The following is a 66,757-nucleotide window of genomic DNA, read 5'->3' as shown; positions in this document are numbered from 1 at the left end:
GAACCGACTCTCCAAATGGCAGCATATCCAACAGCTTAAACAACATTTTTGGAACCGCTGGCATAAGGAGTATTTGAACGAGCTAACCAACCGCAATAAATGGAGCGAGGGTGGACACAGCATCCAAAAGGGCACAATCGTCATCCTCAGAGAGGACAACGTTCCCTCCATGCATTGGCCTCTGGGCCGAGTTATCAAGGTTCATCCAGGCGCCGATGGTGTCATCCGGACAGCTACAGTTCAGACGGCAAAGAGCATTTTGGATCGGGGCGTCAAAAGGCTTGTCCCACTGCCAATTCAACCCGATCTCGAGAAACCCGAACAACTAGCCACCGAGACGAAATGAGATGGGAACTTCAACCACACCTCCCTAGTTTGATCGGTACCCTCTCAACGGGGGGAGAATGTTACGCCATTCGGCTTACCATAGGTCATATTCTTAACTATCGATCGCGCCACTATAATGTCGCAGACGGATCGTCGCGTCTGCCCGGCAAACAAACATTGTAGTGGCAAGCGCGTGGTTCATTAAGCAGGGCGACTTCCAGAAACGTCGACTCGTGGCCCGTATTTTACCTCGCAGTAAAAGAATGTGGCGTGATCCGAACGTAGTGGGGGTCGCCTTCCAGAAAAAACGAAAAAAATCGAAAGGCGTTCAGAACTTTTCGAGAAGTCGAACCGTCAACACATGTGGTATGTCGCGCATTACTTATCAACCAAAACGCAGTTACATTTTTTTTGTTCCTTTTATATCTTTCTAGTTAATAAGTTGTTGAAATAAACATTAATTTATTTGTGTTAATTCTGTGGAATTTCATTGAACTACCCTTATTATCATAATCGAAATAAGGGGATCGATCAGTTCGTGGCGTCGATTATTTAATCGTAACGAGAACTTACAACTCTCGTTGACGTGCTATCTCGCGATCGCGTCTCTCCGCGAACGGTCGAAACGCCTATTTTTTAACGAACGACGTCTCCCACTAGAGACTTTCTCTCGAGAGCGGCTAGCATCCTTTTCTAACCACCGATATACAAATTGACCAATTAGCAGCAATGCCAATTTCCCTTACTTTCTGAACGAAGGTTGTCCTCGACGAATCCGATTTTTCCTCTGCAATATTTTTAAAGCTACACATTTCGAATTTTCCAATTATGCCGAAACAATTGCGTGAACCACTCTATATATTCCATACAATAAACTATTTTTTGCGTTTTAAAGTAGTTGAATATTTTATTAAAATGTTCTGAGCAATTCTCAGGTTTCTGTGAAAACAAGATAACCCAAATGTAGTTGTGTTTCCTTCAGAATTATGCAGATTTTATTTGAAATATGTGAGGTGTAAGTGACCCCGACGTGATCGAGCTAATGAGATTTCAATTATCGTGATTCCGGGCGCGCTAACGATATGTCAAACAACAGTTACGACCAGTGAAGAGTCCGCGTGCCTTTGACGATGCCCTAGAAGATAGTGCTATGGTTCTCCTTACTAGAGAGATAGCTCGCGCCGGCGAGCATCGCGGGCGATGAAGAAAAATCTACCGCCCTCCAAGGGTGTCTAGAACCTGAGTACTTAGAGCGAATCGAGGACATAGCGTTGAATCCCCCGGCCATCACAATATGATAAACTCAAGGACGAAACACTTCTCTCTCCTTTTCCTTTATTTGTCGGCTCTACATCCATCCCCCTTGCTTACTCAAGTTGTTGTTTGTCTATATACGATTCAGCATCTATGGAACCACATATGGGCAAGATGGATTGACAGAAAGGAAGCGGAGGATTTTCGCGACGGAGGATGTAATTGAAGGATGAGCGTTGTAATGAATTGGTTTTGGTTTGTAAATATATTTGTTATGTTCTTGCAGCACTTCTTCTTTGCATTCTCAAGTCCCTTGGACGGCCTTTAGGAGAGAACAAAGACACAAATGATAATTGTTGCTGCTGGCTGTAGATGTCGCTGCTAGGGTACTGCTGTATTTTCTTTTCATTTAAGAATCGTGGAAGAAAAATCGGACTACGGTCGCCGGGATTTAAGAACCCAGATCCCGAACGTTCGTAACTTGAGGCGCTAGCCACTGCGCTGCCGTTGTCTGGTATTAGTTAGTGTCGAGTTGTCGTATTTGTGCTGTCGAGTGCCGCCACATATGTATGCATTTATGAATTGAGTGGTTTACGAGTAATTACAATCGATATACATTACAAGTAATTACAATTTATTACAAATGACTCGCTGTGCATATTACTATAACAGTCAGTACTAATTCTATAGATCAGCAGCATTATAACTTTCCAATAAACAACCGAAAATCACGTCGTTGAATAATAAATGCATTCATTGTAGAACGAAATTATTATTACGAATATAAGAGAAACGATTTAAAAACCATGTATTTTTTCATTTAAATTATTTGCATTTGCAAAGGGAGATACAAAATTTTAACAACGTTGCAAATTACAAAGACACAAATTACAGTTTCGTGTTTAAGTTATTGTTCAGAGTTTGTTGGAATACAACGATATTAATCGCATACAGATGAGGTGATTGTTTGTTATATTCTCGCTGGAAACATCGAGAAGGTTCCAATCGTTGTTGCTAGGCAATATCTGTCAGAAGTTTGTTATATACTCCTTGGAAACATCGAGAAAGATCCAAACGCCGTTACTAGGCAGTTTCTGTCAGGAGATTGATTCCTCATACAACGTGTGTCCCATTATATCGACATCTCTAAAGTACAATTCTATGTGATTTCTAGGGAGAACAATACAACCGATCCACACCTTCGTCAGGCAAAACGTTTATCCCGTGACCGTGGCTACGTTCAGCGACCAGTTGTCACCTCGAACCCACTTTCGCTTTTCACAAATGTCAAACAATTACAGATGACAATTACTTAATTACAGTTATGATAAAATCTGGGCTAAAGCATTAAAAGGCCTCCTCAAAATCGCACAGGGAAGGCTCCGGTTTTCATTTCATCTCCGACATATATATGTCGGAGAGGGAAGGACAGCGGGACTTTCCGTCGGGAATGCTGGGAAAAACCTTCCATCACCATGGTCAAGATTGTTGAGGTTATTCGGTGTGTAAACAGAGAAAACACGTGGATAAATTGTAAGGTAGAAAATATATTTAAATAGAAGTGTAATAAGTAAAAATATAATTTGAGCTGGTCCAGATCCGCACGCTAGCTGTGTTACCTAATAACTGAAAAACCCCGAAGCCAACGTCGCCTGTCTACTGTTTATGGCCTGACTTCGTCGCAGTCTTTTGTCTACGCGCTGTCGATGGCTTCAGTGCTTGAGAAAACTAAAAAGGCCAGATGTAGAGTTTTCTTAGAAGTGGTAATCACTTCAACACCCTCCCTAAAACTCTACATCCCTACAAACAATTATCTCAAATTTACAAATTATCTCTTAATATTTTCTAACTCTTGTCGTAAATATCTGAAAATTAATTTGTCAATGCCTTCTCACGTACATTTGCCAGTCGCCTTTCTCTTTTCCATACAAATTAATTTATTACACAAAAAAAAACTAGAAGACTAAACAGATCATGTAGAGTTTTTCCTCTTTTTTTTTTTGAGAAGTAATAATCACTTCGACACCCTCCCTAAAAACTCTACATGTTTACAAACAATTACCTCTTAATATCTTTTTTACTTTTCAAACCTAACTTTTTCCTTAAATATTCAAATCTCGGTTTTGGCAACGCCTTTGTACATATATCTGCCAATTGCTCTTCGCTTGTTACATACGTTATATCAATTTCGCCTCTATTGTATAAATCTCGCAAGAAATGATATCTTACGTCAATATGCTTACTTCTTTGATGGAATTCTGGATTCTTAATTAATTGTCTACACATAGCATATACTTAAGGATCTCTAATTTACATTCAAGAAATATTTTCTTTAGCCACATAATTTCTTTCGCTCCTGAGGCTGCACTGACATATTCAGCTTCGGTCGTAGATAGAGCTATACATTGTTGTCGCTTACATTGCCATGTGATGGCCGCATTCGCATACTTACATACAACGCCTGATGTCGACTTTCTTGTTTCTTTGTCGCCTGCATAGTCAGCTATAGCATAGTCGCTAAAGGTTTCGAGACTGCCTGCTTTTGTATATAAGAGTCCCATGTCTGCGGTCCCTTTTATGTAGCGCAAAATTCGTTTGACTAATTTCCATTGATACTGGTTTGGATTCTCTAAGTGTCTCGCCGCTATATTTATTGCAAAACTAATATCTGGCCTACTTACGGTTTGTAAAAATATTAAGTTCCCTACGGCTTCTCTGTATGGTGCGTTACAATCATTATCGCCTATGTTACTTTCGTTCCAATTAGTCTCGATAGGTGTAGAAACACTGTTTGCCTCATTCATATTAAATTTTTCCAATATGTTTTCGATATACCTACTCTGATGAATGAATATTGAACCATCTTCTAATCTATTAATTTCAAGTCCAAGAAAACTCTTTACTTCTTTCGAACTCGTAATTTTGAATTCTTTATTTAAATCATCGAAGAATTTATCAATTAAAGATTCGTCTGAAGCTGCTACCAGTCCATCGTCTACGTATATGGTCATCAACATTAATTTGTCGTCTTCTGTATAAATATAAAAACAAGGATCTGCGTTACTCTGATAAAATTTTAAGTTCGAGATAAATTTTGTGAAACATTCCGTCCAACATCTTGGAGACTGCTTTAAGCCATATAGTCTTTTTAGCAATTTACAAACCCGATTTGTACCATCATCATAACCTTTAGGTTGGTTCATATAAATATCTTCTTTCAGACTTCCATATAAGAATGCGGTTTTAATGTCGAACTGTCCGAGGTGTAAGTTATTTTTGGCTGCAATACTGAGCATTAATCTAATTGTGCCAAACCGAGCAACGGGACTATATGTTTCCTTATAATCTATGCCTTCTTTCTGTGAACACCCTTTTATTACAAGTCGCGCTTTGTATCGTTCCGAGTTGTCCGGATTTAGCTTTATCGTTAAAACCCACCTATTGCTAAGTACCTTCTGATCTTTAGGTTTTTCTACAACTTTCATATTTGAATTCTTTACGAATTCTTTAACATGTCTGATGTTCTGATGACATAGCCGTTCGTGCCATAACTGCAATGTGTCCGCGTTTGACTCCGCTCTATTGCTAAAATTACAAACTGACGGTATGATAACTCGCATATCTACTTTATACAAATTTCCGATAACAGAACCTCTTGCTATTATTTTCTGATTTTGTAAAAATATGCAATTGGTCCCTTCCTTTGAAATACAAAAATCTATGCCCCTTCTTGCGACAGATCTAATCGAAAACAGATTTCTTTTCATACCTGGTACGTATAGAACATCGTTCATTGTACATGTTACCCATTTGCCGTCCACAAAAGTCTCTACTCTGATTTTTCCTTTGCCGCACGCATCCATGAACGTACCATCGCCGATCTCTATCTTCACCGTGTTATCGAATTCTTCGAAAACGCTGAACCATTCTCGTCGTCCTGTCATGTGATCCGTAGCTCCTGAGTCGATTATCCAAACATCAGGGTTTGCCGTTCGTATCGCTGAGGTACTTCCAATTCCGCTGTGATCCCGATTTTGGTTTCTAGGTTCCTGGTTGTCTCTACTGTTGCTTCTTTTGTTATTTTTAAAACAGTTTTTGCTGGTGTGGCCTTTCCTTTTGCATATAAAGCATCTAAAGCAATCCTTCTTTAGATGGCCAACTTTTCCACAGTTAAAGCAACTTGGTCCTTGTTTCTCGTATTCGCGTTTACTTGACTGCTTCTGCTGTTCCCTTTTATAATTATTACCTTTTGTTACCAGTGCCACCGGTGTTTCCTGGTCGTCTTTCTTCCATCTAATTTCTTCCGTCATCAGCCTGGTACTAAGCCTGTCTAAGGTCTTCTTTTCTTCTTCCACGGAATCCCACGCACTGTGAAAATGATCGAATTTGTTTGGTAACACCGATAAAATGCGTGTTATCAGCATTTTCTCGCCAATTTCACTCCCAAGGGCTTTCATCTTCGCCGCTATGAGTTCCAACTTTGATAGGTTGTAAGAGACATTTTCAGATTCTTCCCATTTAAAATCGAAGAACTGCTTCTGGACCATATTTAAATTCTCATCCGACTTCATGTCATATACTGTATTCAGCTTTTTCCACATTTCATGTGCTGTCGTGCAACATAAAAGAAGATCCAACGGTTTCTTTCCTACTGAGGTCACGATTAATTTTCTCGCTAATCGATCTGCTTTCAAAAATCTTCCACGAGCGATTTCTTTCTCCGCGCTGTTACCTGGATGACACAAATTCCCTTCACACACGTTGATCAGGTCGTCATCTTCCTCCAAAAGTGTACGCATAACAAAACGCCACTGGAGCCAATTTTCTTCGCCGCGTAACATCTCGATCTTCGCACTTGCTGATTCCATTTTAGCACTATCCCTTATTTTACTAAGCACAACACTTTAACAATTTCTTCACTTCACGTTGCTACCTTGCAATTTACAGCCCTGGGCCCATAACCTGTTGAGGTTATTCGGTGTGTAAACAGAGAAAACACGTGGATAAATTGTAAGGTAGAAAATATATTTAAATAGAAGTGTAATAAGTAAAAATACAATTTGAGCTGGTCCAGATCCGCACGCTAGCTGTGTTACCTAATAACTGAAAAACCCCGAAGCCAACGTCGCCTGTCTACTGTTTATGGCCTGACTTCGTCGCAGTCTTTTGTCTACGCGCTGTCGATGGCTTCAGTGCTTGAGAAAACTAAAAAGGCCAGATGTAGAGTTTTCTTAGAAGTGGTAATCACTTCAACAAAGATTTTAATGTTTAAGCCATAAAAATAAGGAAAACAACTTTTAATGTTCCAACCTGGCGTTACGGCGATGGGTTCAGGTTTAAGGTGACATAACGGGTCACCAGACGTAGCCACGGTCACGGGAGGGCCGCGTACCTGACAGAGGTACGGAATGATTTTATGACTCTCCTTAAAAACAGGGATTGACCCGAGAAGCGGGGACAGGAGTATATAAGGGTAGGTTCATCTGGATTCAGGGAGTTTTTTAGTTAGTGAGTCGTTGAGCGAATTGCCGAGTAAGTCACGCTGATACTGGTCATCCCGTGGACCGTGGATTCGTTATCGAACTTGGATTCGTTGTCATCATCATCTCGGACATCCTATTGCCGTTACTCATAGCCTCTTGTAGTGCCCAAATTCGCACTGATAAACACTAACCACATCCGCGATGGTAAAGTAAGTAAAGGTTCATAGAACGCCCCAAAGTGCCAACCTGACTCCGACATATATATGTCGGGGTTGCATTGAGGATCAGGTTGGGGGCGTTCGGCGAGTTGCCCTGGTTTATTTGTTTGGTTCGTAACTCGTTCAATCCATTAGCTGGTTCTATTTATTTTATTTTATACTGGTTGGATTTATATTATATTGAACCACAAGTTTTCAAATTGCAAGTCGGTTATTGGTAGGTTTATTTAGAGTTGTGTGTATATGTGTTTTGTTTATTGGTTAGATCTATTAGTCGCCCTCGTTTTGTTAATCCTTCCTTTAGTTTCGTAGCGCCGTGTGTTCGTTTGTGCATTCAAATCCTTATTCGCGCGTTTTGTATAGAATGGTTTTCTTGTTCTTGTTACGGCGCGTGCGGAGCGCGGGACGTGACACCCCCGCCCTTGGAGTTCAAATTTCCAAAGGAAATTTGACTGATGGTGTCTCTGAGTTCGCTCAAGGCGGACGTAGATGTCGTTGGTTGTTGAGTGACTACCGGTGTTATCGATATCCCTTGAGGTTGTGATGTTTGATCATGGATATTTCGTCTTCCTTTGAGGTATAGTAGCAGGTGGGTGACTGAGCCGCATATTGCTCCTAATAGGGTGATTCCACATCCGTAAGTTTCACGTAACTGGTATCCGTATATGGCTATATCTATTATCGTCTTGATTAATTTAAACATTACGAGTATTCCAAATATTGCTGCACTGACAGTTCCAAATTCCATGAAACCAGTCCATAAGCTTGATACGGTATTTTTCGCTATTGTCGTTAATGTGTTTTCGTCCATCATTCCCAGGATGTTTACTGTTCCAGGGACGATTGTTTTTCCTGTCGCTCCTCTGGCCAATGTGTTCAAGACTGCAGATTTTTCTGCCGGGAACATGACGTGGTCCCGTAGTGCGTCGAGGTCTTTTTGGGTATATATTCCGCTCGTGGCCAACGACGATGGTGCTGAATATCGCCACGTTTGGCGCACGTCCGGGCGGAGTTCCTGTGGTGTGATTCCCTTGCCAAACGGGTAGCTCCGAGTAGCATTCTGTTGTATGTCGTACCTTTACTTGTACCGGAATGCATTCGACTATATGGACTGCTTCTCCTGTGATCAGAGCCATGTGTCCTGGGTTTTGGTTATGGTGTATGCAAATTCGTCGGGCGGTTTGCCAAGCTTAAAGCGTTCTCTATTAGTTTCTTCTGTGTGGTGAGTCTTTGTGTCGGTATATCATGGTATAATGTTGTCATTTGTCATTTTACTTTCGAGTTTATTAGAAATAAGAATAACCTTTTATTATTATTAATATATATATATATATATAGAAAAAGAAAATTTTTTTATATTTTATATTTCTCTTTTTTTTCTTATTGTTAAAACTTTTGTTTTATTTTAGGTTTTACGTACATGTTATCAGTGAAAATAAATATTATGAATGCTACTTGGGTTATAATTATATACATATATGCATACGTATTGGTAAGTAGTAAAGATGAGATTTGTTTTATTGTTATGAATATATAAGTATATATTATCAATAGGAATAGATATTACAAATATAGCTTGTCTTTGAATATATATATATGTGCGTGTAATGGTAAATATGACGGCTTATTTTTATGAGTCACTTGCATTATCAATGGAAGTGAGTGTTATAAATATCGCCTACTTTACAACATGCGTGTATATATATATTGGTAGATATAAGTGAGAATTATATGTATAGTTATAAATGTTGTTTGTTTACAGGTGGATAGCAAAAGTATTTGGTTTCGTGGGTGGCGTACAGGTGCCTTACAGTTCTACGGTGCGGATTGCTATTCCTTGGACTAAAAAAATTTCTTTCGAGATGAGTCAGATTATTGTAACGATCATGCATGGGAGGATTTTCTGCAGAGATTCAAAATGCTCTCTGGATTCCTCGTGAAACGTCTGGACAACACCTACATGTACTTCCATCCGTCGTTCAGAGGATGGTTGATGAATTCGCCATCCGTTCTGCACACACATACAAAAATAGTTAATGTGAATATATATATTATTTATTTTTATTTTTTTTTTTTTTATAACTTTCGTTCGGACCTGTTCCTTTGTACGAAGACTGTATCCCTGTATATAATATAATATATATAATATGTTATGATTATGTTAGTTGTTATTTATTATATATATATTTTCCTTATCTCTCTCTTTTTTTTGTTTGTTTTTTTTTTATTAGTACCTAACATTGCTATTATGATGCTGTATTACATTGCATTGGCTATTATTTGTATGTGCGACGAATTTTTCAACATGGCCGCTCGCGTGTCTCTTTGGTATGGCGTTGGTTTAATGTCAACAGTAACGTGTTGTTGAAATAGCTAATTAATTGTTAATCATTATAATTTTATTTAGTAGTGTTTTTGTAATATTGTTTTGTATTTCATGATATTGTCTGTGTCAATACCGTGTGCTACTTTAATGTGATAGCATGGATTGTATTGTTACCGAATTTCAATAGTCATTGTTTTGATTATACGTGACTTGCATTTATGTAAGTCTTGTTTAATTTAGTTAATGTTTTGTGTATTGTGTTACCAGTTATTTTCGTGTAGCATAACTTTATTCCTTTGCACCGAGTTCAGTCATGTCTTGTTGTTAATATTTAGTTAGTCTATCTTGATTAATTTCTAACCTATTTCTGTGTTTATTGACTTTTCTTATTTTCCCTATTAATTTATTATTGCATGTACTTGCTATTTGTTATTATTTTGTGTATGATATGAATTAGTTTTCTTATTAGTGATTAAATTTTATTTGTTAGATTGACATTGTAATTTCTAACCCATTTCTGTGTTTATTGACTTTTCTTATTTTCCCTATTAATTTATTATTGCACGTACTTGCTATTTGTTATTATTTTGTGTATGATATGAATTAGTTTCCTTATTAGTGATTAAATTTTATTTGTTAGATTGACATTGTAATTTCTAACCCATTTCTGTGTTTATTAACCTTTCTTATTTTCCCTATTAATTTATTATTGCTTGTACTTGATATTTGTTATTATTTTATGCATGATATGAATTAGTTCCCTTATTAATGATTAAAATTTATTTGTTAGATTAACATTGTCTGTAATTCTTCAGATTCTGCTCTTTCGATGCTGCGTCACTTACCTGGATCGTTCCCACAACATCATCCGATTCTTTGATATGCCTTGGATACTTACTACGGCTGCCTTCTACTACGGCTGCCTTCAATCGTCTTATATCTGTGGTCATAAAGGTGGTGTTTAATTTATTTAATTCAATATGTGTATAATGCATTGTGTGCGCGACCGCTATTGGGCATTACAAAATAACATAACAATACTACGTAGATTAATGCATAACAAAATATCCTTTTACTCCGGTTATATTTATTACTAACTCTCAATTAATCTATCTTGATTATTTTCTAACCGCTTTCTATACTTTATTAGCTATTTTATTTCTTCTTACTAACCTGCGAAATTCATGCATGTACACTTCCTTGTATAGTGATTAATTGTTCACGAGGTAGGTTGCACTTTCACTGTTTTAGTTATTCGTTGAACTAACACGTTTTACGTTCAAACAGTAATTGGAGCGCTCGTAATAAACCTTTTCTTTTCAAGTTTCCGCTATCTGTGTTATTCAACGAACAGTGCCATGCTTCCACAGTATTGTTATAACATTTAGTACTGTTGTATTTTGCATTAAGGCAATTGAAGTTAATTTGTTCATTTATTTTTCAGCTGGCTGTTGTACATGGTGTTCCGCAAACAGGGAGCCATAACCTATTTTGCACGTAAACCTTCTCGTATGATGATTACTTGTTCACAAGGTAACTTTCACTTTCACTCTTTTAATTATTTATTGAATCAACACGTTTTATATTCAAACAATGATTGGAGTACACATGATAATTTTCTTTTTTTTCTTTTTAGGTGTTCACTATCTGTATTATTCGACGAACAGTGTCACACCTCCTTTTGATTTATCCACAATATAGTTATAACATTTAGTAACCTCGTATTTTGCACTGAGACGATTGAAACTAATTTATTCACTTATTTTAGGTAGCTGTCGTACATTATGTACCACGAACAACGATCCATAACCTATACTTGCACGTACACTTTCTTGTATGTTGATCACTTGTTCACAAGGTAACTTTCACTTTCACTAGTTAATTATTCATTGAGTTAACACGTTTTATATTTAAACAATAATTGAATCACATATAATAATTTTCCTTTTCTTTTCTTTTATGTTTTCGCTATCTGTGTCATTCGACGAACAGCACTACAACATACACTACTGCACTACGTTGCCCACTGAAATCACTTTATTCATTGTTTATTTCGATTATGCGCTAGTTTTAACTTGTTTAAGTGCACCGTTCGCGGAATCCCATTTTCACTTCAATCTTGACGTTTTGGTTCTGCAAGATTTCTAGCACTTTGTGTGGTCCAGTATATTGATCGGAGAATTTTCCTTTACTAGGTTCTTTTAGTAAATATATCGAATCTCCTATTTTAAAATCTTGAGGGTTGATTCGTCGATCGTAATATTCCTTTGATCTTAGTTTGGATTTTATCAAATTTTCTCTTGCCATTCGTTGTACGGTGTAAATTTTATTGAACAGATCTTCGAGATATTCTGAGTATGTTGGTTCCATGTTCTCTTCGATTATTACTTCACCAGTAGGTTCTCTGGCTAGATGTCCAAAACTAATTCGTGCGGGGAGAATTTCGTTCCTTTCCTTCATTTTAGTTTTTATTTTGCGCCAAGACGCAAGTTTACTGACATCGATCCAATTATCCAATTGCTTGCTAATAGCATTCAAAATACAAATTTTTGAAAGTGCCGCAGCCATATTAACCCAAAAATATTTTGTATATAGTATAGCGTGATACCATCTATATTTTCCTGGGGGAATCATAAGATCAGCACTACCTACTATGTTACCTACGTCAAATATTAGATGTAGTAACCAATAAAGTATTTTTAATCCAATTATAATCCAATGGCTAGTGTATTCAAGTTTTTATATATATCTTCAACTGGTGATTCCCTATTTTCTCCCTTTTGATTTCTTTGGGCTCGTTGAACTTGCGTTTCTTCAGCTTGAAAATGTTTAGAATCCTTTTCCTTGGTTACCCTTTTTCCTTCTTTATTTACTTTATTCACAACACCTTTATTTTTCTCTACCTTTTCAGGATGAATAGTTTCACTGGAAGTGCTTATTATAATTAAATTATTATTTATTTGTATGGAACGTTTAAGAATATTTTTGGTAGATTTGGAATTATTCTTTGAATTTTTATTACAAACCTTTTTGCTTATAGATTCTGTTTTGGATTTAGGGATAGCTATATTTTTATTTTCTATAGTGTGATCTTCCTTGCAATTTAATGATTTGGCTTTGAGTTCGATAAAGTTTCCTTCTGATGGTTTTATAGAAGTTTTTGAGTGAGATACACTCGCTATCTCTTTTCCTATTATGGTTGAGACATTCACGAAATTCGTGGAGTCTTGCTTTTGTATCTTTGCCAAGTCGAACGTGGAGAGGCAATTCGCACTTCCCAGCGGGTCCAATATCTCTGTGATATTATGCAGTGGATAAGCATTGCCTGTCGTCTCGTCGTTCAATTTCCTAGTTTCTGCTTCGTCTGAAAGTTCTTTGGCACTAATATTATTTATCTTGTTTGGTAACTCAGGAAATTTCTCACTCATGATCCTGTCTATGGCACCGTGCGTCCTCTTATTATTTAACGTGACATTATCCCTTATCACAGCAACGGAATGGTGTTTGCATTGAAAAGTTGATTGGTTGAAATGATCAGCATCTCTCTTTTGATTTAGATCTCTATCGAGGTATTTATTTATGCATTTTTCTTCCCAAATTATTGCTCTTGCTTCTTTTCTAACATTTTCTTCTATTCCCGGGTTGTTTAGATGTTTCCGCGACGGCGGTATAAATCTCCAGTTCTGGCGGTTGTTTCGGTTATAATTATTCGAAGGTGTCGAATGTTGGTATCGAATTCTATTGTTCACTTGTTTTAGTTCTCGTATTGCTTTCACGGCTTGGCGGTACGCATCGTCCAAGGATTGGTATCCTGCTATCTTTACTCGTAAATACACCTCGTTTGGAAGCCCCTTAACGAAAGCTTCTCTCGTGTCTCGATCTATCCTATCTTGAAATACGGTGCCGTACTCGTACCTTTCCCCGTTCATTATCGCCAGTCTGAGATCTTTGACGCGTTCTATCTAGTCCAAAATATCTTCTCCCGGTCGTTGAAATATTGTAGCTAATTCCCCTTTATATTCGTTAACCGATTTTCCCGGACCGAACATATCTTTTAATTTATTCCCGAAATCGTTTAAACTTATTACTTCTGTGTCTTCTATGGCGAGAAATGCGTGTCCGCGAAGCTTATTCGTTAATAATTTTACTAACTGAGATTCTTGATGCCTAGGAACCATGTTTCGTGCGCGCTCGCATGCTCTTAAAAATCGAAATACCGAGGGTCGATGTTCGTCGAACACTGGTACTGTCTCTATTGCATTTTTTAACTTAATTGGTTGGGTATTAACTTCTATCGGTATTGTCGCTTGGGAAATTATCGGCGATGATACGGGTGTCTTGATTTCTTTTTTTATTTTCAGTGAACGCACATCGTCTTGTAATTTATTCATTGTTGTACTCATGTCGCGAAAATTCGCATCCCATGCTTTAAGTTTTTCCGACAACATCAAGATCATGTCTTTGTCCAACGATTCTAATTTAGTCGACATTATTTCTTAGGTATATATTTTATCGATAATCGTAACAACTTTAATTCTTTGTGGAGCGAATCGAACCGTTTAAACCAACTTTAATCCTCCGTGAAGCGGATCCCACCGCTGCCACCAAAAATTTAAATCTCTAATGTTACGTATCAATTTGTTTGTTTAAATCGATCAAATCTTAAGTTTAAATTTTACTGAAAAATTTTTTTTTTCGTTCGAGTTTGAATTTAATCTGAAGGGAAATAAACTGAATTGATATTATTGTGTATGTAATACTGATTTAGATTTCTAATTAATACGGTAGTTGCTGCCACCAGAAATAGTCTAAGGACTATTTCAAAATATTTTATTTTTTATTATTTTTTTTCGTTTAATGGGTAGCGTTAACTGACGCTTAATGCAACTGGTAAACGATTTCCACTTTTCGGCTAACCTGCTATGTGCAGGGATATTGGCACGGGAGAGGATTAAAGCTGGGAACAATAAATATTTGTCCTCGTTAAACGGATTTTTATTTGAATGTAGAATTGCTTAGATTATTACCTTTATATATATTTTATTAGCCGGATATATATATTTTAGCGTTGCTGGATTGGATAGGAATGTGAGATTTTTCGTTGTTTTATATAAATTTATTTTTACGTTTGACTTCTTCTTCTCTTTTAATTTCGCTGTAGTAGTTTGCCGTTAGAACCGAAACTCAATTCATTTACTACGATGGATTCTGTTACCATGATTTTCTTGCCTTTTGAGTTTAATAATCGAGGATGATTCTAACGATCCTCTCTGTGTGGGACTCGTGTGATTTCGGAAGCCTTGCCCAAAGATGGGTAATATTTTACCAACAGTGGGAGGAGGAATGCGAAGATCGATGGGTGTTTTCGATAATCGAAAACACCGTTTGCACAAGCCGACGACAACACAGCGAACGATCCTTTGGTTAAATTTTCGAAGGGAAATTATTCTGCTATTTCTCTCTTACAATCGCATGCAATGATGGCAAGAATATCGGTTAATAGCAATGCCGGTATTGCTCTTAATTTTCGATTGACCCCGACGATGTATTTAATGGTCCTCTCTGTGCGGGACTTGTGTGATTTCGCAAGCCTTGCCCAAAGACGGACAATATTTTGCCAACAATGGGAGGAGGAATGCGAAGATCAGTGGGTGTTTCAGTAGCTGAAAATACCGTTCGCACAAGCCGACACAGCGGACAACTCCTTTGTTTAAAGTTTAAACAATGATTCTATCTTCAAAACCGTTCACGAAAATAAAACGCGATCGATGATAGGAAGTTCTAATTCGATTCTCGAGGGCAACGAGATTATCAGAGAAGAAGGAAATTTTCAAAATTAATTTTCTTACCTTGAGGAGTAGGTGCTGTCTGGTGCCATTACCTCAGCTGCTCCGGTGGTCGTCGAAGTTTTTGTTGGGTTTATTACTTGAACTCGAATATAGTTTACTATCAACTTTTACTTTATTTATCTATTTCGATACAGACTGAACAATTTACTAACTGGATTAATACCGCAATTACAATGCGCGTTTCTGTCTAAGCGATGAAATGAGGACTTCAAAGATAAAATCTTTCTTTTACTTAGTCGCGGTTCTCTTTTCTTGACCGAAAAACTAAAGACCCCGAAACGCAAAATACTATACAAAATTTCTAAACGCAATGATGAGCGCAATAACGAACGTAGTAACAATGAACACAAAATATAATGAGCACAAGAATAATGAACGGTAATAACAATGATCACTATAATAATGAACGCAAGAATAATGAACGTAATACGAATGATCCGTAATAACAATGAACACAAAATATAATGAGCGTAATAAGAATGTTCACCAGAATAATAATGAGCGCTGCTCTATGTTGCTTCGCTTATTTATAATGCCATCCCCCACGGGGTGGTGGTCCACTGGGGGTACGCATCCGTGGGAATCGGGATGTTGCAGTTTGGGTTTCTTGGAATCGTACGTGACAAAATGTAAATTCTGTATTTCGACTTAGTTTTTATCGGTCCTGTGCTTCTGCTGAGCTAGCGTCTAGGAGGCTTGAAGCATTCCATGCTGATCTAGTCTTTTCCGCGAGAAACTTCTATGTTTTGTACCGTGGGAATTACCCGTGTTTCTTCGGCGCGTGCAAGGGCCGGCGGTTGCAGCATCATTATCACCTCGATGTTTGCTCGGGCAACACGCGCAATTCCGCTGCTCTCCCACAACAAGGACCTCCTTCTTCGAGTTATTTTTCGTAAGTTTGGATATTCGCATATTATGGTTGTTTTTGCGATTTTAATGTTTTTTCCTTTTTTGTTGTTTCCCTAGGCTTCGGTGATCGTCGTTCGGACAATGTTTGCGGAGGCATTTCCATCAGAGGTTCCTTATTATTATTATTTTTTAGATGTATTTTGTTTTATGTACGATATATATATATATATATGAAATATATGAAAAGAATTAGGGTTAGGGGCGTGGAACGAATCTTCGTTTGGGTTACACGTTGTCGTTATGCAATAGAGAAGACATTGACTAGTGCAAATACGATTATTATAGAACCGGACAAGTAACCGCGGTAGTTAGGTACTCGAGAAACTAATGACAATGATCCTAGGTTCAATAACGAATCCGCGGTCGACGGGATGATAGATGAACGTACTCACAAAATCTAAGTCGGTACGCGTAATATTCACTGATCGTAAAGAGTTACTCCTTTCATCAATGAGATCGCGAGCGAGAATGTCTTTCCCGTCCCGATGATGCCACGGAGGAAAACTATAATGGGGTGTGTCTAAGGACACGAGATCATCGGATTCGTCGAGAAAAGCCTTCGTTCAGAAAGTAAGGGAAATTGGCGTTGCTGCTAATTGGTCAATCTCCATATCGGTGGTTAGAAAAAGATGCTAGCCGCCTTCGAGGGAAAGTTGCTAGTGGGAGACGCCGCTCGTTGAAAAATATGTCTCCCCTATCTTCCCGTAGTTGGGACAAAGACTGTTTGTCTGTTTGAAGGACTTTAGTTAACTAAACCTTAAGATTTATAACGGGCCCTCGGGCTAGCCGAACATGTACTGTGGAGACGCATCGACATCTGGCAGTCATCTTGCTCGAAGAATAGGGTCTGCGTATGGCGAGCCACGGGACAGAAACCGTTGGAATGTTTACTGTCGCGTGTCGCCACGAATATTTCTTTTAAGGAGAGCTATAGAATTACTCGATACCTGTTGTTAGGCAAAGCGTTCATCCCTTGACCGCGGCTACGTTGGGCGACAGACTGTCACCTCGAGCCAAAGCTCACCGTCACTAATCTCGAACAATTACAATCGGATTGAATAACTACAATAGTTTAGTTACAGTTATAGTAGACTTTAGATTGCAATGTTGCGGGGCTATCCAAAGGTTCCGGTGTCCTTTCATCTCCGACATATAGATATACATGTATATGTGACGAAATATACTAAAGCAATATTGACCCTTTGTCGCTGAAAGTATCAAACTACGAAACTTCCTTTCAAATTTTCAGAATAAGGAAATCAGGATCATGATAAATAATTGGAACATAATTAAAAATAATATATCTTCTCTATAAGATAATGAATACATTGGTTCATTTAATTTTTATGGATATTCAAACGCTTCTGTGAAATAAAACGTCAAGATTATAGAGTATAAAATTCATAGCTATGAAATAACTAAAACTCTGATGTATTATTAAAAATATACGTTAGGTTGTATGTAGTGATACATACAAAGATTACATGTACAAACCCATAATTAACACAATGCTACCGCAACCATTCTGCAATCTACCTTGCCCAAAACACTCTTCCAGTCACCTCCAAACTCTTCAATTCTCTCCACCTAACCACCCACAAACCATTCACAAACATGCAATTCTCGACAAAAGAAGAACTTATCGTCAGTTGTCCTTAACATCTCGTTCATTCATTTGGTCCCTATCCCCCTATTTCCTCCCACTGCGATGATCGCACTACATTTTTCCATCTACGTCTCTATTCTATTCTCTGGATGATCTGAATTCTCGAGCAGTCGAGTGACGATTGATCTGTACAATTGATCGATTTCTTTTTACTACAGACATGCAAGAAATTCCGTGTTGGAGAGCGATGTTGCGAGTTCGAGTGCCTGGACCATCTGAAGAACGTTACCGGAACTGGTATAGTTTATGTCGTTGATGATAATAATTCCTCCACGACTCAGCAACAAGAGCTACTCTGGGTGATGAGCTTAATGGTGCTGTTGCGGCTATTTTAATTTTTCAACAAGGATCCAAATGGTGCCGTTGACGAAATTCTTTCATTATAAACGTCAACGATCAACATCAGCCATCAGGGAACGAAGAAGGTACGCTGTAACGTGTCTGAGTAATTATACCTCGAGGAGTACATACAGTTATGTAATGAAGATTCGTATGTGAGTGTTTGTTTTCTTATTTCTTTTCCCTTTGTTTCATTTGAATGGATTTTTGTACTCAAAGAGCGAGGTAAGATTACGTCAGATACGTTTTTACATATGCTAAAAAAATGGAAAATGATGATGATGAATCAATGACACGTAGAAAATTATGATCTATTGTATTGCTGTTATCTAATGGTGTTGTAGTTGACTGTATGGTGGATGTATCTAATGGTGTTGTAGTTGACTGTATGTTGTTCAATATTGCTATGAAACTCTTCTGATTCATTGTCACTTATACGAAGGATGGAAGTATACGAAATTGATAAAATTATTAATAATATTTACGAAGAGAAAGTAAGCTGTTCTATTTTAAATAAGAGACTGGTCAGCGTGGTTATTTTGTTTACAAAATCAAACGAATTTAATGAATGTAATGGTAAGGAAGTAACTATAAATGGCTGTTAAACTATTTTTATGCTTGAAAAGTAATTCGCAAAGTAATGTAAAGCAGTGCTACTGAGTTGTACATAACCTCTTTCAGAATTTGTTCTTAACCTCTTGCTTCATAACTTCCTTAATTATACTCTTCAAACTTATTGACTACTTCGATGTTGTTACGAACAGAAACTGATAAAATATTAATCTTAAATATAGATTGAAATGAAAGCTTGTCACGTAAATATATATATATGTCGGAGAAGCAGTGGGGATAGGGTTGTCGGTGTTTGAGGAGTCTTCATTGAAGGTAGCCATCGTTGCGGTGTAGCGAAGATACGATTTATTGACACAGGTATGAATAACACAGGTTTGACAATCTATCATGGCGGTGAGACGTCCGCGACACTAGTGACAGTGATCTCAGGTTCAATAACGAATCCGCGGTCAACGGGATGACAGATAGGCGTTCTCGCTGAATCTAAGTCTGACTCGTAAACGATAATTGCTGAGCGTAAAGACGTTACTCTTTAGTCGACGGGAGCGCGTCAAAGAATGCGCGTCCCGTCCCGATGATTCCACAGAGGAAAACTATACTGGGGTGTGTCTAAGGACACGAGATCATCGGATTCGTCGAGGAAAGCCTTCGTTTAGGAAGTAAGGGAAATTGACGTTGCTGCTAATTGGTCAATCTCCATATCGGTGGTTAGAAAAAGATGCTAGCCGCCCTCGAGGGAAAGTTGCTAGTGGGAGACGCCGCTCGTTGAAAAATATGTCTCCCCTATCTTCCCGTAGTTGGGACAAAGACTGTTTGTCTGTTTGAAGGACTTTAGTTAACTAAACCTTAAGATTTATTACGGGCCCTCGGGCTAGCCGAACATGTACTGCGGAGACGCATCGACATCTGGCAATCATCTTACTCGAAGAATAGGGTCTGCGTGTGGCGAGCCACGGGACAGAAACCGTTGGAATGTTTACTGTCGCGTGTCGCCACGAATATTTCTTTTAAGGAGAGCTATAGAATTATTTCATATGTTTGTCGGGCAAAGCGTTCATCCCTTGACCGCGGCTACGTTGGGCGACAGACTGTCGCCTCGAGCCAAAGCTCACCGTCACTAATCTCGAACAATTACAATCGGATTGAATAACTACAATAGTTTAGTTACAGTTATAGTAGACTTTAGATTGCAATGTTGCGGGGCTATCCGAAGGTTCCGGTGTCCTTTCATCTCCGACACGGCCATCCTGACTATCACACGTCCTCGTGTGTGGCTAAAATATCGTGTTTTCTTACATTTGCTTCGATGCAACTGACATTATTTACAATTTAACTAAGTGTCCAAGAAAGTCAAGGGTCCATTTCAACAACGAGGTTTTGTTCGGAGGTTTGACATGCAAGGAAATGAAAGAGGGCTCGAATTAGTAGCGCTATAATTTGTGTTTAAAGAGCTAGTTGCATTCTGTGAGTTACCAGTCAGACCGTAATGACACGGCAGATCATTTCGATTTCGTACACCGAAGAGTCTCAGTTTGTTGGATCATGTTACTGCGTTGGGTGTATCACTGTGGGTATGTTACAGATGTATGAGGCATCACAGTGGATATATTGCGTATGTGCAAAACGTCACTGTGGATATATTACAGATGTATGAGACATCACAGTGGATATATTGCGTATGTGCAAAACGTCACTGTGGATATATTACAGATGTATGAGACATCACAGTGGATATATTGCGTATGTGCAAAACGTCACTGTGGATATATTACAGATGTATGAGACATCACAGTGGATATATTGCGTATGTGCAAAACGTCACTGTGGATATATTACAGATATATGAGACATCACAGTGGATATATTGCGTATGTGCAAAACGTCACTGTGGATATATTACAGATATATGAGACATCACAGTGGATATATTGCGTATGTGCAAAACGTCACTGTGGATATATTACAGATATATGAGACATCACAGTGGATATATTGCGTATGTGCAAAACGTCACTGTGGATATATACTACAACTACAACGCAGTGTTAGTGATCCTCTGAGGTCGGTGTACTTGCATCGATATTATCACCGTCGTCGTCATCACCGCAGACGTCCAACTCAGCAGGGACGCAGCCTTCCGGCATCTTTCTCAGTCTGTCATGTCTGTCCTTATATGATCGTTTTCCGTCTAGAGTTTTTAAGGTATACCTATCTCCTTCCAAAATCTCTGCTATCTCGAACGGACCCCTGAATTTCGGATCTAACTTCGTCTGGTTCCTTTCCTCGTTTTTGCGTAACACGAAATCGCCAAGGTTGAACCTAGTTATTTTAGCTTTGTTTTCATCGAACTTATCTTTATCGTATTTGGCGCTTGCTTCTATATTCTTTATCGCCTGCTGTCTTACATGGGAGATATTTACTTCTCTTTCTTCGATATTGTCGGGTAGGGATAAGTCGTAGGGTCTCGCTGTTCTACCGATTAGTAGTTCCAACGGGCTTGACTTAGTCACGCGGTTAGTGGTACAATTTAAGGCCAGTTGTATTTCCCCGATCGCGTCTTGCCAGGACCGCCCGGTGGTTTCTATTGTTGTGAATATGTTTTTTAGCGTACTCATAATACGCTCTACCTGTCCGTTGGCCCTACTAGCTCCGGTCGCAATTAAATGGAGTTTTATGTATTTATCTTGACAAAAGTCTCGAAATTCTTTGCCCGTAAAACATCTTCCCTGATCCGCTATTATCCGGCAGGGACTGCCGAACAATAATATAGCGGACTTAAGCGCTTTAATGGTGTTGATGGAGTCTATCTTACGGGTATGGTGCAAGTATACGAACTTAATAAAGGCGTCGACCAACACAATGACGTATTCCTTCGAATCGTTTTTATCGCTTAGTTTGCCCGTTATGTCCATATGAACCATATGCCAAGGTATACTGGTCTTAGGTATGGGGTGTAATTCGGCTTGTACTCTACCCGAACTTGCCTTTGAAACTCGACAAGCATGACAGTTCTCTACGAATTTGCGAACATACCTCGCCATTCCTTCGAACCAGTAATACTCATACAGTTTCTCAAGCGTTTTATCCCAACCTAAGTGCATAATGGACTGGTGCACATGGTTAATAACAGACCACCTAAACCCTCTCGGAACGACGGGCAGACAGAGAGTTCTACCTTTTCTCTGTATTTTACGATGAAGAGTGCCGGACCGTAACTCATACGTATTCGCGACGTCTTCCGCGAGCTCTTCGTTCTGTAATTTATTGACGATCTCAGAAATTTGTGGGTCGCGATGTTGTTCCGCTAGTAGCCAATCGTCGGAGATTTCGGTTAGGTTAATTTCTTTCTCTGCAATTTTGCTGAACGTACCGCGATCTAAGTCTACGGGATTTCGCGAAAAGAAATCTACGTGGGTCATTCGTTTACCCTCCCGGTACATAATGTCAAAGGTAAAAGTTTGCAGGTAAGCCCACCACCTGTAAACCCTGTCGTTCAAGTGTACCTTATTGCGGGATGCTTTCAGGGAGTTGCAGTCGGTGACAACAAGAAATTCTCGTCCGTGTAAGTAATGACGGAAGTGCTTGACGGCGTTTACAACTGCTAGTGTTTCCAATTCGTAGGAATGATACCTAGATTCTGCAGGGCTAGTTCTTTTGCTGTAATATTCCACTACTCGATTTTTACCTTCAACCCTGTGCATTAAAATGGCCCCATATCCTTCCGAGCTAGCATCCGTATGTAGTTCTATTGGGTAATTGGGGTCAAATATCATTAGCACCGGCGCGTCAGTCAGGACGGAAATTACCTTTTGTCTTATCTGTTCGTGCCGGTCCGTCCAAGGTATATTCTTGTTACTCGAGGTGAGTGCGTACAGGGGTTTCATTACTTGTGAGAATTTGGGAATGAAGTTTCGGAAGTAAGAGGCCAAACCTATGAATTGTCTGAGTTGTGTGATGGTCGACGGTGCAGGTAAAGAACTCAAGGCTTGTATTTTACCCGGGTTTGGACGGACTTCTCCGTTATGAATTACATATCCCAAATAGAGTACCGATGTCTTTAAAAAGGAACATTTTGCAAAGTTAAAGGAGAATCCGGCTTTCACGAGGGTATCTAATACGGTGTTCAACCTTTCTAGGGCTTGATCTACTGAGTCGGCAATAATTAGGACGTCGTCCAAGTAAACAACAACGAACGAATACGCGAGGTCGCCTAAGGCGTTGAGAATGGCCCTCTGAAAAACGGATGGTGCATTTTTCAATCCGAAAGGCATAGTTACGTACTCGTATTGCCCGTCGGGTGTAACGAACGCCGTATATTCCGTCGAATTGGGATGAATGGGGATTTGGTGGAACCCGCTGGCCATGTCTAGGCTAATGAAGTATCTCGCCTTCTGCAATCTCGCGATTTGATCCGCGATAAGGGGTAGGGGATACCGGTCCGCGACCGTATTTTTATTCAATGCTCGAAAGTCTACACACAGTCTATCCGAACCGTCCTTTTTCTTCACGAGTAGTATAGGGCTCGCGAACGGTGAGTTACTAGGCCTTACAATCTTCGCTTTGATTAACTCGTCTATTCTCTCACGCACTATCCTCCGCTCTTCTTCGCTAAGTCTGTAAGGACTTCTTTGCACGGTGACATTAGGATCGATTAACCGTATTTCTAACTGCCCCGTGCTTACGCGGGCACGTGGGAAGCCCGTAATGAATGAATCTTTGAATTTCTCGAGAACAGAAATTAACCGACTTTTATCGTTACCGATCACGTCAGTATCGGCCGCGTTAATATCGATCTCGTCTTCGGGGGTTTTACTACAGGTGTTGACCACCTTTGTTCTACAAATATCGACGCTATTTCGTGTAATGTATACGTCGAAACCCTGGCTTAAAATCTCGCGACCAGCCATGATATCGTAATTCAGATAAGTATCGGCAAGAACACGGAAGGTTATCTCCAATGTAAGGCCGTTTATGCATACCGTGGACAAGATCTGGGACGTACTCTTAACACGGGTGTTTCCTATTCCTCGCATTACTACTAGCTCAGTCCTCCTCTTACCGGAGAATTTCGAGGCAGCCGACTCTCTAATTAATGAGCACTCGGCTCCGGAATCGAAGTAAAATGGGAACGACTCCCCCAGATGACTTAGAGTACCAGCTGGGGACTCCACCGCGCAGCAGTTGACTACACGTTCATTCTTGGTACTGGCCTTTTTGTCCCGTCGTAGCGGGCAGTCAGGTGCGATATGGCCCTCCGCCTGACACTCAAAGCAAACCACCTGAGGCGATGCGTCCGGTCGCCTTCCTCCCTGGCGTTGTGTACTCCTCTGCTGTTGCTCACGCTTCCTCGTCCTACAATTCGCGAGTTTATGTCCTGGTTTGCCACAGTGAAGGCATCTCGGGAGGCGGGCCGACACGTGGCGTCGTTTTGCTTCAGGTTCCGCCGATGGATTATTTGGCGAAGGTACTGGCCTCTTCTTCGCGTGAGAGAAGATTCTCATTTCCCTCTGGAATTGCTCTAGGGTCCGAATATCGTCCCCGAATGCTATTCTTTCGAAACGCTGGTCATACCAGATCAGTCGCAGAAGGATAACGGCGTTGATCAGCTCGACATTGGATAGATTTCCCCATTTCGCCGACAGAAGGGAGTGGAGGCGATTTCCGAAAGTCCCAGCGGTTTCGTCCTCCAGTGGTGATTCGTCGAGCACCCTGATTAGCACCGAGGTTGCCGTCTCCGTGCCTCCGTAGCGAGCAAGAAAAAGTTCCCTAAACTTTGTCCAAGTAAGACCGTTGACCGGGACATGCGTAAGCCACTCTGCCGCGGTACCCTCTAAAGCACGACTTATAGCAATATATAACTCGTAGTCTCGTAGGGACACTTTGTCCATAACCGCACTAACAGCCGCGCACCACGAAGCTGGGCTGGTGCCCGCGTTCTCGGGGTTGAAACGTGGTAGCGCTACACTCATCGTCTCCGTACTCGGCCTTTGCATCAGTGTCCGAATTAGCTCTTCCATGGCGTTGATCCGCCCTTGCATCTCTTGAATCCGTGCGGATCCCACTTCTGATGTCGGAGAAGCAGTGGGGATAGGGTTGTCGGTGTTTGAGGAGTCTTCATTGAAGGTAGCCATCGTTGCGGTGTAGCGAAGATACGATTTATTGACACAGGTATGAATAACACAGGTTTGACAATCTATCACGGCGGTGAGACGTCCGCGACACTAGTGACAGTGATCTCAGGTTCAATAACGAATCCGCGGTCAACGGGATGACAGATAGGCGTTCTCGCTGAATCTAAGTCTGACTCGTAAACGATAATTGCTGAGCGTAAAGACGTTACTCTTTAGTCGACGGGAGCGCGTCAAAGAATGCGCGTCCCGTCCCGACGATTCCACAGAGGAAAACTATACTGGGGTGTGTCTAAGGACACGAGATCATCGGATTCGTCGAGGAAAGCCTTCGTTTAGGAAGTAAGGGAAATTGACGTTGCTGCTAATTGGTCAATCTCCATATCGGTGGTTAGAAAAAGATGCTAGCCGCCCTCGAGGGAAAGTTGCTAGTGGGAGACGCCGCTCGTTGAAAAATATGTCTCCCCTATCTTCCCGTAGTTGGGACAAAGACTGTTTGTCTGTTTGAAGGACTTTAGTTAACTAAACCTTAAGATTTATTACGGGCCCTCGGGCTAGCCGAACATGTACTGCGGAGACGCATCGACATCTGGCAATCATCTTACTCGAAGAATAGGGTCTGCGTGTGGCGAGCCACGGGACAGAAACCGTTGGAATGTTTACTGTCGCGTGTCGCCACGAATATTTCTTTTAAGGAGAGCTATAGAATTATTCCATATGTTTGTTGGGCAAAGCGTTCATCCCTTGACCGCGGCTACGTTGGGCGACAGACTGTCGCCTCGAGCCAAAGCTCACCGTCACTAATCTCGAACAATTACAATCGGATTGAATAACTACAATAGTTTAGTTACAGTTATAGTAGACTTTAGATTGCAATGTTGCGGGGCTATCCGAAGGTTCCGGTGTCCTTTCATCTCCGACATATATATATATATATATATATATATATATATATATATATATATATATGTACTACTTACTCAAACTATGGATCACATAACCTATACAAAAAAAAAAAAAAAATTATTGTACACTATAAAGCAAGAGGTTAAATCTTTAATCTGTTAAGAATTAAATTTTTTATTGTAACTGCGAAAATTATAAAAGTACCAAGCGAAGCAAGTACGGAATATATGCGGAATATGAATCGCTCAACGAACCAAAGAGCGGCTCAGTGACAAAATTAGTAAAGTAAAGACCACGAATATTACAACATTATATTCTACCACAAAATAATTCTCTATACAAAAAAGGTACACAACGAATCGATTTTTTCACAACGATAAGAGTCAACAGAACTAATCAAGACCAGGCGAGACTCTCATAAGACAACGATATCAGAGGGATCAAATCAGCGACTTCAATCTATGTTACAGAGTATAGTTATCAAGAAAAATTGCTCTTTTCATGAAAAGTATGGTAATGATACTCTTATAATACATTGTATATCTGGCAGTCGGATGTGCCCGTGGCCATCGGAAATGTAAAGACGACGCTTTTAGAAAGTGATAGCGCCATCGCGTTTTAAAAACGCGTTAGAAGAAGGACGGTTTCGCTATCCAAGGCGAATCGAAAAGTGTGCGTGTTGCGAGAATCAGAGTTGATCGAGACGTCGAAGCATAGAGTCGTTAGAATTGAGTTGCGAGTGTTGTCGAGTGTTAGAGTTGCTAGTGAGAGAGAGTGAGAGAGAGAGAGAGAGAGAGAGTTACCAAATAGTTGTCAAGTTATTTGTTGTAAATACGAGCGTTGCATTTAGTTTTCCTGTTAATCAAACATCGTTTCTCTGTCTAACTAATATCTGTATTTTCAATCCATTATTAATAAATTATAATTAATCGGACAAAATTACACCTTTAATATATTCCGATATTACATTACCGTGATGTAATATTTATCATGCTTATTTTGTACGTAAAACGAATCGTTGGAATATTCCCGAAGCTAACGAAGCATTTCCCAAAAGTTAAACCGAAGAAATTAACGCGAATAGTTAAGTGAAATTTTTCCATTAACTTGCTGACCAACCGGCAAATAAAAAATCATAAAAATTGTTTCAATGTGTTGAGGTCACGCATAACTTCTTTTTTCATTGACGATTACCAAACAGGTAAAATTTCGAAATTGTACGAAGGCCACGTGACCAGATCGTATTGGAATTTGAAGTGCATGGAAAAAGACAACTCGAAGTACAAACCTTGAGCTGTACTACTCGAAGTACAAACGTGAACTAATGGATGCAGAAAAGCAATTAACGCCAAACATCCGAACAGCATCTTGGAGCCCGTCATTGTTCTGAAATAAAAGAAGTGACGAATTAAAAAGACGCAGGACTAATAATAATAAAGGAAACTTAGTTCGTATTATAAATTGAATTTACATCAGAAAAGAAGCACGATCAAGCGAAACAGATCGTAGAAATGACAAATATCATCGATATACGTTTCAGTGTAATTTCACTTTTGAAAATTATTTAGTTTAATACGATCGTATTCATCGCTCTGAAACTTTCATTGTGCTGCAATTTGTGCTGCGTCTTTTTAATTTCTCTATCTTTCTGTGTTTTCGGAAAAATTACTTGAAAGATTAAGAATTGCTTGCCTTATTTTATTTTCGATTAGTTAGGATTTGATTATTCCAGGTAAGGTTTATTATTTATAACAGGTTTTATCACTTGTTTATTATTTAGGAGTTTGTTATTTTAGGATTAGTACCTTTTAGGATTTCTTATCCTTCGAGTTTCTGTTTCAGATATCTAGGTCTATTTCAAGATGTTTCATTACATTAGGATTATTTATTCGATTAAGATAATTTAAGAGTTTCACAATGTACAAAGAAATAATCGCGTGAAATTTAGATTTATGCTTTAAACGTATTAAACACGCGGTAATTTCAATGTCTATAGCCTCGAACGTGTTCTGATTAGTTGTGTCATTGTCTGTGACATTGAAATCACAAAAATCCATTGCAAGTGTGCTGTCATGCAATGTGGATGTAATTGGGTTTTTTGGGTATTTCCTGTATCATCTGATTTGTACAGTACTATTTTAACGCAAGGACAGGAAACTTATTATATATTTCCCGTCCATTATTTGAATCGTTGTGAAGTGTAACGAATTATATTCGATTCGAGGAGATGTTAATGAATTACCCATTTCATATGTAATTACATGGAAATAAAAATCATTGCAAAAATAATTGATCTAATGACAACGGAATTTCCAATATTTTTTTGTTTCGTCACGTCTTTTTCATAATATATCTTTTATAGGTACGTGATTTATTAATCGTTCGAATGGAAATAATTATTCGTATAATATTCAAATGATTCTAGCCATAAAATAAATTAAAACGATACCTGTCAATGATATGCAATCTGCGTATGACGTCAACCTCGATCTATGCTTATACAAGAAATTTTATCAATCAATGACTAGATATACAATAATCAAATATTATAAAATTTCCTGAAATCCTTTAGGTGTTAATATTAAGGTGTTAATATCTTTAATATTTGCAAGTTATTGTTTAGCGCTAATTAGTTAGAATGTAACAAGTGGTGTACCAGAATTGAGATAATTAAGCCACACGAACAATCTTATTTAGATCTTTTTAATTTTTTAATTCTCTTTTGCTCCAATACTTCGTAAAATTAATCTTCGTTAGCTACTACACTTCATAGAATGACAAGAGATAATTTTTCTTATATAACGTTTCATTCATAAAATCTATCATTAAAGTATATCTTCATAAAAATATCATTCCATACTAACGGTATATTTGGTGTCATACGAGATAACAGTTACCAGTGATGACATATGTAACTTTATAAAGATATCTCGTTTTATTATATATTAAAAGAATGTACTCATTGCTGCTATATTTCAGATGAAAAAAAGGAGGCAACGATTTTACAGTAAAATCGTTCGTTTACAACTGATTCATTTACATTTCATGATAATACTGTGCATTCTGAATATGCTATGATTTGGTTTAAAATAATAAATAGTCCATTCTTGCATACTATTGCTCCGGCTTTACTTGTATTTTCGATATTGGTATAAATAGAAAGACAATTAATGTCGTTCGAGTCTATTTTCGGATCATTTATATTACGTTTAATCCATATAGTTATTATATGAGACATAGTATCGTAAAATTTGGAAGAATAAAACGTTCGTACAGGATGTACATTTTATAAGAACTCCAACAAATCTGTGTGTGCACCTAAAATACAAACCGATAGTGATTGTTCATAAGTTTATATACATTATCTAATGTCAATCGAAGGTATCAATTCTTTTTCTCCATAAGAGTACTTTTTCATTTATATGTGTTCAAAAATACATGTGTTCAACCGTGAAGCATATGTCACCTACAACGAAAAAGAGTTTTCCTATACTTAATATTTCCTTTGTATACCTATGAAAGTCTATTCTTCGCGTAGTATGAAATTATGAATAAATCTGGAATATTGTTCAATCTGAAAAGAAAAATAACTTATTGACATCATTCATTGATACGAGATTCAGAATGTTTGTTTTGTCTTGCAGAGAAAGAAGGCAGCCCTTTCTTTTAATGTGAAATAGAAAGCGAAAATTTGAAAACAGATTTTTTGGAAATTTACTTGCAAATATCGTTTTCAATATCGTGATTTTCTTCCCAATGGTACTGTACTTTCAAATTTTCCAGTATCCCTCTAAAAACAAAAAGTCGAACCTCGTTATTATTAACGTAGGCATTACAAGGAAGAGAAGTATTAGAAAGCAGCTCCTTTTTATTATGGATTTCTTTATAATCATGTAAATAAGAAATTCCGGAAATTTTTTCCTCAAGAATTTAATTCTTGTGTTTTGATTGATAATTATTACACTGCATACTAACTTTTCGCATACTGTTCGCGTCTAACAATTTCCTAATAATAACTACTTCAAAATTACATATGTTCTTGCACGAATTCAAAAGTACGTATGATACAATTACAATTGATTCTAAAATAATAATTATTTAAAGATATTAAGATACTAATTAAACGTTTCACTATATTTCAAAATCTGGAACAACAAATTTTTATTTATAAAAAATGAAACTGTCTTTATATATTCTTTGTCATGATGCTATTTCTTATTACCATGTCGACATTTTTTAAAATTCATTTTGTTATCTCTACGCAATATGAAAATTCATATACTGCTTAATATTTTTTACATATTATCCATCCACCGCATGATATCTCCTGAAAAATCAAAATATTAATGTTATATTATTACAATGCTTCTTAAATTTCAATTTTTGACAAATTTGAAATCCAATATATTTTGCACAATTATTATTTATCAAAAAATTTTAAGTTAGTAACATTCTTTTCAAATGGCAAATAACATATACTTTGACTTACCTGTAAGTTTTTGTTCCTAATCATCATTTCCTCTTATAGAACATCATTATTGTTCTTATAATTACTACCAGTGTCATAGATATTGTAGTGGCTACAACTGAATTAATAGAAAATGATAAATAACTGTGTATAACAATAACACATAACTGTGTATAACAATGACACATAACTTTTACTTACATATCAGTCGATAAAGGATTACTGTGATATCCTGTTGATGTTTCTTAAGACACTTGATTAGGTGTGATACGGTATCATTCCTTATGGTATACTGTAGATAAGTATTTTAGAAAATAACAAGAATAAATCTAAATTATTCAGAGGTTCCAGTTTCGGCTTAGACATAAATACAGGACCATTTGCAAAGAAGAAAGGGTGCGTTTCTACAGCCTCGTTATAGTAACCATGAATACCAATCTCTGAATTACTGGTTACTAAACATAAATATCCTATAAAATTTAATATATTTCTTTAATTTTTAATACATACATGAGTTAGTAGTTCTAAATTATGAATCATCCTACCTGTGATATTACACTTTTCCTTATAATATCATCACTCATGTAAACAACATTAAGATCATGTAAACCATGTCATCCTATCTTACTGTGAAGATACTTAGTTATGTTATCTAACATTATAAAAATATCATCAAATTCAAGTCCTTTTATTCACATCACATGGCCACGACGATCTGGTTCTTCGTTATATAATGTTCTAAAATTTGTCGTACATATAGGATGTACAAACCGTGATATCAAGGTATCAGTTCTTCTTTCCCAAGGGACAGTTTCATTAAAATTCTGATAGAATTAAAAATTAATTATTAATATTCTAACAATCATATATGTTAAATACATTATAGTCAACGATATATACCTGAGCGAATGTAGGGGTGATTCCTTGATAATTATAAATGTCATCAGCCCACATCATTGTGCCACTTCTTTGTACTCCAGCTTGTAGATTAACAGCCTAAACAAACATACAAAATTTTATAGAAGCTGTACAAAATATAGTATATATGCGCAATATTGAAGCGTTCAAGGGGATATAAAGGTAATGTACATCACATACACGTGTACTCTCATGCAACAAAATACAATTAGATTTAATAGTACAAGCTCTTTTATTCATCATAATAGATTGGAAATTTAAGTGTCTTACGAGGGTGAGTAAAAAGTTACCCGCTCTATCGGTGTAGAATTTATTTTAAGCAATTGTCAAAAAAGACATACATCATTTTTTGACGTAATCACTCAATTTCTGTATACACTTTGTCCATTTGCTGAAGGACCTTCGTATTTTCTCATTAAAAAATGTTTTGGGCTGAGCTGCGAACCACGAATGCATCGTCGTCTTCACCTTTTCATCAGCTTTTTCGGCATCCATCTCGCACAAACTTTTTAAAACCCAAATCTGTCGTGCATTATTGCATAAGCAGAGCCGTGGCTGATTTGCAAATGATTTGCCACATTATCCAGTGTCACTCGTCCATTCCATAGAGCATAAGTTCATGAGCACGTTCAATGTTGTCATCGTGGATGTGGACGGGCGTCCAGCTGTTTTTTCATAACACTTGTGCGATCTTCTTTGAACTTTTGTGCCCATTCAAACACACTTCGTGACAAAACACTTTCTCCATAATGTGCATTAAATCTTTGATAAATATAGGCATCAAACATAACCTTTGACCACAAGAAACGAATCACAGCATCCTGCACTGTTTTCCTGCAAATCACCATTGCAAAGCGCCATTACTCGCGCAACAGTCACAAACGAATTGACGTAACACAATGAAACCTACGCAGCAGCACTGAACAGATATTGACGTCATACGAAGAGTGCAGATGGATCAATACGGTCGACAGAAGTTTTAACTATCTGGAGTGCGGATAAATTTTTACCGAGAGTCGTATAGGAATCTATAATCTGTAAGTACACCTTTGGCTGAATGGAAATTTCTCTTACATATAGTCAAAAATGCAGAAACAGTGTATTGAATTGGAAAGTGATAAAAAATAAGCGAAGTTTCGAGGTTGCATGTGATTGCATGAGTACACAGGACGTTTTTAGCGAATAAAAAATAATTTTGAAAGACACGAGACTTATCTTGTATTTTATGCACTCTCTGTGTCCGAATCTCCAGAAGCTCTCTATCTTATGAAGTGTTTTAGATTAGCCGGAAAATTTTGTATGTACATACAAGAAGTATACGATCTAAGTGGAATATTCCATTATTCTCTTGATACAACAGAAACGAAATTTACAGAACTTCTCAGAAAGTTGGTTTATTATTACCAAATTAATAGAATTAATATACGTTTATCATCTTTACATACCTAAGTCGTGGAGGTTTATCGTGCGTAAAAAATTAGTTTCAAAGTTACATTTCGTACATTTTAAGCCTATAATTTGTAACGTACAAAACAATGTAAATTTGAGCTGTTTCTTATCTCCACAATAAGAAAATCCAACTTTACGTTTTTTACACAATGATATTTATGGAACAGTAATATCATATTATTGCATCGCTTGGAGAATGAAGTCAAGGTACGATGTGACCCTAGTGTAAACGCTGGGATAGCCAGCTGTGCCGCACTTATAAGCGTAAGACACAATACCTATTAAATACGAGGTTAATTCATGTTGTATCAGCAGTGGTCCGCCGAGGTCAGCCTGAAAGGATCGTTAAATTTTTAATCAAAGATACTGAAATATATCGATCGAATTGTATTGAAATTATACTTATATACAGTAATAATCTTCTATTGATTTGTGTATAGAAATACTCCAATTTATAATGTACATGTTATATGTATTTTGAGCAAAACTAAGATTAGAAGGAAATTAGATTAAATACCATAATGAGGTGTGAGAAGTGGGCAAAACTATTAAATTGTGTTTATCTATTATTTCTAATGTTTAAGACGTCGATTTGATGTTAATTCGAATTGACGTGTCTTCAGATACCGTATAGTTTGTAGTAACTCTGTAACTTAATTACCGTACAAGAATCCTCTCCACCCTGAGCATGTTCGGCGCATATTATACCATCAGTGATATCAGGTGCATTAGGAAATTTGGAATAAGCTATTTTGCATTCGGCGTTCTTAATCACTGGCATTTGTACTTCCATTAATGCATTACGTCGTGGTCGTCCTACGAAGAAAATAAGAAAGATATTTAAGACTGGAACTGTTTAATTTTATTATAAAATTGATATCACTTACTATATCTTAACGCTCCCCATCCAGCAACAAGGGGTTATAGCCGACGAAGTTGCTCTTTCGTAGGGGCTCTTTCGTACAAATGGGATATACGTACCCTGAAAAATAAAAAAATAAATGAAAATGCAGGAAACGAATGACCAAAAGTATGAGAAAGAATTGTACACGCTTTATGACACAATATATGTGTACAGTAAGAAATTTCAGGATATGATACTTCAGTAATACTCAATAGCATATATATATATATATATATATATATATATTTGAGGAGTTACTCGAAAATGGCACCTCCGCCACCAATCTAAGAATGGCAATATTATGATTGTGTATGTTTTCTATTCCATCCATATGTGCACAATGTGCTGCGGTCAAAACATGCCTAGCCGATATCAGGGAACCTCCGCACTTCCATAGTGGTTTGTCTGGGTTTCGGGAATTACGAAAACCTAATGCAGCGATCCGTGGCCAAGCGCCTAAAATGCAATAGTCATAGTTGTGAATATACATAATTTTTTCTCACATAACGAGTAACAACGATTATTACCTATTCGATATTCGATCATACAGCAGACGATAAGTACATACGTACAAATACTCTGAAATAGAGATTTGATAAAGACAGAAATTAAATTTTTATTCCAGTGGAATACAAATTATTAAATAATTCTATATAATTTCTATTTGAACTATACTGAACTATAAAGTTCAAACGTGTAATTTCTGCCCTAACAGTTTTTGATCTCTATCCATATTATTACTCCTATATCAATTCTTTATTTCAAGCAAAAAGATACTCTTCCTAACATGAAGTAAAAGAAAGAAATAATTCAAGTTAATAAGTAAAGTTACTACCGATAAAATCATAGCATTATTATTTAGTCTAATTGAAATGTACATTGATGTGCTGTTTAATGCCTTTAAAGTTCATTCTTTGCAGTAAATGGCTTATTATTAATCGGAAAGAAAGACATAAAACGTACCAAGTTCAGCTGGTTTACCATCGACCACCCTGGTATGAGAGACGTTGCTAAAACCACGGTATGGTGGTCGCAAAGCCTTATACTTATACACAGTTTTTATTAAAATTTCTCTCTTCTCTTTGTTTGGATCGTTCGGACAGCAAACGATCGTAACATTGCCCTGGTATCTGCACACTGATCGTCTATAAAAATCGGTGGCTGTACGGTACTGTATCTGCCATATTTCTTGCAGACGTTTACATTTTCTGTAGTCAAGGCACCTGCCTTCTTGATTGTCCGGTGTGGTACATTCTGGATCAAACAATTTTAAAACATTTATACAGTTCAAAGATGCGTAAGAAAGCGACACCGATTACTCAACTTTCGAAGTAAAAAGCCGATCAAGTCCACCGGATTGCCCTACAGACACGTATTAATCCGTAAGAGTTAGTCATCATGTTGATAATAATTATCTAAAGAAACTTTTCACGAGAAAATATAAAATTTTAATTGATTAGATATTGTGTTTGCCATACTTAAGAAAGAAAATGAAAATGAATGAAATGAAAGAAAAGGACTACCTTCAACCTCATTTTTTAAATAAACACTTTGTCAGTTTTGCGGTAAATAAATTCTTAGGAATTCAGGACAGTTTTTAGTGAATCATTTTGTTTCGACCGTTCGCGGAGAGACGCGATCGCGAGATAGCACGTCAACGAGAGTTGTAAGTTCCCGTTACGATTAAATAATCGACGCCACGAACTGATCGATCCCCTTATTTCGATTATGATAATAAGGGTAGTTCAATGAAATTCCACAGAATTAACACAAATAAATTAATGTTTATTTCAACAACTTATTAACTATAAAGATATAAATGGAACAAAAAAAATGTAACTGCGTTTTGGTTGATAAGTAATGCGCGACATACCACATGTGTTGACGGTTCGACTTCTCGAAAAGTTCTGAACGCCTTTCGATTTTTTTCGTTTTTCTGGAAGGCGACCCCCACTACGTTCGGATCACGCCACATTCTTTTACTGCGAGGTAAAATACGGGCCACGAGTCGACGTTTCTGGAAGTCGCCCTGCTTAATGAACCACGCGCTTGCCACTACAATGTTTGTTTGCCGGGCAGACGCGACGATCCGTCTGCGACATTATAGTGGCGCGATCGATAGTTAAGAATATGACCTATGGTCAGCCGAATGGCGTAACATTCTCCCCCCGTTGAGAGGGTACCGATCAAACTAGGGAGGTGTGGTTGAAGTTCCCATCTTATTTCGTCTCGGTGGCTAGTTGTTCGGGTTTCTCGAGATCGGGTTGAATTGGCAGTGGGACAAGCCTTTTGACGCCCCGATCCAAAATGCTCTTTGCCGTCTGAACTGTAGCTGTCCGGATGACACCATCGGCGCCTGGATGAACCTTGATAACTCGGCCCAGAGGCCAATGCATGGAGGGAACGTTGTCCTCTCTGAGGATGACGATTGTGCCCTTTTGGATGCTGTGTCCACCCTCGCTCCATTTATTGCGGTTGGTTAGCTCGTTCAAATACTCCTTATGCCAGCGGTTCCAAAAATGTTGTTTAAGCTGTTGGATATGCTGCCATTTGGAGAGTCGGTTCGATGGAATGTCTCTGAAATCTCGATCACGTAAGCACATTAATGAATCGCCAATGAGGAAATGTCCGGGAGTGAGGGCTAGGAGATCATTTGGATCGGTGGTGATAGGAGTTAGCGGGCGGGAATTGAGGACTGCTTCTATTTCTATGATAAGAGTATTACGGTGTTAAGTTCATATGTTTCCGTTTCTCCACTCGCGCTGCGCCATAATATCCTTTGATATTTCCGATCCTCTGGTCGTACGAGGAATTGCCGATACATTTTCTCGATGTCGCCAGTGAGTACGTACTGATGAGCGCGGAATCTAATTAATATACAAAATAAATTGTGAATTGATTCGAGAATATAGGATTTCCCCATTTTCATGATTATCGTGATTTTTGTATAAATATATTTTTTAAGATACTAATAATTAGGTACTTATAAATTAGTATTATCAATTATTTTGCATTTATAATTCCGCCTCTAGTATAAGTGTTAATTGAAAACTAACTTTATGTTTCAAAAAGTACTAGCAAAGTCGTTGAGTAACAAGCCACTGATGCTAACACAAATAGCATTGTCGTAATTAAATATTTCTAAATATTCATTTTTCATTTTGAACCTGTAGAAACAATTTATTATATATACTATTAGCTAAGTAATTGCATATTTAATTAAGTCGAAATATAAAACTTAGTTATTTTAATAATTTAAAAAATAAAAAACTGACAAACATTTCAATTTAATTTATGGTTGGAACAAAAGACAGTTATTTTTTATTAATTGAAATATTGCAATGCAGAGTACTTTCCAAAATACGCCGAGAGTATTCCTGATGATGAAACGAGCGTTGCTTCATCGAACGCAGCTAAAGAAAACATCTATGTAGTTGGTGGTACGATGCCTGAAATAGAGGGCGATAAATTGTACAATACCTGTACTATTTGGGGTCCCGATGGAACTTTGATAGCAACGCACCGTTACCGAAAGGTAAGTAATATATTCCTTTATGGCTTTGAATTTGAAAATATTGGGGTGAAGAAAGTGACTCTATCTAGGAATAATTTAGGAATATACATATGTACATACGTATACTATAACCAATTCTATAATTTACGGTTTATAAAATACGTTATGATACGGGAAACGCCCATTTTTGTTGTAATGTGTTTGTTGTTGTATAAATTTTTCACATACTTAAAATATTATTATACTTATTTTTTCTCCTTTTTAAACATTATTAAATGATAAGATTTTTTAATAAAAGAAAGTGATAAAAACGCTGTCAGTTATTAAATAAAAAATAATTAAAGTTTAGGAGTTGGTAACTTTGATATTAAATTACAAAAGTTGCAGCAATAGAATTAGCGACCACATTTTTATGTTATTAGGTACATCTATTCGACATCGACATTCCTAATAAGATTACTTTTCGAGAGAGTGATTCACTCAGTCCTGGTAACTCCCTAACGATGTGAAGGGCTGCAAAATAGGTATTGGCATTTGCTATGATATTAGATTCGAGGAAATGGCACGCATTTATCGCAACAAAGGTACAGTAACTTAATCGATCAATACTTAACTAGCAAAAAATTAAATATCTTTCTTAAATATATTCTATATAAAATTAATATAATCTGCAACTCTGTATAAAAAGAAGCTTAATTTAAAAAACCAGTATATTTGCTGAAAATGAAACAAATAAAAGAATTAAAAGCACAATAAGAGGACTGTCCTCGCATATTCAGAAATGATGGAATGTGAACCGTGCAACTACGAAGTTAATTGGTATTCGGTGGCTTCATATTTCCTGCTTCTCTGGGTTAGGTTGCCAAATGCTGATATATCCAGCGGCATTCAATATGACCACTGGACCACTGCACTGGTCATTACTTCAGCGTTTCAGAGCGAATGATAATCAATTATACGTTACCTGCATATCACCGGCTCGTGTTCCTTAAGCAAGTTACGTCGCATGGGGACATACACAGTTGACCAATCCCTGGGGAAAGATTCTTTACGATTTGGAAACTCAAGAGAATATGGCAGTCACCGATATCGGTAATTTACAGCTTAAAATTAAAAGCGAGAGATCCATGATGTAATTAATTTTTAGTCTCGTTAATTTATCGATTTAGCCATCTTCCTCTGTATTTGTTGAATTTATTAGTAAGCATTACTTATTACTTCGTATGTTTCTTTTTTCTATCAGATCTAAAAGTTGTTGAGGAAGTAAGGGCTCAGATACCTAAATTTTCTCAGAGACGTACAGATTTGTACGACACTGTTTGTAAGAAGGAGTAACTCTACACTAAAACAGAAAATGTTTTTTTATAATATTTCTACTACAATATCCTTTTTTTGTGAATTATTACTAATTTCTTATCATTTGTACTGAATGAATGACTCAATTAAGAAAACCAAAACGTTATAAATAATAATCTGTATATCTTGTGTATCAACATGTAATTGGATATTATAATAATATAGGAATGCTATAATAATATAGGATAATAATATAGGAGAATAATAATATAGAAAAAAATACATGCTTTTAAACACCTTTAATATCGATCACATAAATTGTTATAATTCACAATGATTACGCATACATAAAAGACCCCTTGATAGTAAAATTTACGATCAAAAGGCAATTACGTATCGTTTAACAACATTTAATTTATAACACCTTTTAAACATTTAGACAGATTAACACATAACACTTCTTATATATAAACATCAATTCGAAGTTATCAGCTTGGAGAAATTGGTCGATTAATACCTGTAGATTGTCTGTCTCGATGAAAGACTTAAAGAGAGCAAAAACATGATAATGCCGCTAATATAATATTCCTTCTTTCTTGTATCTGTCTGCCTCTCAGGTCGTTTTACTAATTACAATAAGTAATTTCGACTTCTTTGCGCTCTCTTTTAACGCATTCGAGACCGAAAGAAATTCATATCAGTCAGTAGGCAAGGGTATAATATACATATTTTATATATAACTTATGTAGTAATGTATATATCATGTTAATTTCATATTTTTTTCAATATAGAATTATTATATATATATATATATATATAACTGTACATAATACATTATAGAATAACATAGTATATAATTTTATATTTTAAAAATATGAGGCATACTATTTAAGATTGTCATCGATTTAAAATCAAAGTATGAAAAGGATACCCTGGAGAGAGTAAAACACAGAATCATTCCAACTAAACATTCAGATCGTACCGACACCTAGGTATCGTTTTACAATTAAATCTCGGTCTCGAATGGATTAAAATGAAATACATCATTGCAGCTTCAACATCTTCAATATCGAGGAGATTCAAACTTTACAAATAAAAACGGCCTGTTCCCCTTTCCACGACAGACTCTCATACCATATCCGCTCTTATCCAGGCTTTTACTTGAAACCAGCAATGCGTTCATTTACAATTTAAATTTACCCGGACCATCCACTGAATCGTCAGCCCTTTATAAATATATAATGAACCCAGAACATGTGCCTGTGCCCCTGGTATCGACGCTTGTGATGTTCGTACCGGAACCTTCGCACAATTTCAATTTGTCACGCGTGAACATCGATTCTTCCAGGGGTCACAGCTTTATGCGGCTAAATCCTTTAGAACGATTAAAATGATACTAATGATATGGTATTTTTTACAAAGATTTAACATATCCATAAAATAGGAAGTTTCGTGCTCTCCTATTTTATATTAATTATAAATTAATAAGTTTTATATGTGTTATTTATAGATCTAATAAATTTTGTATTGGTTTACAGCAGGTGCTCCGGGTATAAACAGACGACAAACGAACAAATAGAAATTCAAACTATTGTCGTTGTTTAACTCGCATGGGACTATAAGCTCGAATTGGACTTAAACGTTACGATCGTCGAGAATAATTACTATATGTACCCTGTACGACGGGCAGAGAATCTTAAGTTATTAACGGCAATTCCTTTGTGCATAATTCAGGTTTATTAACAACCTGTAATGGATAATCATCGATGAACTCTTTTTGAATAAAGTTCACATTTATAAAGCAAACACTATAAAATACGACAGGACAATTGTAATCGATAAATAACATTTTATTAGGATATTATAAGAAGCTAAGATATCGAGGTACATTAAAATTGAGTCCGCTGCAACCCTCATGACATTTAAAATCCTACGCGTATATTGAGTAAAGTTGTTATATTAAATATAATCATATTAAATACAAGCTCGTCCGCTGGATTCCCAAATTATTTGGTTAAATACTTTTAATACGAGAATACCGAGTGTTAACAGTAGTAAATCCTCTATATGGTATGTTTACTTTGCTATCTTGAATAGGTAAATAACATTTCACTTTAACGCATTTAACCAATATTAACATTTAACATTTAACCAATATTATACGCATATGCACATAATGTTACTGTTACATATAATGATATATACGTAGATATACACGTTAATTAAATCCTCTATATGGTATTTTTATATCAGTATCGTAAACATTGTAAACCGGAAATCTTTTATTACACACGTACATATACAGTCAATATTATTGTTACATATAGTGATACATACGTTGATCCACACATTAATTAAATCCTCTATATAGTATTTTTACTTTGCTATCTTGAATAGATAAATAATCTCGAATATAGACATACAGGTACACTTACGTTGATATACACCTTTGTACAAGGTGTCAAAAAATTTTTTATCACAGCGTTTTTTTAAGACGATTTTATAGCTTCGAAATTGATCTTGACACGATTTTCGTCGAGAAATTTATGTCGAGAAATTTAGATGCTAATACACAAGAGAAGTCCTTAGAGAATAAAGATGACAAGAATCCATCTCCATCTATGTTAGATAGTAGTAAACGGAGCAGTCGTTATAATGTTGCTGCAAAGCCTGCTACTTCGCCAAAATTTGAAGAAATTGTTTATAATCAAACCAGACAATCAAACACAAATAAAATTTTGCGAAGCGCTTTAAAAACGAAATTAATCGAAGACAAGTCTGAAATAATTAATAAACAAAAGGCATCGGAAAATGTAGAAAATAAATTTGCCAAAGAAGAAAAAAGAGGTGTTAAACAAAAATCAATTTCAGATAGTGAAAACGAAACAACTGATACTCGTCAACGAAGGGAAGTTCTTTTAACGAACGCAGCTAGTGATAGCGATAGGTATAAATCTGTAGAAAATGATAATGCAGTAACGGGTGTAATAGCAACTGATGAAGCGAAACATAGAGGCAGACCTAGGAGATCGGATAAAGTCGAAGTTAAAAAAGATGAAGATACAAGTGTAAATTCCGACCAATTGCGGGGAGGAGACGTCAACGGGGGTCGTAAATACCCGTTACGATTATAACAATCGACACCACGAATTGATCGATCCCCTGATTTCCGTTGAGATAATAGGGGTGATTGAGTTTGTATAACACTGTGATTCACTGAATTATAAATTATATATTTCCAACACTTAGATTACACTGACGTAGAGAAATAAATAGTTAACAACTTGTCGCACGAAGATGTGATAGATATGTACGCTAGAGCAGGGCTCTTATAATGGAAATTAATGTATTAATGGACTTAGCACTATAATATATTTAGGAGAGAAGATGTATGTTCGACAACACCGAGAACCGACAAAAGATTTTCGTGAAGTATGCGACTCTCGCGCTATGTGTAGACTGCCGCGTTAGGCGTTAGTTTTTAGACTGACTGTCGCTCTTTTTCTAATACAGAAGAAAAGTTCGGTGTGGGTGTGCCACTGTGCTTAAAGAACGCGGATTCGTTGTTCCCACTTTCGTTAGGAAAAGTGAGGGTAACGAACCGCGGTGTCGATTGGTCATGACCTGCACTACTGCTCGAAGGGATGAGTAGGAAGTCTCCTACCATCGTGGTGGATAGATGACTGTGTGCGTGAGGAAAACATAGCTTGTTTTATTAGAGGGCTATTCGGATTTTCCTAATGGGTGCATACCCGCTTTCTCCGTGTTTTACGTACGCCTAATAAACCCAAGGACCTCTCTAAAAACCGACTGTGTTTCGAGAATATTTTTAAGCTTTAGAAATTCTTCAAGACAAACGGATTGAAGACACATGGCGAAACAATACAGGGAAGTGAAAGTTATGGTGGGTCCTTAGGTTTATTGAGGGTCGAAGTGACGTTACGCAGGCCGGTTGTTGTCCGGTGGCGCGAGCTGGCGCGGGCTGGCGTGCAGATGTTTTAGGCGGCGTAACAACAAGGAAGATCCTAGAAAATGAGAAGGGTGGATTAGAAGAACGAAGAAAACTCGAAGAAGATACAGAGACAGAAGTCAATTCAAAAGGTATATTAAATAATAAGTGCGATTTACTTGATACCGAAAGAGCTATTGAAATTAATGATACGGTTCAAGATATTAAATTTACTGAAGGTAGAAGCCGCACTCAAAATGATATGGAAGATGTAGTAGAAGTTTCACAAGAATTATCTAATAAAAGTAAGTTATCAGAAATAAGGATTGCACTTAACAAAATTGAGTATACAAAAACTATTTTACGGAATAAAAAAAATTCATTAGAAAGAGAAAGAGGAGTAAGGGAAAAGAAGAAAATGTACAGACAGAAATTATTTCAAAAAATATATCAGATGATAAATGTGATTTGCTTTAGAAAAAAAAAATATTATCCACAAACTACATTAGGAATTTATCTATTTTAGTGAGGAGAAAGAGAAAGGATAGAGGAGTTGATCAATAGACCGTGGATTTTGAAGCGTTTATGAAAAACTTACAATTTTAATAAAATATTCAATGTAAAGTCTTTGTTATAATATTCAGATAGATAGATGAAAAAAAAACTGAATTTGCATAATTGCTCATGGCTTATTGATCAATCATGCGACTCGTTCAGAGGTAACTCGAGTTGTAAAGGCGACAATTTATTAAAAATGGTATATCTGACGTACGATGCATTTGCTCATGTTAAACTATTTAAATAAGTATAAAAATCACGCGAAAAAAAAATCTACTGAAAATAATGTTGAACTAGTTAATAATAATAAATCATATAGTGAAACACAAACCTTAAATCAAGATTTTAAGTTCAAAAAAAAAAAAAGAAAAAAAAAGAAGAAAGAAGTTGATAAAATGACAGCAACATGTAGCAGCAGGCGAGAGAAAATAAGCCAAATTTCTAAAAGAAGAAACGATGCTCAAGAACTCGGAATTTCTCGAGTGGATATGCTAAACAACGAATTTAATGAACAGTTGAAAGAACGTGAAACAGCAATAGAAGACTTACATCAAATGTTAAAGCATCAATCGGAAATTTAGTTACCTTAAATGAAGCAAGTTTGAAAATAGGAGAACTGCAGAGTGCAGTGTATCAATGTGCACTAAAAATGCAAGCAACGTGACGATTACTTTTAGAACACCACAAGCACCACGAAAACACAATCAAGACCAAACAAGATCAAGTTCAAAAGTGAAGTTACGTGAGCTTATTACTGCTAACGACCAAAAATTGAATTACGATCCCGAGCATCAACTCGCTGATCTTCAAGTAGAATGTTCCGACAAAGACAGGACGACACAAGAGTTCGAGAAGCACATAGAGGACATGAAGGAGGAAGTGCAAAAATTAGAATTAGTTACAAAAAAAAGAAAAACACACACGCACGTAAAAAGAGTTCAATCTTTTGGAATACAAATTGAAGAACTAACAATAAAATTAGAAGAAATAACACAGAAGAAATAAGTCACAAATATGAAATTGCCTGATGGCTGATGTTGATCGTTGACGTTTATAATGATTGAATTTCGTCAACGGCGCCATCTGGATCCTTGTTGAAAAATTAGAATAGCCGCAACAGCACCATTGAGCTCATCGCCCAGAGTAGCGTTTGTTGGTGAGTCGAGGAGCTGGAGGATATCTTATCCTCAAGGACATAAATTTCACCGGTTCCGGTAATGTTTTCTACGTGGTCCAAGCATTCAAACTCACAACATCGTTTTCCAAGGCGAAATTTCCTGCATGGCTGTAGTAAACAGAAATCGATCAATTGTACAGATCAATCGTCACTCGACTGCTCGAGAATTCAGGTCATCCAGAGAATAGAATAGAGACGTGGAAAAATGTAGTGCGATCATCGCAGTGGGAGGAAATAGGGGGATAGGGACCAAATGAATGAACGAGATGTTAAGGACAACTGACGATAAGTTCTTCTTTTGTCGAGAATTGCATGTTTGTGAATGGTTTGTGGGTGGTTAGGTGGAGAGAATTGAAGAGTTTGGAGGTGACTGGAAGAGTGTTTTGGGCAAGGTAGATTGCAGAATAGTTGCGGTAGCATTGTGTTAATTATGGGTTTGTACATGTAATCTTTGTATGTATCACTACATACAACCTAACGTATATCTTTAATAATACATCAGAGTTTTAGTTATTTCATAGCTATGAATTTTATACTCTATAATCTTGACGTTTTATTTCACAGAAGCGTTTGAATATCCATAAAAATTAAATGAACCAATGTATTCATTATCTTATAGAGAAGATATATTATTTTTAATTATGTTCCAATTATTTATCATGATCCTGATTTCCTTATTCTGAAAATTTGAAAGGAAGTTTTGTAGTTTGATACTTTCAGCGACAAAGGGTCAATATTGCTTTAGTATATTTCGTCACATATACATGTATATCTATATATCCACCGAAAATGCGCTTTTGTAGACAAACGCTCGATTCGCGTCATAGCTTTTAAAGCTTGTCGCATCTCAATCCGTTGGAAAAAGTTTTTCTTGTAGCATATTTTATTTTTACGAACCAACAAGGTCTTTGTTTATTTCCTTCTTTTCTTTGCTCCAATTCGCCCATTGTTTTTTCAAGGATAGTATTTCAGAGCCATTAGTCAAGTTCATTGTAACAATAAACGTACGTTTCGGAAACATTTTGTGCTGTGAAACAGAATACACTAAAGTTTGAAGGTCACATCGATTTTCGAAAGTTTATAAATGGAGGTGTATGACAGTATCACCAGCGACAGTATCACTGTCCCCAAGCGCCAAAATACGTTCTGACTACTATTTTATGTATCTCACAGAAGTATGTCTTCATTCATCATCTCTCATGCCATCCACCAACGTGTTCTTAACATGTTATCTCCTAGTAAAATATTGATGTTGAGTCAGATATCCAACTGAATAATCTTTTCGGTGTCTACTATAAGACATTTAAAACCAAGGCTCGTACACACGTGTGCTTATACGTCAGATGTAATACTTAACACGAAACCTGCTTATATTAATATTAAATTTATGCATAGTAGGATGTTCGACCTTTGTAAAAATGAAATTATAATACATACAGTTTCACCGTGGAAAAGTGAATCTTTCTAGCATGTCCACGCAAATGCAGGGGAGGGGAGGACTGTGCATGCACCAAACAACTTTACGTTCGTAATTTTTCACACAAATGTACAACTGTAGGGAAATAATTATCTCTGATTTTTCGGATGTTAGGAATCGACAATATCGCATAACGGAATGCTGTGTTCTACGTATTCTATTTTTGTTACGAAAGTGGTACAAACGAAGTCCACATAAGAATAGTACAACAAAATCGGTTGAGGTTAGGTTATCGTGCAGATATCGCGGCTTTTGCATTGGAAATCACGCAACTGCCAGTCTCGTCGTTCCTTGTAAACGAAAGAAAGGTATTGTAATCGGTCGGAATTAACATAAAACTCGTCGCATGCGACCATATGGCCTGAATGTTGAATAAACGAGACTAGAGCGCGATCTATGTGATTCTAACCGTTTAGGCGGAAACTAATGATTGTAACCAGAGCCGAGATATATGCCAATATTACTTTGCTCGACAAAGCGTATAAGATGAGGAGAGAATCGCGATAAGGTAGAACAAGAGACAGATATTCTCTACGTAAAGCAAGTCTGTCAACTAGATTGAAATCCTATAGCTATAACTACAGTGAATCCATATTCTGGCGAATTGTCTTTTCACAAATGAAGCTTCTGAAGAACGGAATTGATACAATAACTACTGTTCATTCATAACTACTGTTGTAAGAATCTATATATTTGTCTATCTATATCTATATATATCGATCTATATATATTTGTCAGAATGTCATTTTATCAAAAAACCCATCCTCTGTAATCATAGTTTAACGAAGCATAATTAATAGAAGAGGTAGAGCGTTAAGTGGAGATGATTTAATCACAGTTAAGTAGATAAATCTCTATATTAGTCTCTTTAATTAAAATGTCCTACGTTTTATTTGCGTCATTTTTTTCCTTCATCCAATTTAAAATGTTTAAATAACAATAGCCTATACAATATAATTTTATGTAAAAAAATTGATTATACCATGTTTATTACAGATATTTAACATTTTTGTGTACATACAAAATTTAAATTATACCTCGCTTGAGAACAAAAATTCTATTTATTTTCCTAACATGTACTAATAATTATTGATCAAACTAGAAAAAGCTGGAGGAGATTACTTAGGAAGATTACTTAGCATCTTATATTCCTGGCAAGGCTCGAACGTTTTATCTTCCTTTAGATTTTCCTAAGTTTCCATTTCTCTGACTTGCTATTTTAGTTAGCTTAGTATACGTGCTATACATAGGTATGTATAGTGTCATGATCGCGACAGTCGTGAGTTACCCACGCTTTATCCTCTGTAAACTATTTATAAAAGAAGAACAAATTACATGTTAGAACTTTCATTCAATTTACCAATACAAATAATTTTAAACAAGAAAAAAGACCTAATGCAGTGGTTTCAACTTAAACATATCCAACAGTTATTTACGAATAAATAGTATAAATCTTTTAGCAACATGAAATTCGCGATATTTATTCAAATATTTATATTTACAGTGCGCCATCAGCAAAGAAAACGTGTTTATCGAAAGGTGCGCTATCGATTTTATGCTTTTTTATGCTTTTGCCACGCAAACAGGGAAATTGCAACTCAAAATTGAATTCGCACTGCAAAGCGTCGACGTTACGACATCAATTACATACTTCAAAAACACCGAAGGTATCACACGGAATCAGAGAGATTCTATGAGAAGTTAAACGCATAGTCACCCTATTGGGAATAGGATTGCTTTGATTCGAGCTCAAACATAGGGAAAGCTGAAAGAATCTTTTGCGGATCTTCCTTCTTCTTTACGTTGGATTTTATACAAAACGACTTTAACCTTTTCAAGGAAATACGGAAATAAGGATTTTAGATAGAGAGATTTATCTGGAAGGAAATGGATAGAAAACGTAGAACCAGTTCTTGTTGATTAAAAGATTTTTTCTCTTCGCAGAGATTCAAGCTTTAAAGAACGATCAAATATGTGCGCAGATGACTTATGCGTGAAGTTATTATTAAAAAAAATTGTTGCATTTAAAAGGATAAATATTAATTTAAATTTAAAAAAATTGTTTGTTCAATTATCATAAGTTTAATTTAAATTTAAAAAAATTGTTAGTTCAATTATCATAAGTTTAAAGATATGTAGATATTGTATTTACATATCGAAAATCAGACAGCAATATTAATTAACACACCTAGTCAAACGCACACGTACTTTAAAACCGTGCTTTAAAATCGATATTCGCTGAAACAATACATCGCTCTGCACTTCCAATTTGTTTTCGCACGAAGAATCAGTCCACTCATTGTTACCGTCACCATCTCTACCGTAATCTATATTACTCGAATAAATTCTATATCTTGATTGGAAAATCACATATTTTAACGAACTTCCTTATTTTTTGTTTTTTATGACTTTAATTGGCAATTTCCATAATGTTCTATAACTTGACAATAGACTGATAATATTTCAGGATATATATACATACATCATGTTTTTGAGGATTCTGTAGTAAAATAATTATAGGAAAAACAAACTATTTAAGAAAAAATTACCACCTTCGAGTAATAAATTATAGAAGGTTACCAATGTAATTTAAAACTTAAAAATAATCTATTACACGTAACAAAGAAAAAGATTTCTTCGCAAACGGTAACTCGAAAATTACAGCCATTGCTGTAGAAACATAGTTTTACAGGGAGAAGAATTTCGCTAGAAATTCTCGACGATGTCACATCAAGCGAAAATTCAATAAAGCGATTACTAACCATACTACCAGCGGCAATCGTGTTACGGCAATTCGTAAATAAGTTAGTCTTCTATTTGCAGAAACGTCTCTGGCAATATCGTCACACTCTTGATTACGTCGGCGCTATCAAATGGTCTTTGGAAGAAAGTTTTCCATTATCTACTTTTGCCCATGGCGTCGTTCCAACAAATGAATTCGAGTTCTGAATCGCTTTGTCTCGTATTACGACTTTATAACCGTGTTTCTTTAAACTTTAAACGATCGTAATAAATGTATTTACGGACGATGACTGATATCTGGTCTGTCTTAAAGTTTCAACTAATTAGTGCCCCGTTACTTTGGACGTTATGAAATGTTGTATAACCAAAGACTTATCTTCTCTTTTGGTAGTTGCATAGGAGAAGACTGAGCCATTGAAACGCTCGAATAGATTAGCTGATTCGCTTAACGTATTTTTACTTCCGACGAGCTAAACACAAGAGCAGAAAGCACATAAGGAATAATACAGAAACGTCAAACGTATACAGAAATATATTTCGTAAAAGCATTAGTACGTAACATGTCTTTATAATTCTATTTATGTATAGTAAAATGGCTTGTATCCATTTTCATGAATTATGACTGACATTTCAAAGCATTCATGTAGATATGTAACTCTGGTTAATTAATAATTTAACAATGCGTCATGAAACGTATCATTTTCGTTTCTTCCTTTGTTTCGTTATACACGGAAACGAATTTGTAAATAAAGATGTATAATCAACGATAACATATGACAGCGAGTATAATAACTGTCAGCAAAGGAAGAGGTCGGTAAAATGATTGTGGTTGATTTCAGTGTATCGGTAAATAAGCTTTGACAGACGTTGCCGGGGGACTCGGTGTCGGTGAAACCGCGTCGATGAAATGATTGTCAGTAATTTAAAGATAACCCAATTTATTGATCTGTCTCCCCTTCATGGCGTTGTACGTCTCTCTATAAAACATATTCTACCTCGGAGGGCTGAAAAATTTAACTTGGTCTCACTGGACTGGACTGTAAGTAAGAAAATTGAAATGCAAAATCCACGTGTGAGCGCAACGGTTTAGATGGAAAGTTCGATAGGACAATTATGTATATTAGCCTGAAAGAAAGCTCGTGGCTTCGCACGCAACACGTAATTTCCCTCGCTGAAATAATCCTATTACAACGATACGATTTAAAATTTTCCTTAACAGACCTCGCAATGTAATTCTTCATCTACAATTTTTTATTCGGCCTGAAACAAGAGACTTTCGAAGCCTTATAGAGTCTCGCGAATCTAAAAGTCAGGTTTCAACGTATTTTCGCGTCTTATTCTATAATACTGAAAACATTAAAGGTGTTAACGATTATTGTCTCACTATGTACGTACATCAAACGAGTACTTACGTAAGAGACGAATGGAAATGGAAACAGCCGAGAATAATTGAAGATAATTTGAATACGTTCCAGGCTATAATACAATTTCTCGTGAACCGTAATTGATTCGCAGAAGGGAATTGCTGCTTCTCACGACTAGCAAAGTGTTTCGCAAAAAAAAAGAAAGAAAAGAAAAATGGTATCGGAAGGATAGAAAAAAAAGCGGTGGCCTACATCAAGCAATCTTCACGCCGATAATGCATTTATTATTCAGTTCGTTCATTTTCTATCGCGTAACAGACACTGGGATAACTGACAGAACGAGCGTATAAATCTGAGGCTGATGGAAGGAGAGTGAGAGAGTGCGTTTCGTCCCGGGACTACCGGTGGACTCGTCAGTAAGGCTATGCCCGGTAGTCCCTGCCTTAGACGTAGAGGGAGTCTCGCTAGGTGCGGTATTTATATCAATCGCTCGTATATTCGACCGCTAGCGAGTTAGACAGACAGACTCGTTGTCGTCGTAGCCCTCTAGTGTTGGCGGTTGGTACCCGCGGATCGCCCGGGAGGTGTTGCGCCGCGTTGATGCCTCGACCTGTCGGCGTCCTGTTGATACCGATCCGCCACAAATCTTGCATCTCTCAACCTGACTTCTCCCGATGGAAAAATATTTACTGGTCTGGAATCGTGCATCGCTAATTAGTAAAAAAGTAATAAGCAAGAAAGCAATTATACTACCGGATTGGTATTTCTATTTTATTGGAGATTAATTAACCTGGGTAAACCAACAAAAACTTATCGAAAATCAATCGAAATTAAATCACCTTTTCAAACAGGCTATAAATAGCCAACTAATATTTGCAGTAATAAACTTCACTTTCGAATAAAGTATACGCTCTATAAATTGTAAATTGATAATTTCGTTATTATATCATTTTTCTTAGTCTAAACTGAATTCAGTGAAAGGAGCTTTCAATTGAATTACACACTTCATTAGTTTATGAATTATATTCGTTACCATACGTACAAAAGAAGGTTGACTGGTTTAAAAATTCAAAGGGTAGAACCTCCAAGCTCACGATTGGAAACAGATTCAGTTCAATGGTTTAATTTGCCATTTAATTGAATTCTCTGGCAATTTCAGCGAACTGTGGGCTTTAGAAGTGTCCAGCATTCAAAGACAAGACCTCCTCCATCTTTCTCTTTCTTTCAGTTCCAACCTCAAGTAATTGACCTGTTAATTCGACGCTATATTTACATGCTCGCAAGGCATTCAGACGACTTCATTGCGTTAAATTCGCAATTTAGCAAACACGAATGTCTCAATCAATTTGTAGTTCGAAACAAATAAAAGATAATCAATTTTTCAAAATAACAATCGATATGTTCAATGCATTTGTCGATGCATTTGATCGTTACGTTCATTTAGCATTTTTATAATAAAAGCGTAGAACACATGTACATACACATAATATTCCATGAAATGATTTATACAGAGTCTATTATGAGTCTCGTTTTATCATTATTATATATTATATATTATATATATTATATTATATATATTAATATATTATATATATTATAAAAGAATGAATTTTTCCCAATAAATGTAACTTCATACAAAATCTCGTTTAAAAAATTCAGTTTTTATTCTCATCAAATTAATTTAATATCGGAATATGTCATTTTAGTCGTTATAAAAATTTTATGTCAAAAAGCGTTCACAGATACATATATAAATAAATGTCCAATCCTATGCATTTATTTAAGCTGAAATCTGAACTTAAATATTTATTAACAATATTCTGACGAATATGTAATGAAAGATAAAAGCAGCTTTATTTTTTTTATAGGATGGCTCATGTTTTTTATTCATTTTATGTTTTTCGTTGTCAGCGCGTAACTACCTATCAGCCGCATGAATGCCAGGTTTTACTACTCAGAAGCGAAGAAGCACAAATGCAAATATACGTTACCTTGCATGGAAAGACGTTAGATACATATAAAAGTCATAACGTAGCTATTTACACATGGGGAATATTTATTTTTGTATGAAATATTTTTGCTTCTAAATTCTCATTATAAATGTACGTCCATTTCCTACGTTAAAGTACGTCTCTGCTTTGAAAACCTTCATTTAAATATAACGGTTAACAAAATATTATTAGAGAAATATTAAAACGAGACACTAAAAGAACATTTTAATAAAGTACAAATGATTATTTGTTCTTTGTTAAATTGCACTGCTGTAACTCTAATTTTATTAAATTCAAAATGAATCATTTATAAACTGAACCGGAATATAAAATTTTATTCCGCAAAAATCATAAAGTTGAAAGTTAGGAACGAATAACAAATGAATAACCTAGTTTCATTAAAAGGCACGTGGTTAAGGTACGCCAATCCGCGTAATAACTTTGACACTCCAATTATTATAAAATATGTATCCTTAAGGGATTTTTTTGCGCGAATGCAAAATACTTTTCATACGTGCAACTGAATAAATGGGACGTGATTTTCAATATTTCTTTTTGTAGAATTTATAACAAAGTAACTTTTTCACAAATGTTTTCGCTAACATTTTTACAACGTAAATGTCTTCTTTTGTAATTAATAATTTCAACATTTCTCTGAACTTTCTTCGTTGCGATAAAAAAATATACAAAGCTTATGACGTGCTTGTTTAAAAATATTTATACGGAACAAGACTTTGAATTTGTCAGACCAATCGTCCTAACGAACGAATAAATTAAACGACTTGTAACAAAAAATTATTCCTGTCCATGTTTCTCTTTGTAAAAGTAATTCAAGGCAAGTTAGATGAATCGCTGTGTACCCTATTCGCGTAGCATGTGCTTTAACGACCAGCGTGCAAGCGTTAACGGTGTGCTTTAGTTTCTCTCTGGTTGTGTTAAGTGTTTAAGTAATGAGCATATACTCACTACGGGTGGTTTGCATGAGATCACCTGGCACCACTTCGGCTTCGAATGATAGCAGATGCAGAGACTGCAAACCACAGGTCCCGGCACAAGCATAAGACCATGTCGAATGGTTTCTCCTTGAAAGTCAGTACAGTTGTCGTCTATAGCATCTGAAGACGATTCTCAGCTTGAATATCTTTGCCATTCGACGGTCGTACGCGCAGTTACGTTAACCGTTTCAACGCCACTCAGCGTGATCATGCTGTACGCGTAGTGCGGTGAACTGTGTCGCGATGTTTGGTTACGATTGTCAATTCACAACGCGCTCGGTTCCGAACGTAGCTTGTCACTAGTCTATCAGAGTTTCCTCTCGTAATTACTTTTCTTTCAAATAATCGTAAACCAAATAAAGAAAAAACTAATGTATAAATTACCTCTTGAATTGGAAAACCAATTACAGAACGTCACACAAACAAAAGGTAAAGCACGAATATTTGGCAACCTTTTGACTCTTTAGTGTAACGTTTCTGATATAGCTGATGAAGTGAAGCGTGAACGCGTTGAACGGTATGTTTCGACAAAAAAAAAGAGCAGTGCAATCGAGTTGATCGGCACTTCTCGTAAATAAATAAACGAAGCGCTATTGCGCTTCATGGTACAATCCGATACGGATTTTTAAAACATCCCTGATACTGAAACGGCTAATAGCGTTACGAAAACGATCGTGCCAGGAAATTTTTGTTCGGATCCGCAACGGATCCGCATTGCGGCTGCCACGATGCTTCTACGTAGCATTGATGCTTCATCGATGAAGCACGATTGAAATTGGATATTCGATTTTTTACTGGGGAGAGAGTTTTCATATCGTGTTTACTGTTTCACTTCGCAAGTGTGCTTTACAGTATACGTTAGAACTTGAAATCGAGCTATTTGAGTTAAAGTCGCTTGAAGCTTGAAATGACGTTTAAAGGATATAAGAATAATAGAAGGCTAAAATTCAAAAGTGTATATACGTACATATACATTTCAATAAAAATAGCAGATAATCTCAAGTAAAAAAAGTAGATTCGCGCTAGTAAAATAGTTTCAAAATACTTGTGAAAAGTCAAACGACTTGACTAATTAAAAATGGATGTAAGAGCTTAAAGGACAAAGGCGTATAAGAGTATCAATTAAGTAACAAATTCACAGTGACAAAGAGGTTTCCAGTCGATCGAATTCAAATAAATCGGCTAATTTGAACGAAACTTTAGATGCACGAGAAGCGACATTCGTCCTCAAGGACTACGAAAGTTCTACTGGGATGAATGAAAACTTTTGTCTGACCCGGTGTGTATACACAAGATGCGCGAATCTCGAGTACAGCTTGCATTAATTAAAGTAATTGGTTGGTTTGATCAAATTAATCGGTTTAAGCAAATCACTTTGAGTCCAATTACCGGATGTCATCGATGCTACGTTGAAATGGCGAACACCATCCAAGTAATTGATGTCCTCTGTAATTATTTGTTAATCATGCGCGGAATCAGAACGATTCGACCTCGTTTCAAAGCAAATCGTTACTAGAGTAGAGACGGGAATTAATAATTCGTGTCAATTGTTCGATCGTGTTCACAAATTCAAATGCGGTTGAGTGGCGGAAACCATTTATAACACGTCCCATACAGCGTAGATCGCATACACGTCTTAGGATGTATTTTTGGTACTTATATATACTCTATATATATTCTTACTCTATATATACTTATATGTACTCTATATATATTCTCTATCTTAGATATACCACAAAATATTTCGTGAAATCGCGTATTCGTGTCTAATGTCAGGGATTCTCTTTCCATAAGTCTGCGTTTTCTATATTATCTTTCTTCCTTATCACTAGGCATTCTCACAATTTGTGATTAATACTGCTCGTACAGGAATGTTAGGTTTTTGACGTTGTAAAATTTCACGTGAAATAATAATGCCTATATATTGACTAATTTATCAATTAATTAAATCCGTGTATATCAAGTTTTCTATAATTTAGTACTTTCGTGTAACTACAGAAATTTGATGCAATATAAAACTTGATTAAAACAGCGATTCATTAGGAAACGAGAATAATGATGCAAATATTTTTTGTAGCCATTATATAGGATTTCGATCGCATAATTAATCAGTATCAACTTACCAGTCTTTAACGGAAGAACAGAAAGAAGGGCAGACGGTACACAGACCGCAATCATGATCATTTTCATGTAGAATGTCAAACTGCCGTACATCTTCGTTAGTCGTAAGAAGTCGCGATGAGAAGCGTAAAAGAAGTCGATGAGAAGCGGTTATTTCAACAACCACTGTGTAGGTACTGCACTAGCCAGAAGTATCTGCGACAGAAATCAGAATACATTCGTTTTCGCATGGTTGGAACAATTTCGCGTGGGACTAACCTGATTGAACCTAACGCGGGATAATTGCTCAACTCATGACTTTAACCAGCCTGCTTGATTCTCTGTAAATGCTTGAAATTGACGCTTGGATTCTTTCCAGATTAACTAGCTTTGCCCCTCCCTCCCTTTATCTATTTTCTTAGATCGACTTAGACTGCCACAACATATTATCTTTCTTCTTTCTTTTCTTTTCTTTTCTTTTCTTTTCTTTTCTTTTGATCTTTTAAAGCCCTAAATCGCTGGCTATTTTGTATACTATATATTTTGTACACTCAATTACTCTGTAAGTCATAAGTACATATGTTTTACAACGTTATTTGTCATATTTCAGTTAAACCCCAGAAAAGCCAGAAATATATTTGCAGCGTGTTTTAACGCGTCCCTGGCAAAGATCTCAAAAACGAGTTGCGACACAATTTAAAGCGACAAATAGCACCGCGTATCTCGTTGTGGTAACACACGGTTCGCCAGTTTTTTAAAAGCGCTCTCCGTTTGCTTTTTCCTCTCTTCCCTGTCTCTTCGTTTTTTCTTAACGAGCAAAACCATTTTCGCGAGGACGAGAGTACGGAAATGACGTACTGGCAATTTTGTTTTGTGATAATACAAGCAGTTCGGTTTCAGTGAATTAAACTTGGCCCCAAGCTTCTACTTATCCCTACCTTCCTTTCCTTTATTTTCCCTTCTATATCGGTTTTGCGGTTTTCCACATTTCCATCACAATAAACCATGTTTCTTCTCGATTTTACATGTTAGCCAATGATTCACGGCAAAAGCGTCGACTGTAAAAATATTTGTAGTTGCAATAGCAACAAGTATGTTTTCTCAAATAGAAAATATTGGGAGCGTACACGCTGGCAAAACAATTCATGAATAGCTCGTCCTCTGCTTGTTATTTGTTTCGATACTGTTAGCAAACAAATTCATGAAACATACTGGTATAGTGTAAAATGAACATAAAAGTTTTGCGTACACTTGAGAGCTGAACTTTGGCTGTTATACGTATATTATATGTATACGCACACAGTTATGTATATGTATATATATGTCGGAGATGAAAGAACACCGGAGCCTTTGGAATTTTGGATAATCCCGCAACATTGTAACCTAGAGTCTACTATAGCTGTAATTGAACAATTGTAGTTATTCAATCCGATTGTAATTGTTCGAGAGTTGTGATAATGAGCTTGGGCTCGAGGCGACAGTCAGTCGCCGAACGTAGCCGCGGTCACGGGATGAACGCTTTGCCTAACAAAGGTATGGAGTAATTCTATAGCTCTCCTTAAAAGAAATATTCGTAGCGACACGCGACAGTAAACATTCCAACGGTTTCTGTCCCGTGGCTCGCCACACGCAGACCCTATTCTTCGAGCAAGATGATTGCCAGATGTCAATTACGTCTCCGGAGTAGATGTTCAGCTAGCCTGAGGGCCCGTCATAAATCTTAGAATTTAGTTGACTAAAGTCCTTCAAACAAACAGTCTTTGTCCCAGCTACGGGAAGATAGGAGAGACCTATTTTTCAACGAACGGCGTCTCCCACTAGCAACTTTCCCTCGAGGGCGGCTAGCATCTTTTTCTAACCACCGATATGGAGATTGACTAATTAGCAGCAACGCCAAATTCCCTCACCTTCTGAACGAAGGTTATCCTCGACGAATCCGATGATCTCGTGTCCTTAGGCACACCCCATTATATTTTTCCTCTGTGGCATCATCGGGACGGGAAAGTCATTCTCTCTCGCGATCTCATCGACGAAAAGAGTAACCCCTTACGACCAGTGAATTTTGTGAGTACGTTCATCTATCATCCCGTCGACCGCGGATTCGTTATTGAACCTAGGATCATTGTCATTAGTTTCTCGAGTACCTAACTACCACGGTTACTTGTCCGGTTCTATAATAATCGTATTTGCACTAGTCAATGTCTTCTCTATTGCATAACGACAACGTGTAACCCAAACGAAGATTCGTTTCACGCCCCTAACCCTAATTCTAATGTAACCCGACATATGTATTTATAGAGTATTGAACAGTTATTTAGATTTTTTTATGAAATAGTGTATTTCCGGCCTAATTAAGGGAATCCCACATTCGATCGCCGATTACTGGATACAAATTTGCTGAATCGTACTTGAGTAGATGAAGTAATATCATTTATACCGGAAGAGTATAGGAAAATGACGTACCGGGTACTCATATCTATTAATATTTAATCACCAGTCTGTTTGAATACTGCCTCGTTAATCTTATGATCGTTAACTGCCTGTTTTAACGCAATCGCGACGAAACGATTTACGGTCATTATGACTTGGCCAGCGAAAATGGTAGGTCTTCGTTGCGGTCTATATCGATACGACGTCTCACGTTAAAAATATTTTGGATAGAGAGAGGGATGCTATTTTGGATGAGAGACGGAGTTAACAAAATATTTAATTTTAATAACTGATTTACGTTGGACGGTGTGTCATTGTACGATTGATGTGATTCGGTTGAAGAAGGTTCTGAAGAATTTGAAGAACCTGAAGAAAGTTTCTCGATTGTCTGTTTTGGAATGCCCAACGCAGGAATGAACAACGCATCAAAAGTACTTATTTCTATTAGTACGAGGCATAATTTAATTAGATATAAATATATATGTCGAAGATGAAAGGAAAGCCGAAGCCTTTCCTCGGAAATTTTGGGAACATCCTCTAGTACTCTAGCCTAGATTTTATCATAGCTGTAATTGTTCAAAATTTGTGATAGCGAGATTGGGTTCAAGGTGACAATGTGTCGCCGAACGTAGCCAAGGTCACGAGATAAACGTTTTGCCTAACGGAGGTCTGGAGTGGTTGTATGGGTTTTCCGAAAAGTGTGGTTGTGGCGGCATGCGGCCTCGCGAGTGGGCCTAGCTACGTGTGGAGTTGCCTCGGAGGTGCCGATACAATGGGACATACATTGTATCAATAATCAAACTCCAGGCAGAAAATGCCTAGCAACGGCGTTTGGAACCTCCTCGATGCTTCTGTGGCGACTCGGTATCAACAGGACGCCGACAGGTCGAGGCACCAACGCGGCGCAACACCTCCCGGGTGATCCGCGGGTACCAACCGCCAACATCAGAGGGCTACGACGACAACGAGTCTATCTACCTCGCTAGCGGTCGAATATACGGGCGAACGATACAAATACCGCACCTAGCGAGACTCCCTCTACGTCTAAGGCAGGGACTACCGGGCATAGCCTTACTGACGAGTCTACCGGTAGACCCGGGACGAAACGCAACCTCTCTTTTCATCCGTGACACTTCCAAAAGAGTATAGAAAACAAACTGCAATCGTACAGCGAGAAATATCTCCACGAGGCTGGCATTCGTGCGATTGCCTTGGAGAGTGACACGTCGAGTATTTTCGTCAATCGTATTTTCGCTTTAGATTATTTTTTTACGCTTAGTAAAGAGTTAACTCGTTGACTCGTTTGAATCCCAAAAACATTGTTAATAGTGTTCATTAAATATATTATTCGTAAATCATATTATTCATTAAACTTACTGTTCGTTAAACTTATTATTCATTAGACTTATTATCTGTTAAACTTAATTATTCGTACAATTTATTATTCACTAACTTCATTGTTCATCAAACTTATTATTCATTACACTTATTATTTGTTATGCTTTGTGATAGTCTTGTATATACGTGTAAATATAATCTCGGCTTTGTGAAACGATGGCTAGCCCACGCGAAGAGTTGTCACGCGCCCAAAATTCCGATCTTAACCCGACATATATTTACGTATGTATGTACGTATGTATAATATAATCATCGAATTTATGATTAATTTATCGAGTGATGATCTCTGCAACAAGTTGTGATCGGCGGAAGTCGCGGACAGATAAATCGCCCTTTTCTGTTCCAGCAATTCAATTTGCGGTGTTAGTGTCCATGTCGTCCAGCAGTCTTCCGACTGTTGGAGCCAGTCAGGATCTGCTGCCAAATAGTCGGGCGTAGAAATTCGTCGGGCGTTTGGCCTCACGATATTAGATCCACAGAAATATCGTTGGTAGGAATATAGCGCTAATCGCGGACACTGGTGTTTGTTTGGATTTCGGAGACTCTGTTAGTGACAAATGTTTTGAGCGTGTGAGGTAATGTATTTATCCAGTGGAAGGTCATAGTGAAATCAGTCTAATGGGACAGTTCGAGTAATGTTGTGCAATAGGGCCTGCTGTAACGTCGATATCAGGGATGTAAGAAGGAGTGCTCCGCTCAGCTCGAGCCGAGGAATGGTTTGAGATTTGAGCGGGGCTACTTTTGATTATGTGGTTAGAAGCTGTGTACAGACGCGGCCGTCAGGTTTAATGGTTCGGAGATAAACACAGGCTAGGTAAGCTTTCTCGCTGGCATCGCAGATGCCATGCATTTCGATCTCCATTGAATAAAGTTACGACGCAGGGGGTTTCTAAACCCTCAGGTCCCGTCGGCATGGAGACGGTTGGGGCACCCACCTGGAGCAGATGTGGAGAGGACGGAGCCGTGAGCGTAATCGAAATCTCCGGAAAAACTGGAGAATTCGGACAAGGAAGGTAACCAGGAATGAAGGATTAGTGCCTGTGAAAGTAAAGCGGGTGTAGGAACTAACGAAATCTGGTCAAGAAAGACGTTAAAGGCAAAATTAAACCGAGTGTGAGCTTATGACGGTGAGGTAGCCACATTAGGACGCGTGATAACAGCGCCACTACACGAACTACCCGAGGAACTTCACAGATGCAGCCATATTGGCACGTGCGCCGAAAGCGCGCCGCGCGGGCCATTCGAAAATGGCAGTAACTGGTGGAGTGACAAGCGCGGAACAAGTGGCCATTTTGTGTCCAATGGGGAAAAGGGACGCAACCGCGGCGAAAGATAAGGAGATAGAGGAAACCGTGAGAGGAGGGGGTGAAGTGGAGTTGGCTGCTGAGCCGACACACGTCAGCACCAGAAGCATGAAGAAGGCGGCCCCGCATAAAGAGGGGTTCTCCTACTCCACACTGAACGCGGGGAACCTACGGACGGAAGAAACGACGGACGAAGAGGAAACCCCCGCCTGCGAAGCGCCCCGCGCGGAGAAAAGGAAGGCCGGCGGATCCCCCGAGCTCTCCACGTACCTAGCCGAAGAGATGCGAATATCTACTACGGCGGACATAGGAGCAGAACTGATCCGTCGAGCCTCTGAGGTGACCAAGGTTGCAGAGACATCTCCCAACCTCAAGGTCACACAGGGGAAAACGCTGAGAGAAGCAGCGAGGACCACTGCTGCTGGCGCAACAGAGATGGCGAGAAGAATAGACCCCGTCTCTGGCGCCCTCGCTATAATGCAAGGACGCATAGCGACACTAGAGGCGGAGAACCAGGTGCTCCGAAAGGAGCTGGCCTCGCGCCCCACCATGACGTAGCTAACTCCCGGGACAGGGCCGAAGAGCCCGAGGGAAGCCCCAGAGGGAGGATCGGAGAACGTGCGAAACGGGGGAAGCAAGCTGCCCCCCTGCTCCACATACATCGCGAACATCGGCGGTAACAATCGCACTGAGAGATAAATCGGGCTAACCCTACGCATCGGTCTGCATCCACGCGGTGAGAATGCGAAAGACCATTACCGGAGGCGCCATTCTGGAGGTCGCCGAGGACCAGGAGAGGGAGAAGGCCACTGCGCTCGCAGCACGGCTGACCCGGGCCTTGGATCCGAACAAAGTCCGCGTGGCGACACCCTTCCGAGCCGCAGAAGCAAGAGTGATTGTGATAGACATATCGGCTACTAAGGAGGAAATCAAGAAGAGTCCGAGAATCGGATCCATGTAACAACGTGTGATGGCATTGCCCGCATATGCGACAGGATCCGGCGTTACAATGTGGGAGCGTGTTTCCTGTGAGCAAGCAATTGATATACCATACGCTGATACTTCTTCGGCGGCTACAAGACGTTTCATCCTGAAGGTGTTGTAGCTTTAAATTTTATGTGGTCCGCGGTAAATCGGACAGAATGACAAAGATTGCGACGTTATAAATGCATGCCCTCGTGTTTGGCGTGTCGTTCTTATAGGTTCTATGATCTAACAACGATCGTTTAAAAACTTCAGGAGTTATTTGAACGTAGGGAATGGTGTGAATTGTGTTTTGTTCTTCCACATTAACTCAGTTTTACGATCTAACTTATGATGTGAATAAATACAGCAGCAAGGAATCGGCGGTCGGTTTTCCGAGTGGTTCCAAGGCCTCTACCTTGGTTGTATAGGACTGTAAGTCTCAATGTGATGTCCGTGTTAAGGGGGCCGTGTCAATCATCTCCTTCAAAGGTTTCTTCACGATTTTAGCCGGTTTATTGTATCGTTGTTCCAATATGTCCCAAATGGCCGAGTAATGAACTGCTGCGTTGCTTAACAATGCTATAACGATGCTGGCCAATCTTCGTAAGCCTTCGAAAATGTGGGTAACTGAATTTTCGTCAACTCGACGGAATCCGACAATGGTGTGCACGACAAGTTTGTTGTAATATTTCGAGTTATTTGCTCTTATCGCTTGTTTGCATCAATGATTTCTATCGCGCGTCCCATAATGGTATACAACATCTGTTGTAGGTCAATACGATCCTGCATTGTTTGATTCTCATCCCTATAGTCTAATTCACTTTGATTTTTCTTAAACGCCGTAGATTCTACCACTAAGTTGTCTAAATTACGTTGGATAGCAGTTGTAGGTGTCCTTTCCTCATAATTATTGAGAGCAGCGCGCAATGCTTCTAATTCTCTCCTGAACCCTTCTCGTTTCTGCACCAACTGTTTTATGCGCTCTTCCTGATTAGGAGCCATGATGGGTTTCGATATCTGAGCAACCTTACCTTGTGGTTGCGATATGGACGTTGTTGGTTTTCATAGATTCACGTGGCACTGTATAGTTACTGGTGAGTGCTCTTTTCACTTGGCACGGATCTGGCTCAAAGGACCTGTAGCGGCACTCGACAGCAAACGTTCCAACGGTTTCTGTCCCGTGGCTCGCTACACAAAGACCTTATCCTTCGGACAAGGTGATTGCCAGATGTCGATACATTCCTTCGGAACATTTTCAGCTAACTTAAGGACCCGCTATAAATCTTAGAATTTATTTAGCTAATGTCCTCCAAAGGAACAAACAGTCTTTGTCTCAACAGTCCCTGTACCTATCACCCACTACGAGAAGATGCTGGAAGTCTGCTTTCCTCACGTGCGACGCTTCCTGCTAGCAACTCTCTCTCAAGGATTGTTAGCATCCTTTCCCAACCAACGGCTCAGAATTTAGCCAATTAACAGCGACGTCCATTTCTCTCACTTTCCGAACTAACGCCTTCATCAAGGAATGCGATGATCTCGTATCCTGAGAAACACCCCATCATAGTTTTCCTATGCAGTATCATCACGAGAAGAAAGTCAGCCGCGAGTCGTCTGTCCGAATTGACAGTTAGTAGCTAGACTGAATCCGAGTTCCTCGACCTCTGCGGCAATCATCGTCCGAACTCAAAGCGTATGTCGAATCGTATTTATCGCATCTTGAACTTGTATCCGCGAACCGCGAACCGAATGTAACAACCGCGAGTTTTCGCCAAGTGCACTCCTTGGATATTACCGTTAATAAATATTTATTGTTAAACAAATTCGAGTGTTCCTTCAATCACTATCACGCCCTATCACCTCAGACCAAATGTTTCGATCGCACAGAAACGCGTCAAGGGAGTCGTAACTTCCCTTTACGATTATTTAATCAACGCTATAAAATAATCCCCTATTTAGATTATGAGAATAGAGGTGGTTGAATTGAATATTACACTGATTTTACTGGTTATGATATACAGTTTATTACGACAACTTGTTTCACATAGAGTATAAATGTTCGTAGGTACTTGTGGGTTAGATTACGATGTTGCGAGATAGATAAATTGTAAATAAGATATGAACCGCGAAATGGTTTCACCGATTTAGCGACTAGTAAAGAGTTTTGAATAGCGGGAAGAAGAAATAGCGGGAGCGAAGGATGTGCTCAGGGAAACAACTAGTGCAGAAAAGACCAGGATACATCTTAATTGAAATAAACAATAAGGTATTGGCGGACGAGATCGCAAAGAAACTGACAACGGCCATGAAGAAAGACATAGACACTTTGCCGTTGGCAAACAGGGAGACTCTAGACTCAGTCGCTGACTGAGGGCATAGCTACTGAGTTGGAGATTAACGACAAAAATTGGTTTCAGATAAAATCGCTGCGATGACACCTTGGGGAACCCAGGAAACGGTGGTGGTACTTCCGGCGAATAGCATTCCAAGGAAGAAACCCACTATCAGGATTAGGATAGGGTTGTCGATAGCAACAGCTAGAGTTATCCCGAATGTCCTCAGATGCTATTGATGCCATATGCTGGGACATAACGCGACGAGGTACAAGATATTGAGTTCAGGGAAGGAGCTAAGTTGGAGGTGTGGCGATGGCGATCACACTATAAACCGATGTGGTAAGGAACCAAGGTGTGCGATGTGCGCGGCGGAGAGAAGAGCCAACATGAAACATATAACGGAATCGCTGACATGCCTAGGGGTGAAGGATAGGATGAGAAGAGGAAATACATCCAGGAGATAAAAATCCTAATAATAAATTTAAATGATGATGACAACCGGCTATTTTAACGCAAAATCTAATGCGTGGGGTGGCCAGAGAACTGATCACAGGGGTACGAGCCTGATGAATATGTTGATAAAGAACGGCATTGTAACCATTAACATGAAGGAAAGCTATACATTCTGTAGGAACAGAGGGACAAGCTTCATCGACGTGGTAAGTACCGATAGAGTATAGGCCAAGAAATACGTGGGAGGGAAAATACCAAAGGTGTGGACAGCGTCGGACCACATGTATGCCCTGCACGATTTTAGAACGAAAAAGACGAGGCGTAACCTAGAAAATTTTACTTATACGTCGAAGGATGTTTATTTAAAGAAAGTTGTCTTAAGAATCGACGGAATTTACGATAAATATTTAGAGGGAATACAGATTTAGAAGAGAAGGTATATGAGGAGAGACTACAGTTTACGGTGGAAATAGCATGTCAAATTAAAGAAGGTTTACCCGCCGATGTGCAAGAAAAACCATAATTGTTGGAATACAACGATATTAATCTCATATAGATGAGGTGATTGACGGATTCTTCCCTTCGTTGCCCAGCGATATCCCCACTAGCGTACGTTCGTTAGATGTACCGCGGCGACTGGCGCGTGCATGCTCTTCCGAGAATTCGGCGGAAGAAACGTAAGGATATGGAACATTGGGCACGTCGGTGTCGCGCTTTGGCGGCGTAGCGCTTTATTTCGCGAAGCTGCTGGAAGGTTCCGTGGCACGTGCCCCCACAGAGCATCCACACAGGGCACACTTATTACTGTATAGAGAGTGGGGTTCAAAACCTATTCAAGGGCCATGGGTCACTAAGTCAGTCAGACTGAGAATAACTAGCCAACTGTCAACATTCCACAACGCTCACTTATGTTTCTTGTAATTTTTGTTTAATAAATATCACATAATATTGTTTCAATATAAACATTGTGTCTTCCACAGATTATTAATCTCAATTTCGAGATTAAATTCTAACAATAGTTACTGGTGGAGTGGGGAATTGGCAAAATTGAGAAAGGAGACGATGATGACGAGAAAAAGAGCTCAGAGGGCAATGGCGAGAGGAAATAGCGATGCGGCACAGTGAGCTCAGGAGTGGAGGAAAAGAAGAAGGAGACGAAGAATATGATACGAGCCAACAAGGGGAAGGGCTGGAAGGAGTTTTGTGCTATGGTGGAAAGGGATCCATACAGGGATCAAAGGTCATACAGAGAGATCATGAAAAAATTAATCCCGAAAGCCCGAACTGATGGTCGTCGTATGGACAAAGTGCGAGGTATTGTTCACGAGCTCTTCTTAACGAGATCGAGAGATTTTATTTGCAGAATCGGCGGGAGTATCAGTATGAGCGAAGGCGAGGACATCCGCTTGATTACTCAGGAAGCGATACTAAATGCTGGAGCTGGGATAAACCCTAATAAAGCGGTAGGCGTGAACAGCATACCGGGAATGGTGGTGAAGGAGTTAATTGAGAAGAGGATTGACAAGATGCTGAGAGTGTTGAACGCGGTAAATGTCAGTGGAAGGATACCTGCGATGTGGAAAGTGGCGAAGGTGGTACTTATTCCAAAACCGGATAGGGACCCCGCATTACCATCATCGTACCGGCCGATCAGTATATTGCCAGCGCTCAGTAATGTCTGGGAACACACTTTCAAGAATCTGATGGCGGAAAGGCTGGAGCTCGAACACTTCCATATAAATCAGTTTGGATTTCGTAGGAGGAAGACTACGGTGGTAGTAGTAAGTACCTACCGGGTAGGTAAATTGATGGACAGCTCTAAGAGAAGAAAACGGATAAGAGTGCTCACAGCGGTAGATATCAGGAATGCGTTCAATGCTCTCGGATGGAATAAGATTTATCTGGAGGTTGAGGCGAGAGGGATGCCCCGGTAAATTTCATGTCTTGTAGGCAGCTACCTAGAAGACAGGAAGATTGTAGTCCGTAACAACGGAGGGACGTTGAAGAGGAACGTTTACGCGGGAGTCCTACGTGGTTCCACGCTAGGTCCCCTGTTATGGAATCTTGTCTACGACGGCCTCCTGATAGAGCTTCAGGATATTCCTCGTAGCCTTTGCCGACGACCTGGCACTGATACTTGACGTGGCCAGCCTGGGGGAGATCGGGATAAGCTTGGGCAGGGCAATGAATATAGCGACGAGGTGGTATGCTGACAGTGGACTAGTGATAGGACACGAAAAGACGAAGATAATCCTGCTCACCGGGAAACGTATTACAAGGTCATGGATATCCACATTGAGGACCATCAATTGAAAACTAAGAAAGAGATCAGTTACCTTGGGGTACAGTTGGATAAAGGCAGGAGGTATCGGGCTCACTTTGAGAAAGTTTGTGGTACTGGCTCAGTCAGGAAGCGTTACTATGGAGTATGAGAGCCAGTGGTGCTTTATGCGTCCCCGGTATGGGCCAAACCGCTGTTGACGAAGAATAACAGAAACATCTTGAAGAGGGCAGAAAGGGCCGCACTCATAAGATCGTGTACGGCCTACAGAACTGTGTTGCAAGCAGCGCTGTGCGTATTGACGGGCACAATGCCAATTGTGCGGCTGCGGGCTGAGATCTACGAACTAAAGATGTATCAACGAGAATATGATGGGAACAGGAATCAGAGAAAATTCTATCTAGAGCAGGAATTGCTGAAAGTTCTGTACAAACAAGGAGGACGGTGGAAGAACGTATAGACGACAGGTGTAGGGATAAATGGAGTGTGTACAGAGAAGATAATGGGATAAAGAAATTAGTGTGTGAGGCTTGTGCCTTTAAGAAGTACAAAAGAAATGCTGATCATTGGACGATGCAACTGTTGACCGGACACGGGATATTCAACGCGTATCTTAGGACGATTAGCAAAGAGGTTCACTTCAAATGCTGCGATTGTGACGCGGAAATAGACGACGCGGAGCATGCGTTGTTACACTGCTCTAGGTAATCCC

General features: G+C 38.1%; 2 protein-coding genes and 1 long non-coding RNA gene across 22 annotated transcripts; 2 read left to right on the top strand and 1 right to left on the bottom strand.

Moving 5' to 3' along the window:
- The first annotated feature begins 7,744 nt into the window (after nucleotides 1-7,744).
- LOC143304886 (uncharacterized) lies at nucleotides 7,745-18,980 on the top strand. 12 transcript variants are annotated; one of them, XR_013061531.1, is made up of 9 exons: nucleotides 7,805-7,919; nucleotides 8,120-8,504; nucleotides 8,692-8,774; nucleotides 9,045-9,610; nucleotides 10,424-10,562; nucleotides 11,053-11,141; nucleotides 11,377-11,466; nucleotides 11,601-16,349; nucleotides 16,424-16,883. It is a non-coding gene; the product is annotated as an uncharacterized LOC143304886 (long non-coding RNA). The 12 variants fall into 12 exon arrangements; XR_013061532.1 differs by having other exon boundaries at nucleotides 7,745-7,871; nucleotides 11,377-16,349; XR_013061530.1 differs by lacking the exons at nucleotides 11,377-11,466; nucleotides 11,601-16,349; nucleotides 16,424-16,883 and adding an exon at nucleotides 11,245-11,325.
- A 9,685-nt stretch (nucleotides 18,981-28,665) lies between these two features.
- On the bottom strand, nucleotides 28,666-35,452 carry LOC143304877 (venom serine protease Bi-VSP-like). 7 transcript variants are annotated; one of them, XM_076627353.1, is made up of 13 exons: nucleotides 34,681-35,452; nucleotides 34,245-34,296; nucleotides 33,976-34,173; nucleotides 33,701-33,795; nucleotides 33,475-33,629; nucleotides 31,655-33,146; nucleotides 31,347-31,442; nucleotides 30,992-31,270; nucleotides 30,648-30,916; nucleotides 30,468-30,564; nucleotides 30,201-30,305; nucleotides 29,697-30,123; nucleotides 28,666-29,552 (listed from the first exon to the last, which is right to left on the bottom strand). In XM_076627353.1, the coding sequence occupies exons 1-4, from the start codon at nucleotides 34,699-34,701 to the stop codon at nucleotides 33,707-33,709; spliced, it is 360 nt and encodes a 119-aa protein (XP_076483468.1). In that variant the 5' UTR covers nucleotides 34,702-35,452; the 3' UTR covers nucleotides 28,666-29,552; nucleotides 29,697-30,123; nucleotides 30,201-30,305; nucleotides 30,468-30,564; nucleotides 30,648-30,916; nucleotides 30,992-31,270; nucleotides 31,347-31,442; nucleotides 31,655-33,146; nucleotides 33,475-33,629; nucleotides 33,701-33,706. The 7 variants fall into 7 exon arrangements, with proteins under 7 accessions (XP_076483468.1, XP_076483470.1, XP_076483466.1 ...); XM_076627355.1 differs by having other exon boundaries at nucleotides 28,666-30,123; nucleotides 31,655-32,198; nucleotides 32,275-33,146; XM_076627351.1 differs by having other exon boundaries at nucleotides 28,666-30,123; nucleotides 31,655-32,687; nucleotides 32,810-33,146.
- Nucleotides 32,265-46,580, top strand: LOC143304876 (uncharacterized). Of its 3 annotated transcripts, none has more exons than XR_013061517.1 (5): nucleotides 32,265-32,401; nucleotides 37,065-37,252; nucleotides 37,654-37,815; nucleotides 38,090-38,323; nucleotides 38,475-38,809. XR_013061517.1 is itself a non-coding variant. In XM_076627349.1 (5 exons), exon 5 carries the CDS (start codon nucleotides 41,074-41,076, stop codon nucleotides 41,659-41,661), a length of 588 nt encoding a protein of 195 aa, XP_076483464.1. In that variant the 5' UTR covers nucleotides 32,265-32,401; nucleotides 37,065-37,252; nucleotides 37,654-37,815; nucleotides 38,090-38,323; nucleotides 40,069-41,073; the 3' UTR covers nucleotides 41,662-46,580. The 3 variants fall into 3 exon arrangements, 2 of the variants coding, with proteins under 2 accessions (XP_076483464.1, XP_076483463.1); XM_076627349.1 differs by lacking the exon at nucleotides 38,475-38,809 and adding an exon at nucleotides 40,069-46,580; XM_076627348.1 differs by lacking the exon at nucleotides 38,475-38,809 and adding an exon at nucleotides 40,066-46,580.
- The last annotated feature ends 20,177 nt before the right edge of the window (nucleotides 46,581-66,757 follow it).

Source organism: Bombus vancouverensis, unplaced genomic scaffold, assembly GCF_051014615.1.
Source record: "Bombus vancouverensis nearcticus unplaced genomic scaffold, iyBomVanc1_principal scaffold0061, whole genome shotgun sequence".
Lineage (NCBI taxonomy): Eukaryota > Metazoa > Arthropoda > Insecta > Hymenoptera > Apidae > Bombus > Bombus vancouverensis.
The sequence above is the reverse complement of the archived record's forward strand: the minus strand, read 5'-3'. Positions and strand labels throughout refer to the sequence as shown.

Bases quoted from the DNA above. Each gene is read 5' to 3' on its own strand.
- LOC143304877 (XM_076627350.1), bottom strand. From the start codon at position 34,701: ATGGTAAACCAGCTGAACTTG. The intron at 34,297-34,680 runs GTACGTTTTATG...TCTCTATTTCAG, and splicing joins TGGTAAACCAGCTGAACTTG to AGTATTTGTACGTATGTACT. The intron at 33,796-33,975 runs GTAACTCCTCAA...TTTATTTTTCAG, and splicing joins GGCGGAGGTGCCATTTTCGA to GGTACGTATATCCCATTTGT.
- LOC143304876 (XM_076627349.1), top strand. From the start codon at position 41,074: ATGTCGAGAAATTTAGATGCTAATACACAAGAGAAGTCCTTAGAGAAT.